The sequence below is a fragment of the Euleptes europaea genome, chromosome 3, assembly GCF_029931775.1.
Source record: "Euleptes europaea isolate rEulEur1 chromosome 3, rEulEur1.hap1, whole genome shotgun sequence".
In the NCBI taxonomy this organism is placed as follows: Eukaryota; Metazoa; Chordata; class Lepidosauria; order Squamata; family Sphaerodactylidae; genus Euleptes; species Euleptes europaea.
In genome coordinates, this window is record NC_079314.1 from 88,983,492 (window position 1) to 89,055,580 (window position 72,089).

General features: G+C 43.3%; 2 protein-coding genes across 2 annotated transcripts in view; one reads left to right on the top strand and one right to left on the bottom strand.

Moving 5' to 3' along the window:
* Window positions 1-3,472: 3,472 nt before the first annotated feature.
* ZC3H7B (zinc finger CCCH-type containing 7B) lies at window positions 3,473-55,033 on the bottom strand. The gene is made up of 23 exons (XM_056847063.1): window positions 54,777-55,033; window positions 50,458-50,518; window positions 49,649-49,682; window positions 47,905-48,102; window positions 45,925-46,083; window positions 40,609-40,689; window positions 39,516-39,572; window positions 35,891-35,933; window positions 35,047-35,306; window positions 33,101-33,449; window positions 31,954-32,012; window positions 31,092-31,254; window positions 30,853-31,014; window positions 27,140-27,345; window positions 26,214-26,314; window positions 24,870-25,051; window positions 23,480-23,565; window positions 14,777-14,910; window positions 13,096-13,201; window positions 8,746-8,854; window positions 7,152-7,282; window positions 5,035-5,198; window positions 3,473-3,676 (listed from the first exon to the last, which is right to left on the bottom strand). Exons 2-23 carry the CDS (start codon window positions 50,508-50,510, stop codon window positions 3,484-3,486), a joined length of 3,030 nt encoding a protein of 1,009 aa, XP_056703041.1. The 5' UTR covers window positions 50,511-50,518; window positions 54,777-55,033; the 3' UTR covers window positions 3,473-3,483.
* A 13,894-nt stretch (window positions 55,034-68,927) lies between these two features.
* The window catches only part of RANGAP1 (Ran GTPase activating protein 1), a 19,977-nt gene continuing 16,815 nt past the window's right edge, over window positions 68,928-72,089 (top strand). Inside the window, exon 1 of the mRNA XM_056846113.1 lies at window positions 68,928-69,074. Within this exon, the coding sequence (XP_056702091.1) occupies window positions 68,963-69,074 (112 nt within the window). The 5' untranslated portion in view covers window positions 68,928-68,962. The remainder of the gene's footprint in view (window positions 69,075-72,089) is intronic.

Here is a 72,089-nt window from a genome sequence, read left to right on the forward strand (position 1 = left end):
AATTCCTAGATTTGACAATTTGTCCCACAGTTTCTCTCTAGGAATAGAGTCAAAAGCACTTTTTAGGTCTATGAAAGCTGCAAACAATTTCCCCCCACCTATCTTCATGTATTTTTCCACAAGAAAGGATAAAACGATACAGTGATCTAAAGATGATTTGTTCTTAGTGAATCCTATTTGCTCTGGGCCAATAGTGGATTTAGCTTGAGACCACTCCGAAAGGCGGGTCTCAAGGTGTCTAGCATATAACTTGCGTGTGGGGAGAAATCAGGAAGACCAATTAGAGCTTCCTGGCCTTAGCAATGTCTCTTTTTTCAATAAATTAAACAAAAGACTCTCTCTAACAAATGCTTATTGATTAGACCACCTATGGATTCACGCTGACAGGCCTTTATGTTCATTATTCTGACCAGAATACTGATCACCTCTCAACAATGATTTTAAAAGACCTAGTAGAAATATTCCCAATATCACCTTTACATCAATGAGAGATGCTGCATTCCCCAGCTAGAGTCCTTTTCCTTAACCCTCAACAAAAGATGCCTTCAATACCACATACATATATAATATTATATAGAGTGATATATTTAATACCTGTGTATATATGCTGTATGGAAGAGTTACATATATACACACTAGAACAAGTCTGGTGACAAAATACTGCAACACCACATATCAGGTTATCATACCAGGAAAAAAAACAAAAGTTGATTTTCATTGCAATGCCCAAGAATATGTGCTCCCCACCTCCTGCTTTTGCCTCCATAAACTACACCCCTTTCTCCCTGCGTCAAATAGCATTGACCAGAGTAAGAAGGGCCACGAAGCAGTTTCATTTTTTAATTAAAGAGGAAAGGAAACACTGCCCCACCCCATAATCTAAAATAAATTCACATATCATAAAGTAATGGCAGAGCATATACAGTTACATATCTAGATATAGATAGTTTAAGAATTTTAAACATCCATTTCTTATATGTGTTTCCCTACTATCTGCCACAAACAGCTAACAGCTCAGCCCCAGAAGCTAACATCAGTTGCTCTTGTTGGTACTTTCTGAAGTAAGACCAACAGGTAGAAGGCATAATGGTTCAAGCAGGCAACAGGCAACTACACGAAATGTCTGTGTATAGGGTAATTTGGCTCATTTCATTGCAGTTGGATTCCTGTGGCTTTGCTTACTCTAGTGTCATATTAATTAAGACTATTAAAAATAGCAAGACAGGAGACAAGTACACACTCCCTTTTTATCAAAGCAAGGACAATGGAAAGCACTTAACATGATCTAAAAGGTCTCATTTCAAATTCCAGAACAGTCAACTCTACAGGATGGATATATGGTACCTGCTTACATCAACACAGCTCCCAAATGAAGTGTATGTGTGGATTCAATTGAATGGCAATTTGAATATATTCAGTGGCATATTAAGGGGGGGGGGACTTTTTCCTCTGCTCTTCCTTTCCTTAGAACATCATGAAGAAGCAGAGAAAAACAACTTTTAGTATCACAGAAATAAACCAAAGGAGCCGTGTTTACACAGGGAACCACAGGCTGGTTTTATGGTCTACAAAAGTTACGGCGCAAAGGTCAGGCATTTCTTGACACAGGCAGGACAATGACAGGACATCTAATCATCAGTCAAAAGAAGGCAGGATAAAATAAAAATGGAGCTTTCAGAAAGTCCTGACCCACTGACATCCCCATCCCCTTCTCATACCAATTCGTATCTTTTCCACAATTATTTGGGCCTCTCCATATGAAGGGCTAGCGGCGGCCTATTTTATACTTTCATATTAATTCATTAGTGGAGGGGGTACAAATAACTGAAAGCGCAACACATCTCAGTTGGACAAGATATGAAAAATGAATGGTATATCGCCAAATACTGCAGATCCCTGAAAGATCTCAGAATGAAATCTCCCCCCTTAAGTCCTTCAGTTGTCATACATCAGCTTGCAAAGCATAAATTATATCTCAGCTGTTCTGTGGATCAAGCGTTTGCACTATACATCCAAGAATCCAAGGAGGATCACATGAGCTCAGCTAAGCATGATGCTCAATGTAAACGCTGAGCTTTTTAGCTTGCAAAGGCATCTTTATTCAGAATGTACTTCTTTCGGATCATCTGCTCCCTGACCCACACTACACATGGTCACCACTCAAAATAGCATCATGATGCCAGAGTGACAAGTTTTTTTTCCTTCAACCATCCCACACAGAACCTCTAAAGGTTCCGATCACTTTGATTTTTGCAGCCTTTATAGGCAAAATAATGTTCTGGGCCTCCTTACTCTTGAGTGATATTCAATGGATTTATCCAATGCTATTTTCTCAGAGGCAAATTTTGTAACCTAAACTCCTGAGTAGTAATTTTAAACCCTTTTAAATGATTTATGTCTATTTCCACTATCAACATGTTTGGCCTTGGGCACACAAATTCTGTGTCCAAGTAGTCAGGTGCATACTTCTACTCACAGAGGGCATCATTAAAGGTGGAAGCCACAGACCTTCCATAATAACTGAACAGGTTCTCCCAAGGCTCCAAGCCCCTATTATTCACTTTTCTCAAGCCACGTTTGTGCACCCAAGCAAATGATGAGAGCATCTTTATTTTAAGTGGCCTCTTGATTTTAAGTGGGGGAGAGATCTTCAGAGCTATGCTTAAACAAAACAATAACCAGCTTTAATTTAATAAACCATTATTGATTTACTTTTTGCATAATATATATACTATGCAATTTGGGGGGTGGGGAAATCAACTAGTGCCTCTGCCAAAGACAACTTACTAGCTACACGAAGGCCAGAACAGGACTCCAGTGTCCTCCCTCACTTGACAAGGGTTGGACAACATTGGTGCTAGAATTTCTCTCATTATAATCCACAGACTACCAGAGCTAGTTTCAAAGTTTGAAAACCACACTGAAAACCTCACTGATACTTTTTTTCTTTTCTGAGACTATCTACACAGTGACTGGGTGTTTGTGAAGATGAGGCACACAATAATCTGTAGAGACACCCCCCCCCGAATAAAACCCCACTTCCTCTTCACTTGTCCCCTGGTTTTTCTATACTTGTTTCCATGACACTGCAATGTCCCAACAAAACCAGACAGTCCAAAGTAAGCATTCAGGGTGGAGAGAATCAGAATGAAAAATCTCTTTCCCACCTTCTTTCTCTCATATACAAATATATCATCACTACAAACAGTATTTTTAAGGAGAAGAAAAATAGAGACACTAGTGGGGGCATATTGGAAAAAAATTTAAAAGGAAAAATGTAGAAAACAAAACAAAATTCTAAGATCGTGATGTTTGCTAGCTATAGATGAATCGATTCATAATTCCATTCAACCCCCAAAATTGTCTCGATTATTTTACAACAGAAAGTAAGGTTCTTGCGGAACAGTTATAAGCCTCCCTGTCACTGCCCTGCTCCCTCCATCCCCAGCTCTGAAAATCTGGCTGTTTTGGCTCCCACAGCGATTATATGCTGTCCCGCAACAGAAAGTTGTATTTGCCGAAGTCGTCATCTCTGGGGCACAGCAACATATCCTTGCGTGCCTTGGCCAGCTTCTGCTTCATTACTTCCCTCCGATCCAGCCACTCCGTCAACTCATCCTGGCCATGAGCAAAGCGACATTTCTCCCCTTCAGGGCAGGTTTTGGTCTTCTGGAATCTGCCAGGAGGACAACACATGGCTTAAAAGGGCTATAGGCTTAAATAACCTCCCTCTGCATATCTGTTCAATTCTGCTATATTTGGAGATAGAAAACTAACCTCAAACTACTCAGGAAATTTTCACTAGATGCCAGGAGAAGGGGAAAGACAGATTTCCTTTTCGGTACAACAACCCAGGCCATTTATCAGTGCATAATAGCTTCAGACATGGAACAGCAATATGCAACCAGTGATGCAACTCATTCTAAACTAGCAACGTGAAAATAACAGATTTAAACAGCAACAGAAGCTCAATACCTTAAATTAAGGGTTTAAAAAGTTACAAAATACAGAGTTTATCCGAACTCTTCTTTATGCTAGGGCTGCAAGGGAGAGATAGGTATGTCTTTGGGCAAAATGAAAAAAGCTTCTAATAGTGCAATCCTAAGCAGAGTTACACCTTTCTGAGTTCATTGGAGTCAATGGGCAGTTCATGGAAGGGAGCAACTCTGCTCAGAAATGGACTGGCAGGCTTAGACTGATCTCAGGAAGCAGCAAAGGGGCAGCAGCTACCCTTCTGTGGAAAATATTAGCACATCCATGCAATTAACTATTGCTGTTTCGACTTCCCCCGCCCCCCAACAGACCAAAATGGTATCCTGCATTTTTTAAATTTCAGTAATACAACCTGAAGATTTCGAGGCCTGCAAAAGCTCTGGACCTTAATGAAAGCACTATAGTGTCTTAAAATGGATACAAGTGATAAAAAGACTTTTAGCCTTCCATAATAGATCTCTCTAAAGAGTAATGCCTTTCAAAAGTACTCTGGATTGTTCGTCCAAGAGAATTACAGAAACAAAAGACATTTTCTTGCATGGTTTGGGTTTCCCTCATACCTCAGATGCTTCTAGACGTTGCCTCCAGCAGTGAGAGAAAAAACACCTCCTGAAAGGACAGACTAAGCAGCATGTGGCTTGCCGGTGCCAAACGCACCAATCCTACTAGAAGCAGAAATCAGCAAGGAGGTGGGAATCACCACACATAAACGGTCTAGTGCCTTAATTCAGCACATCTAACACCCACAAAACCCTTTGCTAGGAAGAGCTTTAAGAATACCCAAAGAGATCCTTCTTTCGATTTGTACACGGTACTTTCACCTCTGTTATTTTAGTGACATGGCAGGTTGTACACAAAGGGCACTGGAATCAACAACTTTATCTTAGCGGTTACCAGCAATAATTATTTCCGGGCTTTAAACTTTCCCCCCACTCCAGATATCCCCATTAAACCTGGAGTTATCTAACTGACCACGTCTCATGTACTCCTTTCTCATTGGTTACCACCGCATGAGGAAAAGGAGAGCTTTGCACACTGTACCTTTCACACAGCCGGAACTCGCCCATGGGGAAACGGTAGTTCCAGCAGCTGGAGTCATTGTCAGAGGTGAAGACTTTCTCCTTGTGCTTTTCTGACTGGATGTGCTGCTGCCACTGCTTCTTGCTGTTGCTGTTCTTTCCACAGAGCCAGCAGTGGTAACCCATCTGGCAGTCAGAAAACAAGAAAAAAGGCACATGGCCAATTCTATTACTTCACCTGGCTCCACTGTCCAGCTCCTCTTAAAGGCAAGTGAGACAGGTTTCTCCCTCATAACAAAAAATTAACTCTACTGCAATGTTCTATTTTAAAAAAAGGTAAAGGTAAAGGTCCCCTGTGCAAGCACCGGGTCATTCCTGACCCATGGGGTGACGTCACATCCCGACGTTTCCTAGGCAGACTTTGTTTACGGGGTGGTTTGCCAGTGCCTTCCCCAGTCATCTTCCCTTTACCCTCAGCAAGCTAGGTACTCATTTTACCAACCTCAGAAGGATGGAAGGCTGAGTCAACCCTGAGCCGGCTACCTGAAACCAACTTCCGTTGGGATCAAACTCAGGTTGTGAGCAGAGCTTGGACTGCAGTACTGCAGCTTACCACTCTGCGCCATGGGGCTCCTTAATCTCCTATTGGTTTCTGTAAAGAAGAGTACGAGTCCAGTAGAACCTTAAAGACTAACAAAATTTCTGGCACGGTATGAGCGTTCGTGAGTCACGGCTCACTTCTTTGGATACAGCTAGAATGTGAGTCCATCTATCCTTAAGTAGAGAAGAGTGAATTTACACATCCAATGGCAATAGCAGGTAAATGTCAATAGCAGGAAAACGACATTAGCAAACGTGATTGGCTTAGGTGTGATATGCAGAGGGGTAGTAGGCATGGAGAAATCAGCATTGGTAATGTTCATGTTTATGAACATTGGCTTTTGCAGCCCCATTTTGCAAAATGACTGGGTAGTGAGTTTGGCTCTTTGGGAAGGACAAGAGTGTAAGGGGACAAGGCTGTACTGAAAGAGAAGGTACACTTGCTTAGAATCCATTTGCACCCAAACTGTTCAAGAGAGTATACTTTACTACTCCCTCACAGCGCAACTCACTTTGGATCAATTTTCTTACTTCATAATGAGAGTCGTGTGTGGCCTGTTGGAAAGGCCCAACATAGTTTCCAACACTGACTCTCAAACATAATCCTCACATAACTCAACTCAGCTCGTGCAGAACGAAAGCTGAAATAAATGTGGGCTGACCCTACTCCATGCAAGCCTCTCAGGAGGTATCTGAAGGAAATATCACCTTGGAGGAAAAAATGGTTCTGTGAATGTGAGGAAGACCCCAGGCATCCTGAACAACAGGCCTGGCCTAGCCTCATACCGTGTCATCGGGGTGGCTTCATACATTGTGTTTTTTGCTACAGGGAAACCCCTTCTGTGTAAGAAATAATGTAACTCATATTGTGAGCCAGCATAGTGCAGTGGGTCTGGGCTTAAGAGTGGAAAGATCTAGGTTCAAATCTTTGCTCAGTCATGAACTTCACTGGTGATCTTGGGCCAGCTATTAGCCATCAGTCTCACGGGGACGGGAGAACCATGTAAGATGCCCTGTCTGCCTTACAGGAAGGATGGGATGGAAAAAAACATGAAAGATAGCTAAGACATATATATCATTGCACAAGCACGTGCTGGGAAATCACAGCCATTTAAGCCTTCTCAGCAAGAGACAGAAGAATTGGTTTTTATATGCTGATTTTCGCTACCTTTTAAGGAGAATCAAACCGTTTTACAATCTCCTTCCCTTCCTCTCCCCACAACAGTCACCTTGGGAGGAATATGGGGCTGAGACAGTTCAGAGAGAACTGTGACTAGCCCAAGATTACCCAGCAGGCTTACTGTGTAGGAGTGGGGATACCAACCGGGTTCACTAGATTAGAGTCCGCTGCTCATGTGGAGGAGTGGGGAATCAAACCCAGTTTTCCAGATTACAGTCCACCTCTACACCATGCTGGCAAAAGATATACAGGATATGAAGTGATACCCCCATCTCATTGCCAAGAGAGTGCGACACATTTTCTGAAAGGCCAGAGATGAGAAAAAAGGGGAGAGGAAGAAGAATCAGGAAAGACGATACCATGTCAGCATAGTCAGTGGGCATCTGGATTTGCTTCTCTCCTTCCCTTGATGTTAGTGGTGTCCCCTCGCCTGGTTTCCCAGGGTTGTGTTTTTTCAGCCACATGTCATACGTCTGCTGCATATCCAAAACTGCAAGGCAATAATATGTCCGATTAGGCAAAAAGCTTCCTTCCCATCATTCCAAAACCGCTACCCATCTAAAGGAGAAAACTTTGTGGAAACTCTATCCCAGCTGAAAACAGTATTTAGCAGTCTTAGAGTTACATGCAGGTTTGCCTCCTGACAGAAGGGGGTATTTCTCCCCCAACCCTCTCAGGTTTCAGACAGGCTTTTGGCGTTTAAAGACATTTGTTTCAAGTGCCCAGTACATTCACTCAGTCAAATGTTTGTTTTTTAAAAAACCAACTTAAAAAAAAAACTTGAAACAGTACTCTGAGCAGTAAAGGAAAGAAGAGGATAATGGTTTCATGACTGCCAATAAGCACTAGGCTAGAAACAGGAACAAAAGTTGTTCCCAAGCTCAGCTCTGTTTGGTAGTTTGTACATCTGGCCAACAGGAGTCGGATGCAGATCCACAGAAGGCCCACCACCAAAGGAATGAATGTCTGTATGCAGCTTTGGTTCGCCTTGTAGTCTGTTTCCCATCAAGTGCACTAGTACTCAAATGGCCAGAGGCTAACTTCTGAATGACAAAAATAGGAATTTTCACCCAGCCATGAAGAAAATCCAGACAGACAAGTTAGAAGAGACCATCAGTCTATTGTTTTCAGGTTCCCTTCTCTGATGCCACCAATCACATTTTGTCTGTCCAGCCTCCTTACTTTTGGCAATGGGTAAAATGGGTGTTTGCCTTCCTAAAAATCATCCTGGCAATTCAAGGGGAACTGGATTTTAAAGAAGAACTGCCCAACAGTGTTTCAGTCAGGCATATGATCATGCGATGCTCAGTATAGGTCATCGGGATATATAACAGCAGGTCTGTGTTTGGTGCCTAGGACTGGAACAGATGGATCAGATCACATGGAAGTCAGGCGCAAGTAAAGCCCAGGAACAGTGCAGGGAGCAAGGTGGCGCTTCACTGGCAGAAAAGCAGACAGATGCATGTTTGTGTAACATTTGGGCAACAGTGCTGCAGCCAACCCTAGATCCACATCAAAGCTGATTTCCCGTAAACCCCCAATTGTTGCTGGTCAGTGACTGTATTAATAAATTATTATTATAACCCCCAATTGTAGTTTTGAAGCCAGCCTTATAAATGTTATACTTCCACTGACTCCTTGTCCTCTGAGTGATTCCCCCCTCCTAGCATTAACCATGATCTCACATGATACTGGCAGAGGCACAAACCGTAACTAATGCAGACCAGGTTCCTTTGGAATCCTGCTTTAACAAACAGTTTTGCTCTCTGGTAGAAGCGGGAACTATCCCTGGCATGCGGTGCTGCACATGTGAAGGAGACTTTTGAAGGGGAGAGGGAACTGATCCAGCACAAACTTTGCAAACTGGCTCTCCATTTGCAAGCCATGGTATGCAGGGAGCCACTGTTATGTCTGCACTGGGCCTCCTCTGGTTCCCCTGCTCCTCTCACTCACTTTTATTTTCTTTCATGAAGGTCCACATGTCTCTCTCCTCCGGGCTGTGAGCAAAGGAGCAGTTTCCAACATACTGGCACTTCCTGCCATTTTGGGCATGGATACATAGCTGTTAAGAAACAGAAAGCACATTACAAACTTCAACCCACCCCCTGCCTTGTGTACTAGTGAGGAATGAATCAATGGGTTGAAATTAAATTAAAAGAGTTTTCGGCTAAACATTAGACAGTTAGAACGGTTCCTCAGTGGAACAGGCTTCCGCAGGAGGTGGTGGGCTATTCTTCTTTGGAGGTTTTAAAGCAGAGGCTAGATTGCCATCTGACAGCAATACTGACTCTGTGAATTTAGGCAGATCATAAGAGGGAGGGCAGGAAGGGTTGCGTCAGTGCTCAGTTCTCACAGCCCTTTCCTACATGCCCAGGATAATGCCGATCATCACTTTGGGATCAGGACGGAATTTTCCTCCAGGCCAGATTGGCCAAGGATCCTGGAGGTTTTTTGCCTTCCTCTGGACACACAGCAGGGGTCACTGAGGGAGGTGGGGGAGGCAGTTGGAATTTCCTGCATTGTGCAGGGGGTTGGACTAGATGGCCTTAAGGTCCCTTCCAGCTCTATGTTTCTATTAGGGGGTGAAAGAAGCAACCATCCAAAAGGCCAGATCAAACCAATTAAGTCACACTTTTCATTAGGAGCAAACAGAAGAACAGATCTGTGTATAATAACACTTCAGCCACTGAAACTTCCAGATTTGTCCCTTCAGCTTGACAGATGATGGTGCCATTGAGGAGCTTTGAGCCTTTTAAAGAGAACAAACAGTGGCCTTTCCCAGAACATTTTCAGAATAATTTTTGTGTCCTGCCTCTTCCTCTCTTCTACCTCCAAACAACTCCCACACAAGTCCTCCCATGTGCTCTCAGATGAGGCACTGTTGCAAACAAATTGTTTATCCCTTGTTATATTTGTTTACTTCATTTAAAGGCTGCCTTTCACCCCACTGGGAAAGAGGCATACATTGTTCTCCTCCATTTTATGCTCCCAACAACCTTGTGAGGTAGGTTAGGCTGGTTGTGTGTGACTGGCCCAAGATCACCAAGCAAGCTTCCATAACAGAGTGGAGATTCAAACCTGGGTCTCCCAGATTCTAGTCCAACAATATAAGCAGTACACCACACTAGCTCTATGGATGAAATGAAGAGCAGGGCCTTTTCAACAGTGGCCCCTCATTAGCTGCCACTGCAGTTGTCAAGAAGGCCTCTACATAAGACTGCTATGAAATTATTCCTGTACTTTCTGCCAAATTCTCAACCTTCTTGATATTGGTGGCTGTGCATTTCCAGCTAAAGGCTTTTTAGACATCGGGCACATGAAATCCATGCAGGCCATACAGGAACAACTGTGCCCGATGGTTGTGCATTGCAAAACAATAGGTAAGTTGCTGCCTATGTTTCTCAACCCATCTTCCCCTTCATCTCCAGTTTAACACTGCAGCACTAAAACAAATATCTAAGCAAAAATTTCAGGTATTACTATTTTGCCCTTTTCCTAATTTCTGAGCACATTTCCTGTTCCAAGGGAAAATAGACTGATCTTTCTATCGACAAGCCCTAGCGCACGCTGCTAAACCGCACAAGGCTTTCTTCCCCCTCTCAGGAATTGCAGAGAATTCCAACATGCAGGGTTCACTGTCATTCACATTTTAATCCATCCATTTCCCAAGGACAGCATATGTGGTTCCTTCACTTGATTCCCACAACAACCCTGTGAGGCAGAGATAGTGACCTTCATGGATGAGTGGGGTTTTGAACCTGAATCTCATCTTTCCCCACCCTAGTCTAATGCTGTGACCACTACACCTCTGTCTCTTTGGATATATTCTAATAAGAAAAGCTGGCTCGGCAAACTGAGAATGGCTCACACAGCTCCAGCCTGCTGCTTTTCACGCAAGAGAAAACACAGGCCATGGACCAAGACCCACCTGTTGATCTGGCTGCCTTCTGACTTCTACAAGAGCCAGCGTGGTGTAGTGGTTAAGAGCAGTGGACTCCTATCTGGAGAACCGGGTTTGATTCCCCACTCCTCCACGAGCGGTGGACTCTAATCTGGAGAACTGGGCTTCATCCCCCACTCCTACATATGAAGCCTGCTGGGTGACAGTCACAGTTCTCTTCAAATTTTCTCAGCCCCACATACCTCACGAGGTGTCTGTTGAGGAGGGGAAGGGAAGGTGATTGTAAGCCACTTTGAGACTTGTTAAAGCTAGAGAAAAAGTGGGGTATAAAAACCAACTCTTCTTCTGCCTCAGCAGGAAATTTATTCCAAGCCAGACCCCCTTCTCTCTTTCTGGAAGTGGAGACCAACCTATGCTCAGTTCTTCCATTTTATAAGTGGCTTAGATTTTGCAAAGCCAGCTTTGGCTTAGCAGCTGATGGCTTAAATCCAGCCTCACACAGCAGTGACCCTAGTTTACTACTACAGGAGAGATGTGGCCTTTGGCTTCATTGCAGCTTCAAGCCAGTTCCCATGGTAGACTGGCAGCTACCCTCAAGTTGCCAAGACAAGCAATTTTCCTATGTGTATGCTGCCCCACGTCCCCATAAGGATGTCAGGCTGCCCCCCAAAAAATCACCCAAGCTGCTTTTCATTTGGGCGGTGGAAAGAAAATAATATTGTACACGGCACCCAAGACAACACCACACAAGGAAAGACCTGGTAACAGGCTTCAAGATCCAGTGCAGCCAGGCTTGTGATGGTGGTACTCCTAACACCTTCAAGAACTCCCTCAGTGATCTCCCACAATTCACTAGCACTAAAGGTCAGCATTTGGGAGGTGGGCATCAATATATATAGAACACAGGAGATGAATCAAAGAGACATGGTCTCTTGCCAAGACATAATGTTCTTCTTTTACAGTCCCTCTTGTACCTTCCTTGCATTCTAGAATCTTGGAATTTAAGAAATGGAGAGGCTTTGTTTTTAAAGACCACACCCTTAGGCCGTATCAGTTGCCCATATACAGCTGAAACAATTCATGTGTAATAGGAGAAGGATCTCCAAAGCAACCTCTTTCCCCCCTCCCCTTACTCACACATGCAAACAGAAGAGGCTGGCTTTCTGCTCAAAGGAAGCAGGCAGACATTCAGATTAGAAACAGATTTAATGAAAGCTTCCCAAAACACAGCCCATTCTCTGAATAGCCAACAAAAAGGCACAGCAGGCAAACGCTCCTCCTCCTTGTAGCAACAGTGGGCGGAGAACTATATTTGCCTTCACTGCAGCATATGAAAGCTGCTCTTTACAAAACATCTTGCAATAAAGCTTCTCTAAAAGAAGCTTTTGACCCATGGGGAATGTAGGAAACCTGGAGCATGTGTGTGTATAGATGTGTGTGAAGATGTACACACACACACACACACACACACACACACACACACCACTTGCTCTTTATTTATCAAAGATGTTTAAGTCCCCTCCTCTTCCCTCAGGAAATTAGATACCAAAAAAGTGAGTACTGTTATTTTTCTTCTTTAAATAAAAAGCTTGTTTAAATATTCTTCAAGTGAACTCTAAAAACTGCTGGAAGCCTCAGAAACCTAAAGCTGCATTATATTAAATCAGATCAAGGTCAGTATTGTCTACTCAGACTGGCAGCGGCTTTCCAGGGTCTCAGGTAGAAGTCTTTCATATCGCCTACTGCCTGGTCCTTTTAACTAGAGATGCCGGGGACTGAAACAGAGAGTTTCTGCATGCAAAGCAGACACTCTCCCATTGAACCACCGCCCTGTGTGTGTGTGTAAAGTGCCTTCAAGTCACAGCCGACTTATGGTGACCCCTTTTGGGGTTTTCATGGCAAGAGACTAACAGAGGAACCACCGCCCTGCAAATGTGTAAATCTACTGCACCTTTACTGGTGGTACAAAAACTTGGGAACATCACAAGCTTCTCTCTAACTCTGGCCTCAATTACATGAAAGGGTGATCTAAGGTGAAATGCTACATTTGATTCCCATCTCTACAGCCAATAAGTTTTCAACGCAACTGAGATGTTAATCAAAGACCAATCTGCATGGGCAATTTCTTTAGGCAACAAATCATCTCAACACTGTGCAACAAATCATCTCAACACTGTGCATCTACCTAATCTTGGCTTACAGCCAATTTGTTTTCTCCCTCCTGCCTCCAAAAACTCAGTTCATTTATTTAATTCATTTATATCCCGCCTTTCTCCCCAAAGTAGCTTCCATCATTCTCCTCTCCTCCATTTTATCACTATGCTGTTGACCATCTTGTTTTCCTTTCTTATTGCTCAGGTGTATAAGGCAAGGTCAGTGCAATCCAGAACCAAAATACCTACATCGTACTGCTGAGGGAAGCTGCGGATAGAAGGCAGAGGTCGGACAGACACCCACTTCTTCTTTGCTTTGGACATCACTAGCAGGACGCGGCGTTCCTTGGTCCAACTGTGTGTGATGAGGAGGAAACATCATAAAGAAAGGATGGGGAACAAAGACACAATGAAAAGAGTGTCATTACAAAGGAGCATTTAGAGTCAATTAATATTAGCAGAGCTTGGCTTTCACAACAACTAAGAGTTTTGGGTCAGGGACTCCAGAGTTCTGCATAAGAAAAGTTCTGTGCTGTAAAGAAAAAAACACATCTATCACTGGTGTAAGCTATACAAAGCTGCAGAAGTACATAAGAAAAAAGTCTTACTCAAAGACCAAGGGCGCTTTCACACATACAGAATAATGCACTTTCAATCCACTTTCAATGCACTTTGCAGCTGGATTTCACTGTGTAAAACTGCAAAAACCACCTGCAAACAATCATTAAAGTGCACTGAAAGTGGATTGAAAGTATATTATTCAGCCTGTGTGAAAGTGCAGCAACTATCTGTTTAGTCCTCCATCTTGGACAGCAGACAGGCCCACCTACATTAAGATAATAAACCCCAAAATTGTATAAATGTTATACCAGCTTCCCAAGAAAGGGACATAAGAACATAAGAAAGGCCCTGCTGGATCAGACCAAGGCCCATCGAGTCCAGCAGTCTGTTCACACAGTGGCCAACCAGGTGCCTCTAGGAAGCTACAAACAAGATGACTGCAGCAGCACCATCCTGCCTGTGTCCCACCGCACCCAAAACAATAGGCATGCTCCTCTGATACTAGAGAGAGTAGGTATGCAGCATGACCAGTATCCATTCTAACTAATAGCCATGAATACCCCTCTCCTCCATGAATATGTCCACTCCCCTCTTAAAGCCCTCCAAGCTGGCAGCTATCACCACATTCTGGGGCAGGGAGTTCCACAATTTAACTATGCGTTCTGTGAAAAAATATTTCCTTTTATCTGTTTTGAATCTTTCGCTCTCCAGCTTTAGCAGATGACTTGGAAAAGTAAGGCTTAGGATGGATGCACCCCGCCCCTCTGTGGTCCTCAAAAGCAAAGAAGTTCTGTGCTGAGCTGATCCCTGCCCCTGCCCACAGATGAACACTGGCATCCCTCTGAAGGGAGGGGCAAGGAGTAAGGATGCCCCAGGATTCCCTAGTGGAGCCTGGACACAAATGGCAGGCACAGGGGAATTGCTGCCCAGAAAGCACAGCAGACTAAGTGGGCAAAGGAGAGGGCCGGATTTGGGGCAACGACATTAGCTGAGACCCCTTGTCATTGCTCTGGAAGCTGCTCAGGGGGAAAATAATTATAGAATCTTTTGGAATGGAAAAAGGGATGCAATTAAAAAAAGAAAACTCATGCCCCAGTAATGGAAGTTTGAGGAACACTACAAGAAGCATGTTGCGGAGGAGACTGGCACAGCCTCTGTCCACCATTTGTAGAGTCCCTCATTCTCATCTTTTACCCAGCCTTCTAAACGTGTGCCTGGCACCACCTCTGTCACCAATATTGGTGCAGTTAGCTAAAAATGGAATTCCCAGCAGTTATTTTAATACCAAGAAATATCCAACAGAATAGGCAACAAAAAAGATTTCCACATCATGGTTATGGGAGATGGTAAAATAGGTAAGGGTGCCTACCAGTGGCGTGCTTTGGCACTACAGTACTTGAGGTCCTTGTCTGGTTCCACCACCTGCCCGTTCCTCCAACACTGGCCACAAACAAATTTCATCTGGAGGTCAAATGTGTTTGATGTGGGAGCCCTGGTAGAAGCCTGGCATTGAGAAGAGTGTAGAAACAAAGGCACTGAAGATGCATGCCAAGATCTGGCCATCTAGATGTATTAAGATAAGCCATACCCCTTCATCCAGGGGATAGCAGAATCATAGTGTGTGTAAAGAAAGCATACAACAGACTAAAAGCAGACAGTGATAATACTTCTTCCCAATTTCCAGACTGACATTACATTTCTACCGGAGCACAAAGGAGCAGGAGATCACACCTACCAGAGGTTAAAAAGGAAGCTCCACCATAAAATATGTACTAACTACACAGATGCTGCTATACATTAAGCAACTAATAAAATATCTGCTTCTATTTCCCAGTATAACTGAATGCAGTAAACAAAGAGAGGTTGAAATGACAGGGCACGAGCTGCACAGCAAAAGCGGCCTTTGAGATTCTGCTACTTAACTTACAATTGTGCCGTTAAACATAATACAAGGATCTAAATTTCATTTGCTGCCGCTCTAGTTAAGACATTTAACCAGCATTCGTGAGGCTTGGCATAGAATACCTTGGGTCCATTCAATCTAATATGCAGTTGCACCCAACACCAAAGTCTTCTAATAAAGACAGAAAGCCTAACAACACAAAAACACCTTTTTTGAGGGTTATGTTCTCTTGGATCCTGGGCTTGGACTCCTTTGCATTCATGTACAGCAGGGGTGGGGAACCTTTTTCCTGCCAAGGGCCATTTGCACATTTATGACATCATTCAGGGGCCATACCAGGTGTAGCTCTCCCGATGGGGGGGGGAGAGGCTAGGGTTGCCAGGTCTCCAGCCACCACCTGGAGGTTGGCAACCCCAGGGGAGGCCACACAGAGAAGGCCTGCAGGGCGCCCCCGCCCCCACCTCCCAGGTAGGACAGCCAGCGGTAGGCCCAAGCAAACGAGGTGCCAGGGGGGCACAGCCCACAGTCAGTCGGCAAGGGAGGAAGGAAAACAGAGAAAGAGGAAAAGGGAGGGAGGGAGAAAGAGAGAGAAAGGGAGAAAGAAATGGAGAGAGGGGGAGAAAGAAAAAAAGGACGGAGGGAAAGAAAGAAAAGGACGGAGGGAGACAAAGAAAGAGACAGAAAAAGAGGGAGAGAAAGGAGAAAGAGTGACAGAAAAAGAGGAAGAGAGAAAAGCCTTCCCCCCACACACACACCCCCGCGCGACCAGGCCCCAGCTCCCCGCCTCCCTCGCCCACACACACACCTGGCGGCGCACAGAGCCCCGCGTGACTGGGCCCCAGTCTCCATGCCCTCCCTCCCAGAGGCCACAAAAGCCCCCCCCCCAAAGCCCAAACGGCTCCCACATGCATGCTCTGCCGCCAGGAGCCGCCGGCCTCTTCCCCCCTCCCTCTCGCTGCTCAACAGCCAACAGCGGCTGTAGGAGGCAGCCTTGGGGGAAGCGTCCCTCCCCCTCCCCAGCCAACAGTCGGCGAGAGGAGGTCCAAAGGGCGCCGCAGCACCCCTGTAAGCCGCAGCCCCAGAACACCCTCGGAGAGGGCTGCCCTGCGCCCCGCCTCCGCAGCAGGGCCCCAGAGCTCCCGAGGGCCACAAAAAATGTTCTTGGGAGCCGCATACGGCCCCCGGGCCTGAGGTTCCCCATCCCTGATGTACAGAGTCACAAGAAAGCACATGCACATGCACATGTGTGAGCAACAAAGCAGATCTGGGTCAGCAAGTCCCAAAAGGAAAGTAAGAGGGATACAAACCTGGAGATATTCCCTCCTAATCAACCACTTCACCATGGTTTTATTTATACTCCCATACAACTTAATTCTGCTACTTCACTTGACATTTTGAAAGACAGCAGGCTCTTTGATCTGGGTAGAAACTCTGTGCCTTGACCTCAATACTGTTTTGTGTTTGAAATAACCCTTAGTTTGAGCAGATGAGGGAAAAGGGCCAACTGTTCCAATACTCCTCATGTGAACATTAAACTTGTGAAGGGGGGTGAGAGAAGCAAGAGTTTGAAATGCATTCAGATATTGGTATTTTAGGGCGGCAAGTCCTGGAAACACAAATTCAGAGGGAGAAATGATGACCAGAAAAAGAATACAATTATGGGCAAAATAGGATGTGATTCTGGGAGTTCCCCAAATAGAAGCTCCCCCCCCCACACACACACAGAATACAGAGCCCAATTCAAACGGAGGCCATGAAACAAGAAGGGGGGGGTCATGCCTCACACCTTTTTCTCAACCTGAAACAGTCCTACAGACCTACCTATTTTCCATGCTGGAGCAGCACGGGACTGTTTCAGATCAAGAAAACGGCCACAGCAAGGGAGAGGTGTAACCCCCACCCCCTGCTTCATGCTCCCAATCTGAATCGGGGCCCTGCACGCTTGCAATTTAAAGGGAGGGAGGAGAATGTTGGGAGCTGCATTCACAGGCCTCCCAGTTCATGTCAAGTTGGCCCTTGGAGAGAGGCTGGGAGGAGTGCTCATCACAGTGCTGAGGGAGTTACCACCCTCGTTTGCACCATTTAAAAGGGTCACTGACATATGAAATCTCTCGAAAGTGTTTACTGCCCAAAAAGCACACAGATCCAACTAACACTGCCTTGTGCAGGCAAGTCTCCAGAGTACTTTAATCAGGACACCAAACCTCTGGCACTAACTTATCGTCCTTGCTGGCTGCCGCCTTTCATGCCTTTCGCAAACTGATGCCAGAGGCCGAGGGGATCTCCCTAGAGAGCAGGTCCCTGCCTGTTACTGTAGGCAGAGCCTTGCAGAAGAGTTCAGAACTAGACTACTGCGAAGTGACTTGATATAGTTGAAATGGCAGGATTCAACTATAGTATTCTGGGGTACTTCTAGATGGCTTGCTTGTGCCTTGAATCAGCACGCAAAGCACACACAAGCCAGGCAGGGACTACGGGAATGTCCAGGATGATAACTGCTGTGCAAACAGTAAAATATGGTGAAACTGGAATAATGCACTAAAACAGTGATGATTAAAACAAACACCTGCCATGCTAGACACATCCTACTGTGCTAATTTGCCACAGCAGAGGCTATTGCCTGCCTTGGTATCAGGGCTCATACGCGATTTTCTTCAACCAAATACATCTACTTAAGTTCTTGCAATTAATGGTTTGCGCTCCTTAGATATCTGCCTAACAATGTCCTATCTCCAGTTCTTACTAAGGGCATGCAAGGAATCATATAGTCGCCTGAGAGTCCTGCACATGTTACTATTTTAAATATTAGGTAGCAAGGCAGTTCTGTCAGACAGCCCTCTCTCATGATATGACAAATATCAAATTGTCTTAGGGACTGGAGGCGGGTACATAAGAAGATCACACTGATTAAAGCCTAGAAAAGCATCTCCTGGCCAACTCCAGGTGGCTTGTTGGAGAACATGAGGCAAGCACAAACTGAACAGGTCTTCTCAGGTGAGTTCCCAAAGGCCCTGCGTATGTACATTCCCTTGCCAAATAAACCCATGTTCACAGAGGGGAAAGGAATTGCAGTGCGCAGCCAAAAGCACCCACTCACACATGACTGTATTTGCAAAGACAAGACACACATACCTGACAGATTGCTAATAAGTCAATGTTACATGGAAATCAAGGGTTTTCCTAAGCATTCAATGGATTAAACTAAGCCGAAGAGGCTTTAGGTAACAGCAACACCCATTATTATGGGGCCAACTTTACAAAATGAAGCTGGCAACTAAATCACACCAACCTACACGATTAAAAGCTTTGCCACAGCAATGCTGGGATTTGTTATTCCAAATAAGGCAACTGGCAATCTACATGAAAGGTGGGAGGGCAGGATTGGTCAGATGTGACTTTGATGCAGAAAAGCAATCTTTTCTTGCAAGCTTCTTGTAGGTTTTTTTTTAAGCTAATCTGCAACTGACTGTGTCCCTGCCATTCACAAATATTACCACACATCAATTTGCAGAAAACAAGCAACTGAGCCTAGTACATATGTACCATTGGCTGTTGGAGGGAAGCCAAAAACATGGAAGAACAGTTCCATGTGTATCCAGAATTGAATGCGTTCAGACATTACAAAATTAGCCCAGGGTAGCTTTGCATTTAATTCATGGGATAGCAAATATGAGATGATGTGGGAGACCAGCAAGGACTTGCGGAGGGCATCTCATTTCCCCTTTCCCTGAAAGCCCCCATCGCTTATCCCCTTTTCCTGCTTCCTTCTCTCCTTCCCATTCCCCAGCCAACCTCCCTTTTCCTACCTGTGTATTCAGCATTTCCTCCTTCACACCCCCATCAGCTTCTGCCTGGGAAACCTATGGGACAGTGTTGGTTGTGTGGTGCCAGCCACCGGGCCAGGCTTGATTGTGGGTATTGGCTACCAGGCCATCACAGTGGCAAGGACTACTTTAGGGCACCTCACTTTACCCTGTATCCTCCTCCCCACACGATTTTCTTTCCTTCCTCTTGGCAACCCCCTTTCCTCACCTCTTCCAGCTTCTCTCATAACTTCCCAGCCACATACCAACCTTTTATCTGTCTCCCATCTTCTGCTATATTTTTTATTTACTTCATTTATACCCTGCCTTTATCCATAATGGGGACCCAAAGCAGCTCAAATCAGTCTCACTACATTATTCTCCTCTCCTCCATTTTATCCTCACAACAACATTGAGACGTAGGCTTCATCATCTTAAGTGCAACACTGAAACAGAAACATCTTCCTTCATATAAATATTCAGACATCCTGCCAAGACCTGAAGGTGCTTCCTTCGGATGCATTCACTTTCCGTAAAGGGATCTGCTACCTTCCTCCCCACATTTCTGGTTCCCACCTTGTTCCTTCCCAACTGCAAATGTCAGGATACTGATGACCTTACAGCCACATACCACAGTGTGTATGGACACACAAAGCTCCCTTATACTGAATCAGACCATTGGTCCATCAAGGTCAGTATTGTCCACACCAGGGGACTCCAACCCTTTTGTTTTCAGCATGCGGGCAAATCTGGAATTGCGACAGGGCATGGTGGGTGCAGCAATAAAGTGGCTGCTGTGTAAGGCGGAGCCAGTCACAAAATGACTGCCACAGCTTACCTTCAGTAACGTAGTGCAGATCCTTGTGCTGGGATGGCAGCTGCTGCCAAAGCAACATTTAAAATAAACTGCACAGCCAAGCAAATCTCCAATAGTCAATCAGAAGCCTTACTGGGCAAAAGCCCTACCTGACCCCACCTGCTTCCTCAAAACATTTGGCAACAGAAAAGGTGTAGGTGAGTGCTATGGGGACCCATGGTCTACACAGACTGGCAGAAGCATTCCAGGATCTCAGGTAGAGGTCATCACCCTGACACCTGATCCTTTTAATGGGAGCTGGTAAGGATTGAAACTGGCGCCTCCTGCATGCCAAGCAGATGCTCTGCCACTGAGCCAGGGTCCCTCCCCACAAGGAGCACTAATGTGGCAAGGAGAACTTTCCTCTGCCCTTGCTTCTCAACTTTTCTGATCAGTAAGCCACTGCATGATAAAAACTCAGCTTCCCACGACTGGACGATACAGATGAATTGGTTTTTATGCACAACAGATTAAGCAGTCCAGTGGGGATAAATGGTTATGTGTGGCCACCCAATGGGCTGCTGCCATTCACACGTGGTCCCAAATGTCACATATTTGTTCTCTTCTTCCTCAGCTGTTTCTTGGCCCTTCCTTCAGTCTCTACAATCTCAAGCCTTTCAGGCATGCTCTTCCTTAAGCAGCATGTGGAAACTGTTGGCAAAAAGCTATCGGAGGCAAGTGCAAAATTTAATCGAATGCTCCTTTGTTACGGTAGCATCAAGGTACATTCTCTATATAATATGCATTGGTTAAACCATAACATGCCTTCCTAGGCTACAAATGGCTGACAGAAAGAACAAGAGACACCTAGTGACAGAAAACGGAATTTAATATTCTAATCCACAGCATCCAAGCTCCTGGAAACAATGACAGGCGGCTTTCCCTTCCCTTTTTCTCCTCTTGTCAAGCCACACCTTCCAAAAATAATTAAAGGGCAAAGAACTCTGTGTTCTTGTCCAAGACCTCTTTTAATCTGATTCCAGGGTTGGGCTCTTTTTGGTTACTCACCAGCCAGGCACTTCCCAAGGCCTCCGAAAGGCCACCCAAGAGGAGAGCAACAGGTTATCATCAGTCAGCAGTTCTCAAAAATCTACCACTCAGTCTTCAAACAGCCACAGATCAGTAGCACTCTCCCCTGCCCAGATCTTCCAATATTCAATTTTAAACTCATTTGAAGGATGTTGCTAGACATTTAACTGTAAATCCTTCTAAACCACGAGGCCTATGGGTTTCTGCCAGGTTTAATTTTGTTGATTGTATGCTGTTTTTTTCTTTCGTTTTTGAGGCTTACAAGAAATTAGAAGTATGGCCAGGACCTCCACTTGAATATAAGAAATAACTTACAACTTGCAAACATGAAGAGGAAAGACAATATAGCTGAACGGCCAATATCACATTATTTTTGGTTCTTGTAGGTTATCCGGGCTGTGTAACTATGGTCTTGGTATTTTCTTTCCTGACGTTTCGCCAGCAGCTGTGGCAGGCATCTTCAGAGGACTAACACTGAAGGACTGCCCTTCAGACCACGGTTCCACAGCCCGGATAACCTACAAGAACCAATGAACTCTGACCGTGAAAGCCTTTGCATTATTTTGTTGTTGATTTTTTTCAATTAAAGATAATTATTTACATAGCAAATTTGTTGCTTCATTGTTTCTAAAATACAGAGATACAGCTGAGTCTAGAAAATCTTAGACTAGGCTTTTGCTGAATTTGCGTAAAGAAAAAAATAGGAGCCTTAAAAAAATAAATTTAGATAAGAGTTCTAATTGTCCATTCTTTAAAATTATGATATATTGTGAACCTTGACATGTAAAAAGAAGAAATAAAGGCTACAGCCACTATGTAATGACATTTGTATATAAAAATTGTTTATGATTTAAGCCAAAATAACGAAGTACAGAGCTTCATGTTGAGGGTTTTTGCTGATTCGCACAAGATTTTCTTTTTGAAGTGGCTCTTGTGTAGCGTGTGCCACCCCAAAATTCATCTTGTCTTCTGAGGCTTGGTCTTTCTGAAGTTCAGAGGCTAGTGGAAAATCTAGATAAAATAGTTTCAGTGTACTAACACATAGACATCTTTGTTCTAGGTTTCTTACTTGTAGGGGAGTTCCCCAGTGATTTTATGAAAGAAATCACATCAGTACCTGATCTTAGTTGCAAGTTGTCTGTTATGGGTTTCATCAATTGCCTCCTCTTTAAAGTCTCTGGAGCAATACCCTGAAATACCTGTATGATTTTGAAAAAGAAAAGTTCCTCTTGATCCTGTTTGAGAATTGTTTACTTGTATTATAATGAAGGAATTGGGCAATTATGCCCCTGAACCTGATGGTATTATTTTGGATAGGAGGGTCAATACTCCATGTTCTCTACCATAAGAGAACCTTCATCTTCTAGCTGCATTAGTTGTGACAGCCACCTGTCCAAAAAGATTAGGTTCATCTCGTCTCTGGGAATTCTTTGAGAATAGTCTGTGGACCTTCTAGATCTGTTTTCCAGATCCCCCGCTTTCATATCAACTTTGGATATTTGAAGTTTATTTCTTCCTGCAGCAACAGACTTAATTCCATTGCTGTTTCAGAAATAGCGGTCTCTTGAAGAGTAATATTCATGATCTGGGCAAGCCAGTGGTCCAAAAAATTATTTCAAGAAGAAAGCTGGTCTTGATTTATCTTGATTTCTGCTGCTAGACCCTTGTTCATTCTCTTTGGTGGCCATGTCTGCAGGCTGTAAAGAGATCTGCGTGGTCATTCCCTCTTTTTTTCCTTTCCCATACTTATCTCTACAGCTTTAACATGATATTATCATACATTTCTTTGGAGGGGGGCGGTAAGCCTTAAAGTTGTGGTACTAGGAATTCTTCAATGTGATTTTGCTATTTTTTATTGTCCTCGTGGCTTGCTTTTTTGTTATTTATTCAGAACAGGGACATCGCTTCCACTCTTTTAGTGTTTTGTTAAACATCAAGAAATAAGGTTTGCATCTAATAGCTTCATACTAGATAGCAGAATGCATGTTAAGGGGTGGGCAAAGATGTTTAACACAAGAAACTCTGAAATCATTAACAGTCAATTGAAAAATGAAGTGCTTCAGACAGTGTACCATAAAAACCTCTAGCGAGGGAAGCATACTCCTGAGATACCACCAGAACCTCCATGAGAGTACAAAGAAGCATTTGTCTATGAAGCCTACAAAAATCTTCCTTGGAAGTTACTTCTAGGCTGACCCATTCCAGATCCCATCTTATACATTTAGACACAGAAGGAACAACCTTTAACCATCTTCACACAAATGGTTACTTTGTTTAACCAATATTAAACCCTGCATGAAACAGAAGTTAAAGCAAGAATGGTGGAAGATTATATACTTCATTTTTTTAAAAAGTTAATACACCAGAGCAGGACTTTTTCCAGCAGTTCTCAACACTGTCTATCTTTGGCCAATGAAGGTTTGTGTTCATGTGAACACAAAGCCCAACAGTCATAGGCTGTGGCTCTTTCAAACTCCTTACCACATTGTTGCTAGACTTGATGGCATGGGCTTCCATCTGCTGCCAATACTTTTTCGATTCCTGTACAATATCTTCATGAGTCATTCCTGAAATGACAGAACACACATATTAAGAGCTCCCAACTTCTGGAATCTTTTGAGAGACTTTTAAAAAGTTGACTTACTGTTACAATAAGGTCAATAGGCTGAAAGACTTGGAAATTCAGCAACAGGTCCTGCCTCAACATGCCACATGATATTCCTTGTCAATAGAGCCACACCAAAACACTCTGTGTCTCTTTGCTAAGTCTCCCAAAGGAGGCCTGGCTGGGAGCTTTGGGTTTTGAAATGGTCATAGATTGTAGCTGACTTGAATCCCCCCCCCCGAGTTCTCCTTTGTGGTTTGCAAGTAGGCATATAAGAAGCAGACCTGCGCCAAAGGCGTGAGTCTCTTGGAGCGAGCACGAGGGCTCTTGGACTGGGGTGCTCAGCCGGGGGCCCAACACTGCAGCCAAATGACTGGAGAAGGTCCCAGTCTATGGAGAGGAAAAGCCACATCAGCCACATACCTTGGAACCAAGAGCAGCTTTGACACAGAACAGTTTTTGCTTCCTCTGCAGTGGGGGGTGGGAAATCTAACCCCAGCTGTTGTGGTTTGAGTCTGGACGGTGGCTACAGGATGCTCATGAGGACATACCTACACTGCTTCTTTTCCAAATAGGCCTGTAGTATAATAGAATGGTTTGGGGGGGAGCTTTGATAAAGGTAACAGTATTGCAGTCTATTCCACTGCCTGCAGAAAAGGAAGTGCCAATACAAGGTTGCACCAATTTCCACCAATTTCACCCCCCCCCCAGATGCCCAGTAGGCTGCACCTGAGGGTCCACTCTCCTTTCTCTGGCTGAGCCAGGCAGGCTGGCACATGAGGATCAGGGCTTGGAAAATCCCCGAGAAAAGATGCCGGTACTCAGTACCAGGGAATTCGTTCACAAAAAAGCCCTGGTTTTGTTTGTTTTTTCACATACACACGCATGTACAAATAAGATCTTACAATGTTTTTATTGCATTGTTTTCTACTCTTGTAATTCCATTTTTTCCATGTCTGACAGCTTTGTGGGTTTTTTTGAGGGGTGGTATTGTTTTTAATTTTTGTGATCCTGGTCCTATTACATTTTTTACTGGGTGCCTCATGCTATTTGACTTTACTGTTTCACACTGTGTAACTTGCCTCTGTGAAAAAGGGAGACTTAACAAGTGATAACAGCTAGCATTAACTGCCCTAACTCAGTGAATCGGATTCCTGCGAACAGTTCAATGATACAGAGATTGTATGTGGAAGCCTGAAAAATCTTTCTGGCATCTTTGGTCCCTTCTTCCTCTTGCCCACACACCAAGCTAGGCAGAACGCTCACCAGAATACTGCTGGAGCAGCCAGACTTTAAGCTCTATGAAGCTGTGAGCAAAGTGGCAGCTATCTTCACGCAGGCAGCCATAGCGCACTTCGTGCCGGCACACGTCGAACTGAAAGTGCTCCTGGAACTGGCGGATCTTAGAGTATTTCAGGGAGGTGGAACGAACAATGTGAACCAAACACCTACAGCGGGGAGAGGAATGTTTACAAATAAATACTGCTTGCAAACGTCAGCAGTACTCAATATATACTGTGCTTTTCCTGAGTGCTCAAATGGCTTCTCATATCCGTATTTTCTCAGACTCTGTTCTTACTTCATCTGTAAGCATGGCAGATACCTAAAACTCACAATCACATGGGAAAGGGTTTGACTGAAGTGGCACCAACTCAGCAGTGCTAAGAACATAAGAAAGGTCCTGCTGGATCAGACCAAGACCCATCAATTCCAGCAGTCTGTTCACACAGCGGCCAACCAGGTGCCTCTAGGAAGCTCCCAAATCAGCCCTGCTGATTTTAATCAGATCCAGACTAAATTTTCCACTCACGCAAGATGCTTCTGTCAGTGGAACACAACTCTCCTGCCTGCCTCCTCTTGATGCAGCCCCGATTTCCCCAAAATGCCTCCACTGTGGGAACAGGTTGAATGAGGGGAAAATCTGGGGTCTGAAGCAGGTAGGAGGAATTGGTAAAAATTAATCTATCCTCTTCTGTTAGCAGAAAAATTAATCTGGACCCAATCCACTGACTGGTGTGGTTAAAAACTGGTATATAACTATGAACCAGCCACGTGGGCACTATTTCCCACAAGCAGCTTCTTAGGCAGAAGGCTACTCACATGGCTGATTTTCATAAGCTATTACTCTGCTATAACGATGTAAAGGTCTACTGATTCTAGATTCACAACAACAATGTAAGATTTTCCTCATATTACAGACCAAGACACAAGAGATAAAGTGAAGAAATCCTCTCTTAGTGCCACCCAGTGAGTTTCTTGCTCAGCTGAGATTTCAGTTGGGGACACCTTGCTCTTAGTGCATGTAAATTATCAATGTGTTTTATCCCAAAAACTCCAGGTCAGTAACGATGCATAAAGAATAAACAACAAGGGACAACATACGCAGCAGCCTTGCACCAAGCTAAACCTAACCAACGAACACTGAAAGGCAGAAGTTCCTCATCACCCTACTATTAGAGAACTTTTCAGATGATGACGCCAGGGATTACATTTACTCTACAGCTAAAAATCACCCCCCACACACACACTTACAAAAAAGTGATTATTTATTGTAGGCCAACGAAAACAAACACAGACCATGAAAGATAATGTAAAGCAAGCCTGGCTCACTTGTTATCATAAAAGCTATGTTTTGCAGCAAGATTGGAGCACACTGCTGGAGAATCCTTGGTCCCTTTGCTAATTATCCGGGGTTTGCTGTCAAAGCAGATCTACAAAACACAAAAGGAAAAGATTATCAGTTCCTTAACATCTCTAGAAATTATCATTTTTAATCATTTCTACAGCAATTTCAGCATATTCCAGTCAACAGGTCTGGAGAAAATAAGAACATAAAAAGAGCCATGCTAGATCAGACCAAAGGCCCACCTAGTCCAGCATTCTGTTCACACTGTGGCCAATCAGCCACCTCTAGGAAGCCCAGGAGTTCAGGTGTCCTAGGATAAAGCACAATAGTCTTCCCACTAGAACACAGTGATCCTTGATGTAGTCAGGGAGAACAGGACTTTTATCCTCCTCAAGTGCAAATCCATTAGGCTGGTTTATATACACAACAAAAAGGGGCAGGTATATAAACTGGCATAATTGGTTGACATTCAAATGCATCTGAAGAAGTGAACTCTGACTCATGAAAGTTTATGCTAGAATAGGCTTTGTTTATAAAATGCCACTGGATTCCATTTTTATTCTGCCGCCAGAGACTACAGCTACCTGTCTGGAATTGTCTACAGGTGATAAACAGGGAAGGCTTTCCTTTATGTTCCTCAACACTAAAGACTGCTTCTGGAGCTTGAACAAGGGCAGCAGTAGACTGTGCAGTAGATTCCAGAGGGTGGCCATTAAAAAACAAACAAACAAAAAAGCTTCAGTCCAGAACAAAGAGTGTACATTTTTGATCTTTTACTTCAAGTCCAAGAATGTCTAAGGCAAGCAGCAGATTGGATTCTAGGTGAGACAGACCAGAGTCCTAAGTGCATAGCTTGAATGGACAAGTAAAGGAATGAAGTGGAAAGACATCCTATGCGCCTTCTGCGTACCTCACAGAGAAAAGTGAATATGCCCTGATGTTCTTTCAAGATCTTGGCAATGGTCAGGCTGCCCCGCTTGACCCCACCAAGGGGGTCAAAGAGGAGATCACGATTGAGGGTTCCCTTCCGTTCCTCTGTCCACACGTCGATCTCCTCCTGGTGGTACGCGAAGGTGCAGTTATCCCCGTACTTACAGTCCTGCTTGTTAAGCATATCTACAAAGCAACAAACATCACACCACCACACACGGAGTGGAGGCTGGGATCAGAAACAACGCTCTCTTGCTGTCCCTCATTCTGTTTCCATCTTTCTCCCACCACCCTGAGCTTCAAAAGCAATAAAAAAGGAACCAAAAAGCTCATCATCTTGACTTTGCTCTTGGCTTAGACATTCATCTTTTATCCAAGGCCAATTTAGTCAGATTTGGCTGGCTAAGCAAGACTGCACCAAATCAGAGGCATAAAAATTGGGACACATTTAATTTGTTAACAGCCTTTTGACCATAGCTGGTCCCCAAGGTAGGTTACAATACAATTTAAAAACAGAGCAACATAATATCAGAGATCTTAAAGTAATTCATAATATCTAAGAGAGAAGTCACTTTCCCCCAAGCTGTGGTGGAAAGTGCCATCAAGTCACAGCCGACTTATGGTGAGCCCACGGAGTTTTCAAGGCGAGACACGTTTAGAGGTGGTTGCCATGGCCCTGCCTCTGCATGGGCTGAGAGAGTTCCGAGAGAACAGTGACTGGTCCAAGGTCACCCAGCAGGTTTCACGTGAAGGAGTGGGGAAATCGAACCCGGTTCTCCAGTTTAGATTCCACCGCTCTTAACCACTATGCCCCGCTGGCTTTTCCTCCAAGGTATGCCAACATAATATAGATCACCTATAGCAGCCCCTTATCAAAATCAAAGACTCTTCAGAATAGGTGAGCCTTTACATTAGTATAGAAGGCCCATAGGGATGTGATAACCTCCTTAGGGAATGCACTCCATATATCGGGATGGCGCAGAAAAGGCCCTCCCTCAGCCAAATGAGTAAGGCTGATTCCCTAAGGAAAGCCCTTTTCACAAGCCCAGGGTAGGAAAATATGGGTGGAGACAGTCCTTCAGGTGCTTGGGGCTCAAGCCATTTAAGGTCAAAACCAGCACCTTCCACTGGGCCTGGAAACAAATTGGGTCAGTGTAGATGACTAAGTGCTGGTTTAAAATATCACAACACATCCCAGTAAAGGCCCTAGAGGCCGCATTTTGTACAAACTAGTTTCTGAACACTATTCGAGGGCAGTACCAGATAGTGTTGCAGTAATCAAGCCTGGCTGCTACTAAGTTTTTTCCCCCAGGAAGGGGCACTGCTGAAGAAGCCTCAGCTGGTAAAAGGAGTTTGGGGCATCTTTTGACAATTGCATATAGGACAACCATGTACAGTTCAAGAGTACTTGCAAGCATATTCCTGGTCTTTCAGGGAAAATGCAGCGCTATTTAAAAACACCCAGACTTCCTGAATCAGCCTTTGTCCCCACCCACAGCGCTTCCATCTTGTCTGGATTAAATTTAATTTATTAAATCCTCATCCAGTCCTTTATCAAATCTAGGCTACAGTTTAGTGCTTCTCCCTTCTCCCTGAATTATGATGGAAAAGAGAGATATAGTTATGTATCAACAGTATATTGACACTCCAAATCAAATCTCTGATTTTCCCAGTGGCATCATGTAAATGTTAAAGAGTATCAAGTTCAAGATCGAGCTCTGTGGCATCCCGTAAGTTAACAATTATGGGGCTAAACAACAGTTCCTGTGCACCACTTTCCGGTACCTACTTTCCAGGAAGGTACGGAACCATTGAAGAAGAAGAGTTGGCTTTTATATCTCACTTTTTTCTATCTCAAAGTGCCCTTCCCTTCCCCTCCTCACAACAGACACCTTGTGAGGTAGGTGGGGCTGAGGGAGTTCTGAGAGAACTGTGACTACCCCAAGGTCACCCAGCTGGCTTCATGTAAAGGAGCTGGAAAACATACCAGGTTCACCAGATTAGAGTCTGCCACTCATGTGGAAGAGTGGGGAATTAAACCCAGTTCTCCAGATTAGAGTCCTTGCACACACGCTTACCATAGTTCAAAGAAAAGGCAAGGAAAACCTGCTTAGCTCTGATAATATCTCCAGTGTGAGATTTCTAAGGGTTTTCTACATCCATGTTGGACAGGGGATTGATAGAGTTTATTGTCTGTGGCCAAAGGCCATCACAATCCACCATACAAAACATTAAAATATCGTAAAATAACATTAAAACAGTCTGACCCACAATAAACTAATATTTAAATATGTTAAGATCCCTGGTTAAAAACAGCTTTAGCTTGGATTTTCTTAGCTGCTAAAGCAAAGAGTGACACTTTGTAGGAAACATCAGGATTGGTGTCTGATAAGAAAAAGAGCAGCTTCTCTGAATCTGGAGAAAGATTTAGGCCCTTTAGAATTGCTCCGTGGAATTTAAGTCTGGGCTCTGTATAAAGAGGACAGAATAAGGTGTAATGAGTTAGGTCCTCTGGAGCAGACAGGGGATTAAATCTGTTGCGTGTGGAAATAATTACTGGGGTAAAAAGAGCTTAGCCATCCACCATTTCTTGTAAGAATGCCCTTGAACAAAATAGATTTAAATGAAATTGATACACTCCCAGGTGGAAAACTATTTAAGAGATATACACTAACACTACTCAAGAGTACAAATGCTAATTTATAAGAACTGATTCCATCAAGGGTATTTATTAATACTTCGAGAGTTCCTCTGGCAGTTCTCAAGGAAAGAATCTGATGCTAGGCTCTGAAGCCCCTGGTATGAAGCATTTGGTCAGGAACCTGTAGTCCTCTCGGAAGATCTGACAAACTGGGAGAAACCCATTGTTAACTCAGAGTCCACAACTGCCTTAAATTTCTTATGGATGTTAATTTGATTCAGACAGAAAAGCAAGTATCAATAAATTAATGAAGGAGACAAGACCACTTTTCCACCATCACTTAAAGAACTAGTGCAGATGTATGTGGATGTTTCAAGTCAAATGCAGGTCTTTCACAAGTACTTCTGTGCCTTTTCAAAGGCGCTTCCGTTTTTCTCAAATATTCTCCCTCTCTTTAACAGTTATTTTCAAACTTTCTAGATCCCCTTCATATATGTGACAAATGAGGGGACTGTTCTAACAAATGAACAATCCACACAGGGTTCTGGGCAGCCCTATTGGGCGTCTCCACCACCCCTCATGAGCCAAGAGTGTGACCTACAATACAGCTAACAATCTTCTGTGGCCACATATTGTGGAGGGGAGAGGGAAATAATCTTTAAAACAAGCAAGTAAACTATAAAATCTAGGCTACAGTTTAGTGCTTCTCCCTTCTTTAAAACAAGCAAGTAATACTTGCCATTATTAAGCTTCAAATTGAGAAAACTTTAATAAGCTTCTGAGGAATCCAGACTTACTTAGAGTACAGTTAGAAATCTACTTGTCTAACACCATAGAAAAATATTGTTGCAGGCGCTTTCTGCCTCCTGACATTGAGAGCTTTTTTCATGAAGAAGCGTGCACATGGGAAAAAAGAGGGTGTCAAAAGACAACAAGCCATTGCCATAGAAAGCACCCTCCCCTTCCCTACTGTTCCCCAACACCAGCATAGATTATATGGAACCCTTTCCCTGCTTGAAAGGGTCCATGTTACATTGTGTCTTTCTCCTTACCTTTGCACAAATAATAAGATCCCACAAAGTTGGTCTTGGTTGGGCGTGACCGGATTCTCTTCCAGGTTTTATCTTCTGAGTTACGGCGCCTGCCTAGCAGTATGTCCCGCTTACACTTGTGCTCCAGACCCTCTCGATAGGTATAATCACCCGCCTTGGGTCCTACAAAGGGAGGACAAAATTAACAAGAGCCCAGGCTTGCCAGTAAAATTAGGCCTAAGTCACCATGAACAGATAACCTGTTTTAGGATAGCAGATGTGACATGCTTGTTTGAAGACGTGAGTGGATGCCAATGGATTCTTCACAAGCAGAGCTGTATTCGACATCACCGATTCAGGCTGAGACATCAGCAACTCTACCACTTTGGGTACCGTTGTGTGACTTGGCCCACTGTGGTTGGCCTGAGGGGAGAACAAACTAAGTCCATTTTAAACCTCACAGACCTCTAGATAAGCACTTCTCCTGAGGTTCTTCAGTTCCTCAACTAACAGGATAGCTGCCAGCTATAAGCAAGTAGCTTAAGAAATGGCAACTGCTTCACTTTCAGTGATACACAACAGACAGTAAAAGCAGCATTCTTGGTTTAATGGTATATTCAACAGGACAAACACCCCCCCTCTTATAACAAATTTATCTTTTTTCTTCTGTTGCGTTCACAGATTTACAGTGAGCTAAAGACCTAACAGTTCTAAATGAAGTTACTACCAAACAAGTTGAATGTGTGTGTGAGAAACAGTGAGAGAAAAATCAAGAGGTCAGTCCACAATTCGGGGTGGGGGGAATGAAAGCCCTCTGTAGTGAAGTCTCTACATGCAAGGAAAACTGGCAGAACCACTATAGGGAGAAATCTCAAAAGTCTGAGAACAACCTGAAGACAGTTCAAAATACAATCCACTGAACACTCCAACTAACACCAACCCAGCAGGAAAGAAGAGCTGGCTAAACAATGTCTTTATTGTGCTACTTCAACAGAACAGGTTGGATGAGACCTAGATACCCATGCATGTGCACCACAACATACTAACTGAAGACCTTGGAAGGAGCTAACAGAAGATTTACTCCCTTCCCTCTCTCAAATCACAGGTAGTTAATTAACTCACCACAAGTGTTGGCTTCTGGATACTAGCAGACTGCTGTGGCTCTTGGGTACTGGTTTCCTCTAAGAAGAGGGAGAAAACACAAGGAGAAAATTTAAGGTAATTTTTTGACACAAAACTCGACTGCCAGCAGTAGGAGCATTATCATACACAAAAATGTACAGAAGTTGTCCCAAACAGTCTTCTCTTCAGCATCCACAACAAATACTTAAAAAAACACCCAAATTAATATTTTCAAAAATAAAAATATGACTGTGGCACTTTTAACAGGGCCCCTTACTTTCAATGCAGACTTTTCCAGCGCATTGTACCCATGGCCTTTATTTTAAATTACTCCAAAGAGGGGATTTCATGAGTGGGGAAAAATGATTATCTAAATATTGTCGAAGGCTTTCACGGTCAGAGTTCATTGGTTCTTGTAGGTTATCCAGGCTGTATGACCGTGGTCTTGGTATTTTCTTTCCTGACGTTTCGCCAGCAGCTATGGCAGGCATCTTCAGAGGAGTAACACTGAAGGACAGTGTTTCTCAGTGTCACGTGTGTAGGAAGAGTAATATATAGTCAGAAAGGGGTTGGGTTTGAGCTGAATCATTGTCCTGCAAAAAAATATCAAAGGTAATGTGCTAATCATTGTCCTGTAAGTATCAAGATAATGTGCTAATGAGGGTGTGGTATGTTAATGTGGAACCATTGTATCCATTGTATCCAGCACAATGATTATCTAGTTCACTAGGTCCCATTGTTAGGGGAGGATTTTCTGATACTGAGCTTCCTAAATCATCCTGAAACATCCTGAAACTTCTTCAGTTCCTTCAGTGTTAAACACTTACGCTCTTAATCCAATCCTTTTACCCATTCACCAAAGTGTTCACCTCTAATGCTTCAAAATATTTCAACCAAGGACCATGGATGCAATAACCTACCACTACATCAACAATGTAATCGTTGACTCTCACTGCATGTCTACAGTCTAAAACACAATAAAGGGTTTGGGGAAGAGACTGAGGACTAATACATGTGCAGTGGGGGTAAGGAAGAGAGAGAGTCAGATGGCAGCGAAAAAGCTCCCAGAACCAAATATGGAATTTCAGTGTGGTGGTACTCTTCCTGCGCCACAAAGGAATAGGATTCCCATAAGCCATACACCTACCAACGGCAAAGGAATCCAGCGCATCCAGTGACCCCCTGTTAGTTCCAAAAGCATCCAGCACATCAAGCCGAGACTCTGTGTATGGGAGAAGATCTAGTGAATCCAATGAGTCCAACGGGGAGCTGCCATCACCACCCGCTGGGGATTCAAAAGCATCCAGAACAGATGAGGAGGAGAGCTGTTTTGTGGCATCCATCACCAGGCCAAAGGAGGCTGGAGGGAGTGGTGTGGAGACGGGAATGTTGGCTGTCACCACAGGGGGGAGCAGTGGAGTCCCTCCTGGAAAGACGGGGATCAGCTGCGGCATCTCACTAGGCAGGTTGGCAGGGATGGCACCTTGGACCAGAGACTTTAAACATGTAAAATAAAAACATGTTCCAGTTAGAGTAGAGAAATAAAATATGGCAAACACAGATTAAAATGGCACTATGAAGTTGAAGTCTAAAGACCAGATTACAGAGTTTACTTATACGAGAACATTATCAACTTGGAAATGAGTGCATGCATCTGAACAAACACACAAAGCCTGCCATCCATTCTGGAGCACAAAAACCCTTCTCTCATTCTGTTATGGTGTTACACTGACAGTAATGGTTAACCACGGTTTAGTCTAACCAAGTATCAGGGGCAAGTCAGGACATTGGTAGCACAATTACACAGGGAGGAGACAGGCAAACTCAATCAACGGGTTACAGAAGAAGGTTTGGGGAGGTTAAGGCAGAGCAAGACTAATTCATGGCAGAAAAAACCCTACTAGGCTGAGCTGCTAACCAACCTGCTAGCAGCCTCTTCCTGCTTGTTTTTACAGGAACCTGTTAAGAGGCCAGAGCCGGGAAGCAAAAGTGAGTCTACATTCCAAGCAAGGAAGGGCTTAGGAGAAGTATCAACATATGAAGTCACTTTCTATCAGGTTAGTATTAGGTCATCAAGACTAGCACCACGCGCCCACTTCGACCAGCAGTAGCTCTCCGAGATCTCAGGCAGAAGTCCCTCTGTCTATCCAAGAATCTCCACTGGAGGTGCCAAGGAATTAATCTAGGTCTTTCCGCAGGAAAGATATCCTGTCACTCAGCTATGAAGATCCCAATTCCTAAAATGAGTTTCCCTCTTAAGTGGGATTTGAAAAAGAGGGAACTCTGCTCAGCTTTAGCCAAGCTGCTGTCTGTGTAATATTTAACCATGTTTAAGCCTGGTGGAGTGAAATTTGTTCTCCAGAAGGAGGGATCTGGGGAGGTGGAGCATACAGTCCTGCAGCCCATTTCCTTCTGTTTAACTTTGGCTAGACAACTGCAGGCATTACATCTGCACAAGCCTTTTACTTAAAAAAATTTACATGACTCCTGCCCTCATCAGGGCCAAAAGTCGGCTAACAGATTAAAAACATACAGAATAAAAAACACATCTTAAAAACCTTTAAAACCAAACAAAAACACATCATTCAAACAATTAAATCAAAATATTGTCGAAGGCTTTCACGGTCAGAGTTCATTGGTTCTTGTAGGTTATCCGGGCTGTGTAACCGTGGTCTTGGAATTTTCTTTCCTGACGTTTCGCCAGCAACTGTGGCAGGCATCTTCAGAGTACTACTCTGAAGATGCCTGCCACAGTTGCTGGCGAAACGTCAGGAAAGAAAATTCCAAGACCACGGTTACACAGCCCGGATAACCTACAAGAACCAATTAAATCAAAGTTTAAATACATATACAATACAGTACATATAAATAACATCTGAAGAAATAAGCAGTGCCACAGGGCAGCATATATCTCTTTAGCTGTTTAGTTTATGAGCTTACATGGATCCCTTTTGATATTTGTGCCTCCAAAGCCGAAAAGTAAAACACCATGTACCCAGAATGCTCTTTTCCCCAAGAAGATAAGCAGTAAAACAAGAGCCTGAAGTAGTAACTGAGAGCACAGGCAGATAGATCTAGGAAATCTGCTCTTACTAGTGAGTACTGTGACCCCTCTGCAATAGAATCCAGGATTGAGTCCAATTCATCCCCAAGAACTCCTCCTTCAGTGAAGTCATCCACACTGTCAGAGCCGGGCATAGATATAGTGTCTCCAGAAGGGAGCAGGGCAGCAGTAGGGAGTGAAGTCGCGATGCCTTTCATTTCCGAGTCAGAAGATGAAAAAGCAGAGCCCTCACTCACAGGGACGCAAGCGGCACTGGGAGTACTGACACAAGGAAGGTGCACAGAGCTGTCTGCAAAGTGAATTAATGGATCGGTGAGAACACACGCACAACCCAACCAAATGATGATAAGATACAAAACTCAGAGAACTGTGGTCTTTGGGGTCTCTCCTCTCAAATTCAAAACACAACTGCTTGTTTTTCACTGAATGGTTCACTGGTCAGCAGCCTACATTCTAAAGCTGAATTTCTAACAGCTTCCTCCTGATGTGTGGCTCACTCATATCTCCCAAATTTTAGAGCCCTTCTGTGTACTTTGGGAACAAATAGGTTCAATGTAGAGGATACCATCACCACAGTTTACAAGCACGAGGAGTTTCATCCTGCACTGGTTCTTCTGCCCCTCCATACAGTTGAAGGGCACAATTGAAGAAGGATCAGTGGTTTACCAAAGCTGGCACAGAGATGTCCCAGAAGAAAAAGAACCCTTCACACCTTTGCCCAGGACAATGGCTTGCAGTTGAAGCTATGTGCTTTAATGGCAAACTAGGGGCATAACTAGATTCTCTACAGGTTATGTCCCTTAGCTTTTCCAAGGTAAAAGCTGCTTGAGTCATCAAGGGGAACAAAAATGGCCACAAATATAAAACTGTCACCTGTTTCAATGTCATCTACAGAACCCAAGCCATTGGAAACATTCTGTGGGAAGGAAGAAAATATTACAGTCAATTCCATTTTGAAAAGATCCGGCACCTCCTAACATTCAATATATTTCTCTGACTTTCTCAAAATGTTAATTCAGTTTTTTTAAACTGCAAACAACCAGTTGCGTGGCCCGTGTTTTAGTTAGCAAGGTTGCTAGGTGTTCAACAGAACAGGGCGCCTACCTCTTCAAGAGCTGGAAAATTTGGCACCACCATGACTACTGTTTCTATTGAAGTTCTCTCCTTTTCTCATCTATTAAGGGAACTTGTGTCTATCCCTTCTTCAAGCCAGCAAAACATACTAACGGGCCCATCTTTATAGAAAAATAACTATTAGAAGTATGCACAGAAGTACTTTTAGAATTACACTGCAACAAAAATATGGTTTTTGCAAACTGTTGCTTTACACCAAAAGCAAAAGATTTTTTAAAAATCTCACAATTTAATTTTAAAACTAAAGCGCAAGTACAGAGAAACGTAAGGCTCAATAAACATTAAGCTATGGAAATGTTTATTTCCCTCTTAACCAAAATAAGAACACTCTGAATAGAGATCTGAAGGCCCAAAAATCTGCCTCAGCCATTTTTTCAAACAGAAAAACTAGATTTTTTTTTGGGCGGGGGGGAGACTCCTGTGAAATATTTTCTTTTTGGGAATGCGAAAAATGCTCTTTGAAATGTGGTGTTACTCACTCAAAATGCATAATATGCAGGTTTTGGCATATAGCAATCTGCAGTATTAGATAATGACAAGCATGAGACCCAACAGACATGCAGGGAGGGGGGGGATCCCATCTCCTCTACTGGCTTGCCTGCCAAGCCAAGCAGCCCACTCCACTTCCTCCATTTGCAGCACCGAGAGAGCCAGCAGTTCCTGTCCCCCCTCACCTGCCACCCTTGCCACTGCCAGCGCCTGCACCCAACAGACTCATGTGTCAGCGGCTCCTGCTCTTCCTTGCCTCCCTGTCATAGCAGTGGGGGGGAGGAACAGTGGAAGGGGTGGTGGTGGCTCTTGCCCTGAGCATAAGTCCAGCCCTGAATGGCTGGCTCATGTAGTGGGGGGGGGGAGTAGGGACTGGTGGCAGCTCCCATGCTTTTGCAGCTGCTCCTGCCTTCTTTAAAATGGCATCTGAGATCTCACAACATAGCATCACAAAATCTGCCATACAACAAAACATTTATTTTTTTTCCAGATTTTTCTGCAAACTCTAGGGCTCCCCCACATCTGCAGAAAAGCATCTGATGTGTGTTCCTGGTCCCATTCACTGGTTTTTGTCATGAAGTCTGAACACAATCAATTAATTTCCTTTCTTCTTAGCATCAGAACACATGTAGAAAATCATGAATGGGCTCTGTGCATTGATGCAGACAAGTCCCAAAGTAGCTAAAATAGTCACAACTGAATGGTTCTTACATTAGTCATTATCAACTTTGGCCACAGGTTTGAATAGTACAAAGCCATGACTAGCAATTTGGATTAGGGCCTTGTTCTTTGGGGACTGGTATCTCACAGTGGTGAGAAAGTCCATTATACTAATCAAGCTTTATGATTCTACACATACTGCGTGTATAAGAAGAATTCTCTTGCCCAAGACATATAACCAGAGCGAATGGCTTGGACCCTATGAAATGCAAGCAGACCTGCACTGCATAAACAGGGACTTTTCTGAATATTCTTTTATATTCATATTTTCTGCCATGAGAATTTTCTGAAATGACACTGTTATTAAGAAAATCATGCTTTGATTTTTAAAATGCTGTATCAATGGCCATTTGTTTTATATTAAAGCTAATCATTCCTTGAATGCTCATTTCATATGGTACTTTTTTTGCATCGGATTATATGGTACTACTAATTTAGCTTCATGTTGAGACACAGGCCTAAAAGACCCAGACCAAAATCACACTGGATTAAGTTTTCATTATGATCAAAAGTGCTTAGTTAAAGTCTGGCTGAAGTCAAGTTTACATGTATCTAGCATTCACGGCTTTGGTGGGAAACAGCAGATAAAGAGGAGCAAGAGGAACATCTGGAGCTTCACAAACAGCACCGAAAACCACAACAAGCTCCGGTTGACCTTGCAGAAAGTGGCCTGGAATTACTTGGCGACGTAGAGTTTGCCAAAACACACCTCTTGTTAGAGAGTGTTCTGCCTCCATGGATGGACACGCAATCTCAGTGTAAGTTTAATTATATAACATAGCATATATAACATAACATACACATGCTTGAACAGTAATGAGTAGATGTGTCAATCAGTAACTTGGTTTCCAAATATGTATAACAGAAGAAGGATATGAGATGCTTTATATTGTTTGTGGATATGAGTGACAGTGTGCTACTCTTGTTTCAGCCCCTTGTGCTGTGAGTGGTGCCTATTAGTGTGATCACAGAAATAAAACTTTTTTCCTTCACCCCCTTGGTATGATTATTGGCTCAACAGCACCAGGGCACCATCCTGTTTATGGTAACATTTTTAAAACCAGAAATGTTTCAATGCGTTAACATTCATACACACAACATTTAAGCTTCAAGCCAAGTTCTACAAAGTAATTCAAGCGATGTATACACTAATCACTAGCGTTCTCATTTTTAAACTACCAAGTCAGAATTTACATCTGAAGGTTTTTTCTTTAACTTTAATAATGTACTGTTCCACTAAATGTATATTCCTCTAATGTATACATTTACATTTATTATTAAAAGGGGGAAAATACATTTTAAATACTCAGTCTGCAATGTTATATTGGTCTTCTAAACCTTAAGAGGGATCTAAACAGAACAAGAGAGAAAAATCCATCACATACAGCAACAGAACATAGACAAGCTAGGGCTGCAATAATGGGGGGGAATCTCCTTAGGAGCCGCGCTGGCATGGGCGCCACTTTATAATGGAATAAAGTGGCAAACACGCCGGCGTGGGGGCAAACACGCTGGCATCCAGGAGCCACAGAGCTCCGGTGGCCCCCCCCCCCAGCGCAGCCACTCCAGGAACTAAATCCTGGAAGAGAATGGCTGCGCCGGAATGGGGGAGGCATTCCCGGGAAGGTAGCTGCCTTTGGGCAGCTTCCTAACCCCATTCACCCCGTTGAGTGGCAGTGGGGCTGCGCCACCTTTTTTTGGTTTTTTTGAGTGGCGGTGGGGCTGTACAGCCTCACTGTTTTCAATGGGGCATTTCCTTCCATTTTTCCTTTTTTTATTTTTTAAAAACCTTTTTTTTCCTCTGCGGTGGCTGGGAAGCCTCTGAGGAGATGGCGCAGCCCCGCCACTCCCAGCCGCCGTGGATCTACAACCCCCGTTTAGGAATGGGCTGTCCATCTAGGCTACTCAGTGGTGCTTGGTCTGAGCAATGCTGGGAAGCCATTCCCAAAGTGATGACTAGCTTAGAATCCTTGTGTTGCAGTTAGATTTTTGGACATTAAAAAAACGTTTAAGCTCAATTGCACAGTAATTCACATTCTTAAAAAAAAAAGTAGAGGAAGAAATAACTAAATTGGCTTCAACTTCTAAAAAGTAATTATTTGCACTTAGGAAATGCACCTAGAAACCCCCAGCTACTGTCTAGAGGCATGCCTACCTGATTTGGTAATGTGGAGGACATGCCATTACTGAGTAGAGAGAACGTTTCCAATTCCTGCTGCAAGGAAGAGAGACAAAGTAGCAGACACTTAACAGAACAGTCAGCCATGAAAAAACTCCCCCATACAGTCATCTCCTTGTAAGATTAGCAGGCAATATAAAAGATAATCCTGTTTGACTCAATATATTGCATTACATGCTCACGTCTGGGAACTGCAGCCATCCCTAGCTTCCCAGGGGTGTTATACATGTAGTACAATATATGTTTATGCGAGAGTCAAACATGACAGTCTAATCACTTCTATTCAGGAATTTCACCCTGTCTGAAGTATCTTGCGCATCACTAATAACAGTCTATCACCTACATTCAGTTATCAATTAGTAAACACAATCTCTTCCTTGCACCCCCTTCACTTTTTATGAATATCTAAAATTAACACAAAATAAATGTATCAATATCACAGTACATCAAAGAGTATAGTGCAATACAAGATATTACCATTTTAAAGTGATAAATGCTAACATACCCTTATATCTATAGTACAACAATCACAAGTTTAATAAAAAACATCCAATAGGACTAAACATTATTTTTGTAAAATGTATCATCTTTCAAATGAGAAGTAGTCTGTAATCCTATTCTGTGACAACCATATGCAACACATACACTCAGGAACACATATAACGTTACTCTACTGAGAACCATCATGGTGTAGTGGCTAGAGCAGACCTATTTATCTGAAACCCACCATCAGATACAGACCACCAGGCATGTATGGTGCACCATCAAGAGCCCAATAAACATCCTATGTTTGGTGCTTCTCTAGGACTCCAAAACATTATTTATCAACAAGCATTTGGCTGGGCCACATGGCTAGTAAGTGATTTCAGCTTGGTGGATCATGCATTATATAAAGGCCTTGGCTAGTGAAACCCAAGTTCAAATTCCTGTTCAGCCATGAAGCTCACCAGGGGGCCTTGGGCAAGACTTTTACACTAGTCTAACCTATCTTACAGGAAGTGTTGTGAAGATAAAACGTAATAACCCTGTGTAGGCTCCCCTGAGCTAACCAGAAGTACAAATGCCATACCTGAGGCCTCTTGTATGCTTTCCGGACCCTTAGTCCCAGCTTCTGTGCAAGTTCCTGGCCAAGCTGTGCCACGCTTTCATCCTTTAAAAGGAGAACACTATTAAGGACGTCTTCTTTTGCAAAGACAGTTTCATTTGATTCCTTACAAATAGCATAGTTCCAGCAACAGATCAAGGGATAAGCCTTTCATATTCCTGACTGGCAACAAAAAAAAACCCAGATGTCTTTGTCATGAAAAGAACGTGAGAGGAGCAGATTAAAACTTTCGACACAACATCCCAGTTCCTCTGGTTAAGCTAGCCATTAACATGTATCATAAAAAACATACACTTATTTCATTTCATTCAGGCAATTATCCTTAAAAACTGCAGCATGTTTAATGCTTGCCTCTAATCACATATACATAAGGAGGAATACATATTTAATATGTGCATTTAAAATATACAGTTTCTGATGCAGTTTTCATTTTTAAACCACAAGTTTCTTGTTGTCACATCCTGACACAAGTCCTCTGCCCTGGAGAGCAATTTGGAAATATGGATAGGATTTGACAAGTGGGGGATCAGTGAATACTTGTGGTGAAAGTATCTAATTTCCCTCCTCCTTTTCCTCTTTGCTTCCCCCTGGCAGTGTCTGCAGCCTCTCTTCTTCTTTACCAACCTATCCACTTTTTCTGTTTCTCCCAGTGGCAGCCTCTGCCCCCTCTCTCATCCATCTTCTTCTGTCCCAATCCTCTACCTTCAGCATTCTCTTTTTACCTTTTCCGCTCTTCTCACCTCCAACTATATCTTCCCTCCAATATTTACATTTTTTAGTGTCTCTCTCAATCCACTCCCCCATGTTTACAGTAACTGAAGCTTGGAATCTCTGGCAATACTGACTGCAGGTTGCCTAGAATACTTCAAAATGGCCACTGAGATCTCATGACATAGTCTTGTGGGACCTCAGTGGCATGCTTTTCTTAAAGAAGCAAACATTGCTTCTATGATTCTGGGGGTTTCCTAACCTCCAGTGCAGTGTTTTGTTTTTACATTTCATATTCTTCTGCAAACCCAGGGCTTTCCCATGGCTCACAGAAAAAACCCACCAAGTATGTCCTTGGCCCCAATGTGAGGTTGTTTTGATCCATACTTTATGGCCCAGTTCAGAACCAGATATATCTAATTCCGAACCAGACCACAGAGTGTGGATTAACAGATCTGCAAAATGGACCTTTGGACAGATAGGGGGATTCCCCTACAAACCTGAAGGGACTCATAGGTTTGCAGAAAAATCTGAAATCTAAAATAAATGAATAACCAGGGAATAATTGAATAAAATGACTAAAACAACATCTATAGATTTAAGAAAAGAGTGGCCACTGAACTCTTAGTTGCCATAGTGGAGGTTGATAGAAAACCGCATGCTTTTCCTGGGGAGAGGCTGCCTAGGGGAAGGAAGAAGGGAAAGATGAAGACAGGGGAACGGATAAAGATATGTTGGCTGGTGGGTGGGAAGGAGAGTAGGAAGTAGGGAAAGAAGAGAGGCTAAGGGGGTTGCCAGGGGAGGGAAAGAAGAAATAATAGGGAGGAAGATACAGAGAAAGTGAGATGACCCCCAGTCCTTTTAGGGGCTTGAGGCTCCCTTCTAGACTGAGCATGTTCTCATAATCCTGCCCTAAAACAATTACTATTCCAATGTTCTACAAGATCAATACTTGCTTACTATCTTGATAGCCAAATAATCTTCAAGTCCCCTCCCCAGGCCACACTCTGAGTCATCCATCTTTATAGCCAGCACTCCACATGGAAGATCTTTACCTCCCCCATAAAAAGCACCACTAATTGCAGCAAAATCACTTTTAATTTCTTAATCCCATCATGGCCTATAAAGCACTAGTATACCTAGGAAGCCAACATAGAAATATTGTCGAAGGCTTTCACGGTCAGAGTTCATTGGTTCTCGGAGGTTATCCGGGCTGTGTAACCGTGGTCTTGGTATTTTCTTTCCTGACGTTTCGCCAGCAGCTGTGGCCGGCATGTTCAGAGGAGTAACACTGAAGGACAGTGTCCTTCAGTGTTACTCCTCTGAAGATGCCAGCCACAGCTGCTGGCGAAACGTCAGGAAAGAAAATACCAAGACCACGGTTACACAGCCCGGATAACCTACGAGAACCAACATAGGAAGTTCTCTTGTAGGATTCTCTGCTAAAACTCCTCACAGTAGAACTAGTGGTTTCCAGTTGTTTTCCTACTTTGACATTTTAAAACTAGAGCCAAGATCATGTTTAATTTTAACTGCCACAAAAATATTAGTAGCTTGCATATACCCACAAGGATTTGAAGGATGTGACTCTGCTTAAGACTACACTGTAAACAGCCCATTCCCAGTGTGTTGGGCATCTTCTCTCCTTACTTTTATTGCATTTATATTTATTTTACAAATTACATTCTGCTTCTCCACATTTTGGGGATGGCTAACTGGATGGGAGACCACCAAGGAATACCAGGGTTGCTGTGCAGAGGAAGGCACTGGCAACCCACCTCTGTTAGTCTCTTGCCATGAAAACCCCAAAAGGGGTCGCCATAAGTCGGCTGCGACTTGAAGGCACTTTACACACACACACAACACCATCATACATAATAGCATATACCTTAAGGATTCTTAGCAAATTTTTGCTCAAAGTTCTTAACCATGGACAGAGATTCAACAGTTTTATTGCATTTTTATGTGTGTAAAGTGCCTTCAAGTCGAAGCAGACTTATGGCGACCCCTTTTGGGGTTTTCATGGCAAGAGACTAACAGAGGTGGTTTGCCAGTGCCTTCCTCTGCACAGCAACCCTGGTATTCCTTGGTGGTCTCCCATCCAAATACTAACCAGGGCTGATCCTGCTTAGCTTCTGAGATCTGATGAGATCAGGCTAGCCTGGGCCATCCAGGTCAGGGCTTGAATTTTTATACTATTGTTCTTATCAGATATGTATTTATAGGTCTTACAGTTGCTTTTTAAGAAACATAGTTATTAATTTTAGTACCACTTTAAAGTTCTACACAGTATTTTGCAGCGATCTTGCACAGTGTTTTGTGTTATGTGTGTTAAGTGTTGTCAAGTCGCTTCCGAGATGGCAACCTATGAATGAAAGTCCTCCAAAATGTCCTGTCTTTGACAGCCTTGCTCAGATCCTGCAAATTGAAGGCTGTGGCTTCCTTTATTGAGTCAATCCATCTCTTGCTGGGTCTGCCTCTTTTCCTGCTGCCCTCAACTTTTCCTAGAATGACTGTCTTTTCCAGTGACTCATGTCGTCTCATGACGTAACCAAAATAAGATAGCCTCAGTTGAGTCATTTTAGCTTCTAGGATCAGTTCAGGCTTGATTTGATCTATTACCCACTGATTTGTTTTTTTGGCAGTCCACGGAATCCGTAACCCTCTCCTCCAACACCACATTTCAAAGGAATCTATTTTCTTCCTATCAGTTTTCTTCACTGTCCAGCTTTCACACCCATACATAGTAATAAGGAATACGATGGCATGAATTAATCTAGTCTTGGTGGCCAGTGACACATTCTTACACTTCAAAATATTTTCTAGCTCCTTCATGGCTGCCCTTCCCAGTCTCAATCTCCTTCTGTTTTGCCTAAAGCAAATTAGTTTTAAATGGCAGGGACTATTCACAAAGAACAGAGTGCAAGACTTTATCATTGTAATTTAGGAACAAGGAAATGTTGTGCTGTAGCACTGATCTACTCCATGTCCAAGTTAACGTATCTGTTACTCCACATAGGTAATGATGCTACAACATCATCATCATGTCACTGAAAAAGGGCGCATTACAGCTTCCAGTGGTTTTCACCCAGGGATTTTAAAATCGAACATATTCACACCACATGCACAGCAGCAATAGGTCTCTGTGGGCTTGTGTGCATGATTTCACAACATGTTTCAAAAGTTCAGCTTCCAATCTACACAGCCAGGGGGTTAATTGGAAGCTAAAGCAAATGAAAACAAAGGGAAATAATCTTTGGTTAATTCAGGGCTCTTGAGTGCTTGTGTTTTTATTATAGAGACCTCTATGAAAACAAAAGCCCAGAAGCAGGAGCAAGAACAGCAGGAAGGACTTGTTAAGAGACAAAGGGAACAACCCTAAGCAGATCTACTCAGAATCCCATGCAGGTCAATTCAATGGGGTTTACTCCCAGGAAACTGTTCTCAGGACTGCACCGTAAAGATACAACCTTGCTTGGAAGTAAATTACTTACTCCCCTTCGGGATCATGGTGGAAATTACATGTATAAAGTATGGGGAAAGTGCAATTTGAACTGAGAACCTTTGAAATAGTCAATACAAAGCTTGAATCTTAAGTAGTTGCCAGAGGGGATCCAGCAGAGGAATTCTGAAAAACAATATAATTCTACTAATCAACAGGCAAGGGGAACCACTTTAGCAGCTGTACTGTTTTTAGTGTGGCACTAATCCAAAAACATCCCACTTGCAGAATCATGGAACATTACTGCTATCCATTTACTTGGCTTTACTTACTCCGCTTCTAGGTTACCAAAGGTTTTGACGGGTTGATTTTTTTCACTTGTATCAATATGGTTGTGGGCAAGGTATGAACAAAGCAGGGGAAAGACCTGGAGACTGGGACAGAAGGGAAGTGGAGGCAGGGAATTAGGGGAAACCAAGACAGTCACTAAAAAAGAGAGCAAGTAATCTTTACCAGATACTGCCACATATTTGCCAGGTTTTTGTCTGCAATAATGAAGGCTAGAGACCATGATAACTTCATATTTTATGCTATGAGCTGGAGTCTGTGTTTACAGTTGGATCAAGATTTGTGGTCATTCTAATAATAGTTTTATATTCTGCTTGATTTAATAACAAAAAACGAGGCATCCTTCTGAAGTCTGAATATTTGTGGAAGTCCAAGCTTGAGGAGATGGGGGAGGGGTCTACATGAGTATATTCACATTTCAACTTCTAAAGGAGGGAGTAGTTCATTTAAAAAGAAACAACATAATCTAATGCACAGGTGAGGATAGCCAAAAGCTTACCCACACACCTTGCCTCCTAGCGCTCCACTATTAGAAGTATTTTATTCCGAGCTTAATTCTGATATTAAAGGTGTGCCTAGCTGGACATAATTGCTAAAAGCAATGGAGCACAACGATGTCAGGCAAGGGAGGGGGTAGAGTTTAGCTCCCCTTGCCCACACACTCCATTTTGGGTTAAAAATAGACCTTCTCTCCCTATGTCACATGGGAACAGGAGGACACATGAATAAATATATGTGGAAACTCCTTGCCGTGCCTAGTTTAAACCTTAACTACAACTTACATGCGGTAGGGAGAGCAAACAACAGCTGTTACATTCATATGCTTCCTTGTGCCTCCCCAGCTCATTCAAACAGCGGGCTTTCCGGAAAAGTGCACGGATGTTCTCCTTGTTAAATCCCAAAGCCTTGTCACTGTCTTCCAAAGCCTTCTCATACAGGCCCTTTAAGAGAAAAAAATACCATTATAATAAATAATCCTTCATGAGAAAATTTTCCCAGTTAATATGCTGCTTGTAGACACTGTTGTTCACTGGGGGGAGGGGGGGAGAAAGGGAGAACAAGAGAGAGAGAGACGAGAGAGAAAGAAATACAGGTTATAACAGATACAGCCAACCTGGAGATGGGATAGGTATTAGCAATTCTACGTGTCCTTCAGGAGCATAAAGCACACACAAATGTTGAGTAACGACAGCAGGTTTACAGGTTTAAAGTGTTCCATGCACATTATCTTCTCACAACCCTTCAACCCCTCCTGTAAGATAGGTATTATCACCTCTGCATTGTAGCAGGGGGGCTGAAAGTGAAGAGCTTCTTCAGATAAACTAGTACTTCAGGGAAAAGGTAAAGTTTGCAGTTGAGTCTGTCAGCCACTGCTCTCTGCCCACTCACACAACAGTCAACACCTGGTTTCCGGTGGCAGAGGCAGAACAGGTACAACCAACTGGTACACAAGCAACCCACCCGCATTGCTGCCACATCCTGATCTCAGTGGGGGACTGGGAGGACAGAAAGAGTCTTGGAAGTAGTTGGGGAAACAAGCAGTTCTGTTCTCTCTCCCAGTTAGGCCAAGGATCCATGAGGCAGCTGACATTGTGCCAAGTGTGGTAGCTTAGTGCACTTGGCAGCCACACTTGAGATCAGACAAGATCAGGCATAGGCCACACTTTGAGCGGAAGTGGGTGGACCCTTCTCAGCATCAACCTTGATTTTCCATGTAGAAACAATCACACATGGACCTGGTTGTTTCTTGGACACCTAACTAGGGAAAACTGTTTCTTTTCAATGCTTACGAGGTCCTGGGGTACAACTATTTATTTTAAATGCCTAGCTATTCCCCCTATAATTTGTTACTCCTAGGGAAGGACAGCCTCACATTCTGAGAATCCAAATACAGTAGTTCACTATACCAATTCTAAAAAAAAAAAAAAAAGTCTCCACAATCCAGAGGTATGCCCCCTTTCATAACAGCTCAGTGTCTCAGGTTAGCACCTTGAAAAACATGCTTTCTTTCTCATTCTTTCCCTGATACAGTATGCTTTTATCTTGCGCCAAAGAAAGGTTAAGGGCTGTTCTACCACACAATAACTGCAAAGTCAAGTGATGACTTGTTAGATCTGCCCGGACACATGCACATCACAGAAGTTTCACATTACTTAACAGCATCTCTGTCCAATACTTTTGCATGGAGTCCATTCACACATTCAGCCACAAGTCATCAAGTGTTGAGTAACCACTATTTATACTATCCCTAAAAATGGGATAAAAAAGGATACTGTTGCTGTGGTACTTATGAATTATGAAAGGTTCTCTTGATATATTGTATTGAATATGTGCTAAAATGGGGGGAATTTAATTTTAATTGTTTTGGGAAGTATTAATAGACATATAAAATAGTAATTAACACTGTAGACAATTTTAAATCTCTTATCTATTTTACTTTCTAATTCATTTTAAAATATTGCTTAATATTAATGCAGTGTTTGTTAGGTACCAAACAAAGTGCTTTATGATTTGTGCTAAAATATCAGGATAATTATTGTTTAATGGTCATTATCCCTTTATTATAGATAGTTTCTAATTGCTATTGCTTTTTATTGCATGTTGTTCGTGATATCACTGTGGGTATTTTTTCCCACTGTCTTTTTTGTTCGATGTAATTGATTTAATTGTAACTATGATCATGAAATGGCTTGTGATTTCTTTTTCTACTGTTTTATTTTTAAAAATGAAAAAATGTTGAGTAACCAAATGCTTGTACTCACCATGGCAAAATAGCAGGCAGCCCGATTGACATGCAACTTGCATAAGAGATCCAATGGAATAGTCACCTCGTCTGAAGCTGCATATTCAGCCACATTCAGACCTTCTACATACTGCACCAGTGCCAGTTTGAAATCCTTCTCTCTGAACAAGTCGTTGCCCTCTGCAAATAGGTTCCGCACCAGCTTTTGCAAAAAAGCCTGTGAGAAGGATAGAAACAAAAACAGAACACAAAACTTACAGGAGATTGAAATTTCTGCATGCCCCGTATGCTATTCCATTGTGTCCCTGCTCCAGAGCTCCAGAAGCATCACCCAATTTCCCACACATTAAAATTAGTAAAAAATACTTAGTACGGGATTGCTGGGTACTTGCACTGCTCTGTTGTTTTGTGCTGGCCAATGGCCGTAACAATAAATGTACGTATACTTAGTACGGGTAACTACTGCTAATATATTTTGTGACCCCAAAACTGAGGGAAATGGGCATTCCTTAACCAGAAGGCCACACACTGTCAGCCTTTTCTCCCCTGGTACACTAACTGCTGCCATTTATTTAGTTTATTTATGTATTTAGAATATTTCTATGTCATTTCTTCAGAGTCTTGCTTGAGGTAACTTACAATTAAAAACCATAGAATAAAAAAGCCATTAGAAAGAAGCAGCATAAAAACTACCTATAAAACAGAAGCAGACCATTAAAAACTGATGATAAAAACCCTAATTAAAAGCCTAGGTAAAAAGATGTTTTAGCCTGGTGCCTAAAAAAAACAAGTAAAGTACACGCTAGGTGAGCCTCAAGAGGGAAGCCTTCCAAAGGCAAAGTTCCACCCCAGAAAATGTTCTGTCCCTAGTCACCACCCGCCTCACCTCTGAAGGCAGGAGCACAGAGAGGCAGATCTTAACTGGTATAGGAGGAGATGGCCCTCCAGGCACCTTGGCCCCAAGCTGTTTAGGACTTTCAAGGAAAGAACCAACACCTTGAATTGTGCCCGGAGCAGATAGGTAACCAGTGCAGATCTTTCAGCACAGGGGTGATACGATCTCTGTAACCAGCCCGACAGTAGCCTGGCTGCCATATTTCCAAACTGTTTCCAAACTGTTCTCAAAGGCACAGAGTGATCGAATTTGGAAGTGATCAGATCATGTATCACTGTGGCCAGAAGTTACACCACACCACAATGCTATCATTTGCTGTAGCCCTTCTCATGCAACAGTGTGCTGATACCAAAACACTTGTAGACAGAATTAGAAAATAAAAACTGGAGTTATACATTAGCCTTTCAGCTAAGATTTCCCTTAGACTTATGGTTAAAGGCCGGAGAGCAGCCACTGGCAAGGAGTTTTAGGGCAAACTGTTGTTTGTCCTCCCAACTGCTGGACTCCAGTGAGGAGTCCCAAGAGCAAGGCAATGGCTTACTACATGAGCTGGATTAAGGCTATTTAAATCCCTGATAAGTTTCCCATTATAAAACTCATACATTTACTTTGAACACTGAAAACTGATTCCTAGAACAAGCAAAAGGTCTGCAGCTAAATAAAGACTCATTGATTTTGACCAGAGCACAATTAGGCTAATGCTGAGAATGTATGCAGGCCCACATGAAAATACACCAGTCCAGACATGACAGGAAATTATTTCCCTTTCCACCCAAGTACCAATCAATATAAACTATCTAGCCAAAAGGACAGCACATATTGAAATATAATATCATTTGGTACTTTCAGAGAATAAGTCTTAAATTACCTCATAATCTTCCTGGCTGAGGGGTAATGTGGACCTAAAGAAAGATGAACTTTTTTGAGAAAACAGAATTATGCAGATACATGTGTCTCAGTCTAAGAATGCACACTGTAAGATGCACAATATACATAAGGGTGCAATTCCATAATGCATAATATAATCTGAAAACCTCCCTTAGAGCATGCTGGACTGCTGCTACACAGACTCTTGCTTATAAAAATGAGCATCCAGAAGGCATTTCGCAACTTCATTACCTTTGCATGGTGTTATGCATCACCTCTTTGGTTACTTGCTACTGCTGTGGATCGTACAGGTGTACCAGTGGTCAAACAAGAACTGAGCTTAGACTTATACACACACCAGAATATTACCTTTCTATAGAAACCCACATTATTTGGTTGTGTGTGGTCTGTTTAATTTTCTGTTAACTTTCAAGACAGTGATCAGGGTTAGCCTGATTTTAACCACAGGATAGTATAAGCCCTCCATCTAGGCACTGAGCTATGATACTAGTTACAGGTTACTGAACATATCATACCCATACCATCTAAATGATTATACCATCTAAATGATTACAGCTTAAACTGAAAGAAAAATAATGAGTCACAATGGTTGAAGTTCTCTGTCACCAAGATTGTCTGCCAGACACTTTTACTACAATCAGAGAATACCCTTCACATAAAGAGATCAGTAGCACATAAAAGACACACTTCTATATACAGCCAATGGATAGCTTTGACTTTCTCAAGGGTATGTTTGATTTCATGCATTAATAAAACAGTAACATTCATTCTCAAAGCAGGTTCACTTACTGGATAAACTGAAGCCCCTTCTCTATTTCCTCTTTTCTTTTTTGCCTCTCCATTACAGTCACTGTAGTGGGAGAAAATTATATTAAATCTTTACAATATGGTGAGTTTGTAATCAGCTGTGACTACTTCAGATCCAGCTTTTGGATGTAGGCTCCACCTCTAACAGCAGCCTGCGACACTTTTTTTAAAATATGTCCATCTTCCTCCATTTCACTCTCCCTCCTCTAAAGACGGAGAAACTAAAAAAAAAGCAAAAATAAAACCCACTTGTGATACAGTCAGTGCAACTCTCCTTAGGTTAGGATGTGATCCAGATATTACTTTTACTGTATTTTTATCCCACCCTTCCTCCAAGGAATGGGGTAGATGACTCCTCACCCCCATTTTACCCCAATCACAACTCTATGCAGCAGGAGGACACATTGGAAAAAATGACTGGCCAAGATCACCCAAAGATTGTCCGTGGCCAGGGGGGTGGTAAGCTTAGAGTTAAGGGCTGATCTAGATAATATGTGGAAAATCATGGGAAATTATTTTTAACATTAAAAACAATCAGGAGGCTGACTAGATTACAATCACAATGTAAATTCATATAGTATTTGTCCATTTTCTCCTATCAGGGGTAATCAGACACATCTATTATGAGCCAAACACATCAGACTGGGTCATTTTTACAGTAGGGAAGCACAAGAGGCAATACTTATCCCGTTCTTGAAGGGATACTCTCTGCATCTTAAGCATTTTTTAAAGACTTTCAATGTGACTTTTCAGAAATGAATTAAAGTATAAATTGTGCTATAAAAGTCAAACATGAAAGTGCAGTATAAAAGGAACCATAATCCAATATCACCTCCTGTACTACCAATGAAGACTAGCTCAGAAATGAGACCACCGAAAGTAAACTACGAAAATACTTTCACATCTTTATAAAGACTTGTAAGAGACAGACATGAGTCCCCAGCCATACTTACTTGTGTAAGTCCTGGTGAGTTCAATTAGTGTGCATAAATTGCAGTTGTTGAAGTTCCTTGTGCAAAGAGGTCTTTTTTAAAAAATCACTTGCATAAAGTCCCTCCTTCCATGCCTTAACCAATTCCACTTAGGACCTCAGTCCTCGCATCATGTCTGGCTTTGAATGGCCTAGACCTAGAGAGCAGCTCTCTGCCTCACTGGGGAAATTCACATATACCACATCTGTACATGTGGAGCCCCCAAATACTGTAAATAGCAGCTCCCAAGGACTTCTAGAAAAAGCTAATCCCCGTTCCTGGAAAAATGGCACTTGGAGCATTTCTCTAATCAGAAGAATTTAAAGCCCTAGGTCTCATTTTTGAGGGGAAACGTTTTTTTACCACACTAGCCATTTGGGATTTAACTGGAAGAATTTTTGTACCATTGTGTTGTTTTTTAATTGCTTTATTAAAAAGTGTTTTATAATGTTATATGTATTAAAACTTTGAATCATTTTATTGTATATCGATTGTTTTGGGAACACTTGGGTGCAAAAGCCAGTAAAAATATGCTAAATAAGAAAATCAATCAGAATGGGCCTGAGATTTTCTATGTAGGAAAAAAGTTGTTTTTTAGCATCATTGAAATACTAGCAGCAGCTGCCTTCTACACAAAAGGGATTTCCTTCAACATATGTTTATCGTTTCCAGAATCAGGCTTAGCCTGGCAACTGAAATTATGGTATATGGCTACTGGACAGCTCCTGTTCATCCTAGTAAAAGTCAATTTCCCAAGTTATCATGTGAAATGTTCCTGCGAGTCTCAGAAAACAAAACCTCCATGTATACTTTGGTGGCAATTTTCAAGTCTACACCAGCCCACGCCTTACTCCTAGCTACTATAGGACATGACATATTTTTGCCAGTAGGTGACAAGTGGGGGCCACAAGATACTTACTCTTTAAGATTTTTATTTTGAAACAATCACATTAATTGTGAAATGCCTGAGACAAATTCTAGAAAAAACCCTGCCTCCTTGTTTATAATCCTTTAGCAATTTTGTCATTATCTTGCAAAACTCAAACCATCAAGGCTAAAACCTTAATTTTATTACATAAAGCAAGAAGTTCTCAAGATATGAATAAGAACCCACAAGCTGTCAAAAAGTCACTTCTGTAGGTCACATGTTACCTATCCCCTGACACTATACCATATTTATAAACATTAAATGCTTGACTCAGCTTTGAAATAAGAAAGTTAAAAAATCTCGCATTAGTAGAGAATGGGTTATATTACATCATAATTCTCCTCTTTCTGAAAACACAACGCTGGCCCACTAGCCACCATTATATGCATCTGACAACTGAACTAATATGGGATCCTTCCAATTCAGACCCTCCTAACTACTACCACCACCTTCTGCCTCCTTCTGTTCTACTTAGTGCACAACTAACTACATCTACATTATCTCTCCCACAAGCCTTCCTGTTACACAATTCTTCCCTTTCTGCATAATCCTCATCATTCTATGCCTACAGAATCTTTTCCTTTACCAAAACCACACCAACCAATGTCAGGGACAAACTCTGCTAACATGAATCTCATCATGAATTCCATTCACCAAAAGGATACCCACGACACAGGAAGGCAAAGTCATCTCGACAGGCTACAAAAATTCTACGACTCTCAGGCTGTGTTTAAAAAGAGAACTGCAGAATAAAAGCTTGAAACAGCAACGGTAAAGAATAAGCTCAGAATATAGAGAACGATAAAAAAAAATCTTGTGTAATTACGGATTCAAATCTCATAACGTGCATGCCCATCGCAAAAGTTAAACATCTGAGGTTAGGAATATAAAAGGGGATTAGTACAACCACCTGGTTGGAAGCCAGCAGCGGCTGCGAGGAAAGCAGACTCTCTTTCCAGACATTTTGCAAATGAAAACGCAGCGGATCGCCGTGTTAGTCTGTCTGCAGTAGTAGAAAAGGGCAAGAGCCCAGTAGCACCTTAAAGACTAACACAAATATTTTCTGTCAGGGTAGGAGCTGTCGTGAGCCACAGCAGTAGTAGAAAAGGGCAAGAGCCCAGTAGCACCTTAAAGACTAACACAAATATTTTCTGGCAGGCTCACGAAAGCTCCTACCCTGCCAGAAAATATTTGTGTTAGTCTTTAAGGTGCTACTGGGCTCTTGCCCTTTTCTACTAAATGAAAACACAGAAACACAACATTGGCGTGCTGCTTTGCTGTACAGAAATATTAGCCGTACAGGTTAGCCATGGCACCCCAGCTCACACGTTCATAGTGCAGCACAGAGCTGCAAGCCCGAATTTAAGATTAGTTTCAATGGCACTCGTCTCTCCCGAATATTTATAAGCCCTGTCGAGACCCCTGCAAGATGCAGAGAGGAGGGGACAGGTGAGCTTTCTCCAGCAGCGGCTTAACGCGTTTCCATTTCCCTGCTCTCCGTCCTCCCCGGTCTTCATGATATGCTGGTTTTAGCTGTCAAGTTAACGCAACAGGAGCACAACACACCCGATTATGTGCGCTGGGGGCTATTTTCTGAGGTTTGCGTTTCCTGCCCGGTTCCACCACCACGTTTCTCTCACCTGGCTCCATTAACGCCCTGAGAGGGACAGTTTCTGTTTTTATTTGACCTGAGCGAAACCGACCCTTCTCCCACCACCCGAGGCCTCCAATCCCCGGCCTCGCTTAGCAGAGGCCACCGGCATCAGACGGGAAACAGGCGGGAAAGCGCCGCCTGCCTCTGGAAGCCACAATTTCCTCATGCACGCCGAGTTACACCACAGGAAACGGCTTCCAGGCAGACATAATCCCGCAAAAAGATTGTTGTTGTTGTTTTTTTAAAAAAATTCACTTTTACCATATTCGTACCGTGACTTTTACAAGAGCGATTATAAAAGGACATCGAGGAAATCCTTCCTTTAGCAAACCTTCCCTTGTCCGAGATAAGCGCTCGTGAAAAGACTTTTTCACGGCGACTACCCATAGCGAAAAAGGGAGAGGGAAACCTCAAAACCAGGGACGCTACATCAAAACAGCGGCAAGTTCCCTCCGCTCAGATGAGTGCCTCGGATCGCCATTAAGTACCAAATCGCTGCCACCTCAACCGCCCCGTGCCCATCAAAGGGGGGCCGCGTGGGAAGGATAATCTTTACGAATTCGTTACAAACTGCACCGACGATATTTTCTGGGACATGCAGACCGTATTTATGGCGTGCTGGAGCTAATAGTTGCGCTTAGAAAACACGTCTACTCCTCTGCAAACCCAGGCAACATTTCTGCGGGGGTATTCGTCAAGTATCAACCCACCCTTTTACAGAAAAACAAAAAAATTATAACCAACTCACCTCCAATTAGGTATTCTCCCTATACTATAATCAATTCTCCTTGATAAATGGTATGATATTACTAGAGATATTATTAGAGTATTATTACTGTTAGTAATAATACTAATAATTGTTATTTAATTACAGAAGGTAGCATTCTGTTGCTAGAGCTGCTGCCCCTGCAGCTCCCTCCATGTGCCTCTTGGTCTTTTTTACTTTCATTTCCAGGTCTCTGTAGCTCTGCTTCACCAGTCAGGCAATAGGCTTCCTTGTGATCCCTCCAGGTCCTAACGCCCATTTGTTTCTCCCCCATCACCCCCCTCCCCCAAACTGTACTTCAATTATTACCAGAAAGTAAATCGATTACTTGGAACATATAATATTCCTCCGTGTGCAAAGGAAGCAAAAGTCAGTAACACTCAGTGCCAATCTAAGACAAAGACCCAAGCCCCTTATATCACAAATTGGAAAAGGATTATAATCACAATATGACAAATATATGAAGGGCATATTCTCCATTCCGTCAGCATAGTATTTACTTTCACCGCCCCAAACTCCACATTTAATTTTTGGAGTCTTGGTCTGCAATCCCATGCAGTTACCTGAGAATAAAATATGCTCAGTTTAGTGGGATTTACTTCTGCACATATCTGCTGTGCTGCTAGGGTTGCCAGATCCCTTTGCCACTGTCAGGAGGTTTTTGGGGTGGAGCCTGAGGAGGGTGAGTTTGGGGAGGGACTTCAGTGGCATAGAGTCCAACTGCCAAAGCTGCCATTTTCTCTAGGTGAACTGATCTATATCAACTGGAGATAATAGCAGATCTCCAGCTAGTATCTGGAGGTTGGCAACCCTATGTGCTGCATAGGACCAGGCCACCAGCATGCTTTCTTTGCAAATATAAAGTTAATCCTACCTTCATCATGTGATATTCTCCCCTCATTTGTTTCCATAGTTATTATTACAAGCAGGAGACCCGCAAGGACTTGCAGAGGACATCTCATTTTCCTCTCCCCAACTATTTCCCTTTCCTGAAAGCACTCATAACCGCTCCCCTTCTCCTGCTTCCTTCTTTTCTTCTCACCCACCAGCCAGCCTCCTTTTACATACCCCTGCCATCATCTTAAACTCCTTCCTACCCCCAGGCAGCCTCTACCTGAGAAAAGTATGGCCCAGTTGAGTAGTACTGTCCACAGGACTGGGGCCAGGGCTAGTTGTTTGGTAGGGTACCCACAAGGACTTGCAGGGGAGACCTCATTTTATCTTGCTTTCCACTCCCCACACTATTTCCTCTTTTCCTCTCCCTGGCAAACTCCACATCACCCCCTTTCCCTGCTTTCTTCTTCCCACCCACCCGATTTTTTTGCCTCCCATCTTCTGCTATAGTTATTATTTATTTACTACATTTATTCCTCATCTTTCACCTCAACGTGGACCCAAAACAGCTTACATCATTCGTTTTAACTTTATTTTCTCCTCACAACAACCCTGTGAGGTAGGTTAGGCTGAGAATGTATAACTGACATAAAGTCATCTGGTGAGCTTCCATGGCAGAGTGATGATTCAAACTTGGGTCTCCCATGTCCTAGTCCAGGGGTCGGCAAACTCATTAGTCAAAAAGAGCCAAATATCAACAGTACAACGATTGAGATTTCTTTTGAGAGCCAAATTTCTTAAACTATATAGGTAGGTACACTGTTTATTAACTTAATAAACTTTAATTAAAGCTTTAAGTCTTAATTAAACTATAGGTACACTGAATAAAACTTGATATCATACTTAATACAATTTAATTTTTATCAATAAATAAGTAAGTCCCTGCCATTTCCCCCTCCCCGTCCGGAGTCCTCGTCTGGAGGCCTGGTCTACCGCCATAAAAGCCTATTGGTAGACCTGGCTTCCGGCTGAGTCCCATTGGGAGGCCAGGTCTACCCATTGGCTTTCTTGGCAGTAGACCTGGCCTCCGGAGGCCCATAGAAGCCAATTGGTAGACCTGGCCTCTGAAGGGGGACTTTTTCCCCTCCTCGGAGTCCAGGTCTACTGCCAAGAAAGCCAGTGGGTAGACATGGCCTCCCAATGGGACTCAGCCGGAGGCCAGGTCTACCAAAGGAAGCCCGCCCCGCCCAACAGCTGATAGGCGGGAGGGCCGAGGAACCGCCGAGCCGCCCGCCCAGCAATCGCGCGGCTAGAGGGGAGGGGAGGCTTTAGCCTCCCAACCATTGAGGGCAAGGGAAAGGGGGACCCGGCCATTCTCCACGGTGTGTGTGTGTGGGGGGAGACAGCACGCCCGCGCTCTCTCTCAGGCGCGCCGGCTCCGCAGCCCGGCTGCAGGGGCGAGCGGGCGCAAAAGCTCTGAACCAAGTTCGGAGAGCCGCCCTCAACGGGCCAAAGAGCCGCATGCGGCTCTGGAGCCTAGTTTTGAGACCCCTGTCCTAGTCTGAAACTCTACACCACCCTGACTTCTATGGGGTGGCGGCTGAACAGTATCCCACAGCCAGTAGTGGGTGACTCATGCAAGTCATAGAAACATAGAATTGGAAGGGGCCATATAGGCCATCTAGTCCCACCCCCTGCTCAATGCAGGATAAAGCATCCCTGACAAGTGTTCGTCCAGCTGCTGCTTGAAGATTGCCAGTGGGGAGGGTGGGAGCTCTCCGCCTCTCTAAGCTGCCAATTCCACCGCTGAACTACTCTTACTGTAAACAAAAAAAGTTAAAGAAAAACTGGAAATTATATAATGCACGTTTCATAAATTATGTAAAACTTGCAATGAAAACTTTTAGTCATATTATTATACAGGAATAGTACATAATAGAATCTAGCGAATATAAACAAGTCTATATAAGACTATATGGTAGTCAGTATGAATTAATAACGGCTAGTTTTATAATGTTAGTTTAAAGTATTTATATTATGAGATAGAATTATTGAATGAAAAGCAGTTAACTCATTATCATAAAGCAGTAAAATTATGCCAGAAAGTTATAATAGTGTATTACAGGGAAGATGGTGAGAGGGCAGTAAAACTGTACATGTTCACCCAGTTAAAGCCTGTCTTGTCTATGTTAGTTTATGTATGTAATGTAAGGTATTGTATGTGTTCTTTGTTTTTGTTTTGATGTTATGTGTTTTATATAGCTAGGAAATAAAAAATTAATTTAAAAAAGAGCGCCTTTAGCATTGCCAATTCCATGTTGAGGAATTCCTGGATATTTGGGGGTGGAGCCTATGAAGGATGGGGTTGGGGGAGAGGAGGGATGCCAGTGGGGTATAATACTATAGAGACCACCCTCTAAAGCAGTTATTTTCTCCAGGGGAAATGATCTCTGTAGTCCGGAGATCAGTTGTAATTCCAGGGGATTTCCAGGCATTCCTGGGATCACCAGAAAGAGATCTTGGGGTGGTAGTAGGTAGCTCAATCAATATGTCAACCCAGTGTGTGGATGATGTGAAAAAGGCAAATTACATGCTGGCCATAATTAGACAAGGAACAGAGAATAAAACTGCTGCTACCATACTGCCCTTGTACAAATCTATGGTGAGACCACTCTTGGAATACTGTGTACAATTCTGGTCACCACACCTTAAAAAGGATATTGCAGAGCTGGAGAAGGTGCAGAAAAGAGCAACCAAAATAATCAGGGGGTAGAGCAACCGCCTTATGAGGAGCAGTTAAAATGCTTAGGGCTGTTTAGAGTAGAAAGGCGGCTGTTAAAGGGAGATATGATAGAGGTCTATAAAATCATGCATGGTATGGACAGGGAGAAGCTTTTCTTCCTCTCTCATAATACTAGAACACAGGGTCATCTGCTGAAGCTGGAGGGTGAGATTCAAAACAGATAAAAGGAAGTATTTCTTCACACAAAGAATAGTTAAATTGTGGAACTCCCTGCCCCAAAATGTGGTGATGGCTGCCAACTTGGAAGGCTTTAAGAGGGGAGTGGACATGTTCATGGAGGATAGAGCTATCCATGGCTACTAGTCAAAATGAATACTAGTCATGATGCATACAGTATCAGAGGAGCATACCTACTATATTAGGTGCTGTGAGACACAGACAGGATGCTGCTGCAGTCGTCTTGTTCGTGGGCTTCCTAGAGGCACCTGGTTGGCTACTGTGTGAACAGACTGCTGGACTTGATGGGCCTTGATCTGATCCATAATGGCCTTTCTTATGTAATGTCAGAGTAAATGAAGTAAACTTTCATAGTGCCTTTTAAAGCAAGGAGTACAGTTTAGTCACCAAAGTTGGGAAAGTATAACATCATAAACCATTTGGAAAAGGGGACAGAGAACTACTGTTTATCCAGTTAATTAATAAGGGGGGACCAAATCAAATTAATTTTTATCAGATGCCAAAGATAATAAGCTTCTGTCTTACTGCATGTAACTGTCCCACTGAGCTAGCCAATATAACAGGAGAAGAAAAATTAACAAATACTTGAAAAATAAGAACATCTGTGGTTACTCATCCAGATTGCTATGGGGAAATGTCTCCTCAGAGTGCTGCAAACTCAAAATAAACAATTACAGTGCAATCCTTGGAACACTTTTCCGGGAGTAAGCTCAATTGAATAGACCTGAGTAGGATTCTGAGTAGACCTGCTTAGGATGGCACTGGAAACCCCTGTTAGAAAGTACGTTCTGCAGAAGGTTGCATCTGTTATATCCTTGTTCATCCTCCTCTGGTTAGTTTGTCTTTGCATCTTCTCTGGACAAAGGGAAAATACGTAACAGACCATCCAACAGATCTTTACGGAAGATCTTTGGCATAAATTTCCTGATGAACTTATTGTAATACATATGGAGAAAAGTATACATTAAAAAGAAAAAAAATCTCAGAAGTGCTTAATGGCATAAACCTAAGATAAATTTTCTAACAAATAATCGCTTCCTGGGATGTGATATGCTACCCAACATATTGACTTGTGCACCAGTTCAGCATCACACATGATATTACAGCAGTACTCAGTCTGCAGCTCGTGGAGAGACACATTTGCAATTACCATCAACCAAAAGAGCTGCATTTACTTCTATCCCTTGCATGTGGCCTGCACTCCAAGGAGGTTCACAGCTTACCTGTTCCTCCAGTGGTAGCTGTTTCAAGGTGAAAACAACCTTCCAACAAGAAGCCCCACCAGGCAAGAGTCTTGTCCGTTTTCTTGAAACAGGGGTGAAAGGCACATTGAGGAACAGTGCTCAGAGACCCATTAATACTGTATACCAATTTTGATTTTTCATATTTTAGTGTTCAGGTACCAGAACCTTGAGCTATTTTAAAGAAAAATTATATAGACCAGAACATTCTCGACAAACATTCTCACTACACTCAAAAATAATTCTGTATTCTATGTGATCCCTGGTACACATACTAAACAGAGGCACAACAGACCTTTTTGCTCGACTTATGGGGCCAGTTCTCAACTCAAGTAATTCAGGCAGGCTCCTGTGTGCTCTTAGCACTGCTGAGGCCAATGGTGTAGAACACTGGTTCCCAACTAGGGGTCCACGGACCCCCAGGGGTCCGCGAGAGCTAAATTAAGGTCCGCAAAAAAAGTTATAAACCCATAATAAATTAATATTTTCAATTAAAAGTTCGCTATTATAAAAATATATATTCAAATATTATTCTAAGTTTAATGTTTAACTAACAGTTATGATTAAAGTTTATTTTCAGATTCCCGGAATTTTTATTTTGAACCTTGGGGTCCCTGCACCGAACAAAAAAGTCCTAGTGGTCCCTGGTCAAAAAAAGGTTGGGAACCACTGGTGTAGAAGAAGGCTATGGGGGTGGCTTTTATGCCTTCTATTTTATCTTAATAGGAATTTTTCCTGCTAGATTCAAATATATCTGGTAATCCACTCACTAACTGCCTGATGTTATCATATTGTGTAAACCGCTCACTGATTGACTGAAAGTTTTTTTCATATTTGTAATCTGCCTTAAGTCCCAGCGAGAAAGGTGGGCTACAAATGAAAATAAATACATAAGACTGTCTCCAGGACCCTTACCAGTTCAAGGTGAGCGGTTGGGGCTTGGCTTGCTCGGTTTGTCTTGCCAAGTACAAACCCTTATCTCTAAGGTTGCCAGCTCTGGGTTGGGAAATACTGGAGATTTTGGGGGTGGAGCCTAAAGAGGGTGGGGTTTGGAGAGGGGAGAGACTTCAGTGCCATAAAATCCAATTTTCAATTGACACTCATCAGAATGTGAGTTACTCTAAGTCGGCGTCCATACTTCAAATATGGTCCATCTTATAAACTTTAATTTACGTATAATGTTGTACTAGGTCTGCCTTTCACCCCTACTGTATTGACTAAGTATACAATATTGTAGAGCAATTATCAATGCACCAAAAATGGAATGAGGAAGTTGATGTTGTTATGTAAACCTATGTTTTGTTATTGTTATGTACAAAAATTAATAAACTTTAAATAATAAAAAAAGAAAAGCCTGTATTTTCTGAGGATTCCTATACCTTTAATAATTTAAGAATAGAAATTCAAAAAGTGCAACGTTTCCTGAAAGGCAGTGAGGAGGACCTGCTAACTTTCCCCCTGCCATGCAGCCCTTAAAAGCAAAGACGGTTTGCTAAAAAAGAAAGCATAATGTTGCCAACCTCCAGGTGAGGCCTAGAGATCTCCTGGAATTATAGCTGGTCTCCAGACAACAGAGATCAGTCCTCCTGGAGAACATGGCTACTTTGGAGGGTGATCTCTATGGCATTATACTCTGCTGAGGTCCCTCTGTTCCCCAAACCCCACCACCCACCCCCAAATTCTCCAGGAATTTCATAACCCAGAATTGACAACCCTGAGGCATCAACCCCTACTAGAAAACATTGGTGGTAACCATGCCTCTTATACATGCACGCCTTGCCACCAGCTCCTAGCAACAAGTGTGATGAGCACAAATGCCCCCTCAACTTCAGCTCCACGCCAAATAAAGCGACGTACAGAAAACTACAACTCCCACCATGCCTCGCGCCAAACAAACACCCGCGCTGCCGGTTACGAAATTGTGACCTCCCGTCTCCATCTCCGCTGACTGAACTGCCATGGCCCACGTTGCCTCGGAGGGACTGGGAGGAGGAGGAGCACGCGAGGGGAAACCAGGCGCCTGCGCAGCCTCAGGAGACGGAGGGACTCAGGAGCGAATCACAGCGCCGGAAACAAAACTGCCGGCTTTCAAATCCTCCGCCTCCGTAGCGCCATCATCCTCGGCAGTTGTGGCGGCGGCAAGCGGCTGCAACGTGACGAGTTGAACACGGACCCGCGGCAGGTGAGCGGCCGTGAGTTGTTGAGGGCGTCGGACTGGCGGGATGTACCGTACGGTCGTTGGCACGACAGCGGAACGGGTGGGCTCGCTTCCCGGGACGAGGGCTCCGCCTGCCAGGCTCCTTCCCACCCTCCGCTCGGCCTCCAGCCAGCGTGTGTGAGGCGGGTGTGCGTGTCTGCCGTTGGGGAAAGCGGCGCCTTTCCCCCACCCGAGTCACGTGTCGCCTTCTCGGCATTCTCGCCCCTGCCCACGTGCTGTTCGCGCTTTGGGAAACATTCGCGTTTGGGAGTTCAGAGGAGCCGCTTGGTCAGACCTGCCCACGTTAGAACACCTTCTCCTCCCTGGGTGAGGTCCTCCCTTTTGGCCGGCTGCTGGGGGTCGCTGTCGTGAGGGCAGCATGGGCAGGGTTGTGTGATTTTGTGTTGCGTATGTGGAGTGCTTGCATCACAGAGAGAGGATCTCGGATAGGCTCCTCGGTCGCTATTGAGCTTGCTTAAAAAACGAACAAACTCAATTGTGCCCAGTTCAAGTAAGCCGTACAAATAGCGTACAAAAAATACGAATGGTCTAAGGAAAATTAAATCTAAGTGCCTAGCAGTAACACTGGTGTAACGCCAAAGGTTGCATAACCACACTGAGAGCCATGCTGTCAAGGTTGCAATGAGTTTTCAGGCCCCTTAGAAATTACTGAATAAGTTAACTTGGCAGGTGGAAAAACACAACCAGTGCCTACAAACAGCAGAAGGGGCTCCTCTGTCGCTACTTCGCTTGCTTAAAAAACGAACTAAAATAAATTGTACCCTTTTCTCTCTGCCTAACCTATCTCCCAGGGTGGTTGTGAGGATAAAATTAAGGAAGGGAGAAACTTATGTACTGCCTTAAGTTCCCTGAATGAGGGACAGAATAAAAATTTACTCAATAAGTAAATGCTTTCCTAATGCATTAACTATTGCTAGTGGTCCACGCTGACTCTGACTGGCTCTTATTTTCCATGTGAAATTAAGTATCTGTCGTGGGAAACTAGGCCCTCGACAATAGTCCCTTTGCAATAGTTTCACAAACCCTTCTGCTGTTCATAGCTTAGTGCCAGATCCTCTCTGTGCTAAATGTACATTTGTATGCAACTGATGAAGTGGGTTCTGACTTGCAAGTACATATGAATTTATTACTCTTTAAGGTGTCACCACAAGGCAGTCTTAACTGCAGCAGACTAACATGGCTTGTCTTGTGGAAAATTAGTGTTGACTGCCTTCATCACTTTGTGACATACATGTGTTCAAACCAAATGACAAGCATTCATTTGTTGTCATCCTGATAGAAACAAATCAGTTGTGGTGACTGAGGACATATATTTTGCTTACTTTGTAAGCTTTCTCATGCTTATGGGGAGAGGCAGGCAAGGATGTAGATTTTCTGGGGGGAATTATCAGATTCTAATTTTTAAATATTTACATGTTAGCAGAAGAAGGCAAGTACACCATGCAAAAGCCTGGACCATGCTGCATATTTCACATTTAGCTCATCTAACATAACAGGTTTGCAGCACAACAGCTCTGACAACTAGATAAACAGGTGATATTTACAAATGTGGGGCAGAAAGTTTTCTGCCCCACATCGCTGGAGGCAAGATATAAGTATTCTCAATAAAAGCAGTTTAAATTTACCTGAAAATTCCTGTGAGTCACATGATTGGTCCATTCACCTCAGGACTGAAATCTGACTGCTAGCAGTTCTCCATAGTCTCCAGAAAAGGCTTTTGTAGGTCAGTTAAATAATGTCCCTTGGTTTTTACCCATCTTTCTCTTGGAAAGCAAAACTTAATGTGGGGGCTTGTAATAAAAAAACCACACCAATTAACAGCGCCAAGAATATCACTTGACATCAATCACTTGAGATGTCTAGGGTTGAAACTGGGACCTTCTATATGCAAAGCCTGCACATTGACTCTCCTCTTAACACAAGCATTGTGTCTGCTAATGTAACTTTTATGTCTGAAGGCCAAGCAGCCTGCTTTCCTTGGTCAATTCATAAGACAATCTATACATAATTGGTCTATAAGGCAGGAAAGTTAATTACACTCTATCTCAGTTAATTAATAGAAAGATAGATTAAAGTCATAATGTGGAGATGTCAAAGAGAAGAAAATGTATGTCAAACCAACATTTGAATAATAATTCAGCTTGAAAAAAAGGTGGTTAACAGAGTATGTTAAATGCTCAATGGTGCCTGTGTTGAATGTGACACCTCCAGTCTAAAAATAATGATGATCTTCTTTCCCAACATTTGGCAAGCAAAGACAACACTAGGCTTTAAATTTGTAAAGAAACGTTAAATTTGATGTAGGCTTTAAATATGTAAGAAACAAGTTGATGCTCTGCATTAGCTAAACAAGGACATTTTTATAGAACACTGGGTGGCCCCTCTAAAGTTAATGGTGTTCAATAGTCATTCTGCCATCTCACATATTATTTTAAGATGAAAGTTGCAAATATCTAATTTGGCTCATAATAAATAGGTAATTAATTTTGGAAAGTGTCTTCGCTTTCTGTGATTTTTTTTTAAAAAGTCAGAATTCTGCATTGAGAGAACTTAATTCTGCAGCCTGTATAAAATTATATTAATTGCTTGTCTATTTCAGTTGACCAGGAGAAAGAGAAAAGAAACAAAACATTGCTACACATACACCCTCCAGAGGGGTGTTGAAGCAAAATTAAGCAGGAGTCCAGTGGCACAACTGACAAGTATAATTTATTGCATGAATTTACATTTCATACATGTGATGAAGTGAGCTCTGACTCAGGAAAGCATATGATGGAATTGATTTTTTTCAGATTTAAGGGACTTCTGTTTAATTTTGTTTCCAAACTAATGAAAAGTTAAATCTCCATATGTGTTTTTGGTTTTCCCTTTTCCCTTTGAATTTCTATTCCTGGCATAAATGTAAAACTAGAGCCATTTTTATCTTGCGTTATTGCACTCAGAGAAACTTAGTCATTTCATTTTTTCACTTAAGAGGCCTATCATGATAAAGGGTTCGGAACCCTTGGTTCTTTGAGTGTAAGTTGCCTAATTGGGGGTTGAGAGTATACTATTCTCAGCATGCTTGCAGGTTCAAATCATGTTACCTGCATCCAGACCTTATGAAAGTGGTTAGGTGAAATATGTAACTGTTAATATGTCACAAAGTAGGATATTTTCCTGTTCTTTTCCTCATTTCCACAGAAATGCTTGAAGGTTTTCAAGCTAATCTGTCAAATAATCATCTTGCAACTCTAAAAACATTTAGAACCTGTTGTCTTGTGTAATGCAGTGGGTATAACATAACTGCAGTATGGGGCAGCACTGTTACCCTAACATGCTGTTCCAGAACTGTCACCACATGAAGTAGACTCTTGAAAGCTCCCAACCTTGTAAAATCACTGGAAGACAAAGTAACCTGTGATTATTATTTTATCTAGTAAAATATATTTTAGGGTTTACAACACTTCATGTGAAAAAAGCACTTCAGTCTTCCCAACAAAATATCCGATGAATTGGCTATTATATTTGAGAACTTTACTTACCACTGTATTTGATGGTTGGTAGATCCTTGGACTTTTTAATTTTTTTTCTTTATATCCCACCCTTTCCCAATGGAGTTAGGCTCAAGGTGGTGAATAACATATATTTAACATGCATACATGATCTTAAAAACCAATACATATTAATAGATAATTAAAACCGGCAACTTAACTACTTAAAATGGTGCCCTAAAAGTAAGTGTTCCCCTAACATTCCCACCTCCTATAAGTGAGGAAGATGCCAACAGCACTCCATTAGGGTCCAGCAGAGGAAGCTGATTGGTGTAAAACCATTGCTGTCCTCAACCGTAGGCGTGACGAAACATCTCCCTCCTACAGTCCCTGTGGAACTGGGCCAACTTGTGACCTAAAGGCAACAGTATCTGTGTCCTAGTTCAGTGCTGTCAAATACAGGATTGGGAGAGCCACATCAGGCCTTCTGTTGTGTCTCCAGCATGGCCCTTACTATTCCTTCCACACTTTATGTAATTTACCCTTTTTCTAGATCCAGGAAGCATAGCAAAGAGGGTCTGACCTCACAGTGTTGTTGCTCTATGCCATAGCTTCAGATCCTAGCCTATTTCTTTTACTTTTGTAGTGCTGAGTGATGAATAGTGTAGTATAGCATGACATTTGGTAAAAACTTATCTTCATCAGAACTGCTTATTGGATTTTTTTTGCAATTTTATTAGTGGCTGGCTCAGTTGGAGAATAAGCATTTATTGGTGGGGAAATGCTTTCCTTCCCGCACTATTGACAGGAGAGGGGAGGAAGCACTGAAGAGGAGGACATGGCAAAACTAACTTGTTTGATAAAGAAACAACCGCTAGATGATTTCTGGAGCAAATGGCAACCCTTCTATGACAAATATGCATAAGGATGCAATCAAACATCTATATCAGGGGTCCTCAAACTGCGGCCCGAGGGCCAGATCCGGCCCCCGGAGGACTTTTGTCCGGCCCGGAGACCGAGAAAGCCAGTCCCCCCCTGCCCCCCTCCCCAGAGCTTTTCTGGGCTTCTTGGCCGCGTGCGCACAGCCGGAAGCCTCCCTCCTGCCCCAGTCGCCGCCTTCCCTGCTCCCTCTCTAGCCCCAAACCCCTTTCCTGGGCGCACGAGGCGTCTTGCTGCCTCGCGCGCTGTCCAGTCGCCCCCTTCCCCTTCTCCCTCCCACCCTCCCCGGCCCCAAACCCTCTTTCCTGGGCACACGAGGTGTCTTGCTGCCTCGCACGCCGCCCAGTTGCCCCCTTCCCCCTCTCTCTCCCACCCTCCCCGGCCCTTGGGGGGGGGGCTGGGCATATCTCCAGGGAGAAGAAGAAAAGACTTGTGGCCATTTATGCACAGGAGGTTTTGCCTTGGATTTGCCGGTCTCCAGATGCACATTTTCCCCATCCAAATTCTCAGAACTCAAAAGTAAGCTCCCCCGTTCCCTGGGCAGGGTTTGGAGAATTCAGATGGGGAAAATGTGCATCTGGAGAGCGGCAAATCCAAGGCAAACCCTTCCATGAATAAATGGCCTTGGTTTTTACATGCCGACTTTCTCTACCACTAAAGGGAGACTCAAATTGCCTTACAATCCCCTTCCCATACCCTCCCACAACAGACGCCCTGTGAGGCAGGTGGGGCTGAGAGAGCGCTAACAGAGCTGTAACTTGCCCAAGGTCATCCAGCTGGCTTCGTGAGTAGGGGTGGGGAAACCAACCAGGTTCACCAGATTAGCCTCCTCTTCTCACGTGGAGGAGTGGGGAATCAAACCCGGTTCTCTAGATCAGAGTCCCCCTGCAAACCGCCATTCTTAACCACTACAGGGGGAAGGTCCGGGCTTGTAAGGAGGATGCTTTTCCGGAGAGCCCCCTCGCGGCGGCGCCGTCTCCCCCGCAACAGTCTGGCCCCCAACAGTGTTTGAGGGACAGTGAACTGGCCCCCTGTTTAAAAAGTTTGAGGACCCCTGATCTATATCAACTGGTACACAAGATCATTAACCAAATTTAGAAATGCTTTTTTGTAGAAAGTTAAATGTGTGATGTGATAAAGTTATCGTGCATATTAGTTTAACTATTGGTAAGACTGATAAGGAGCCCCGTGGCGCAGAGTGTTAAGCTGCAGTACTGCAGTCAAAAGCTCTGCTCATGACCTGAGTTCGATCCCGACGGAAGTCAGTTTCAGGTAGCCGGCTCAAGGTTGACTCAGCCTTCCATCCTTCCGAGGTCGGTAAAATGAGTACCCAGCTTGCTGGGAGTAAAGGGGAGATTACTGGGGAAGGCACTGGCAAACCACCCCGCAAACAAAGTCTGCCTTGGAAACGTCGGGATGTGACGTCACCCCATGGGTCAGGAATGACCCGGTGCTTGCACAGGGGACCTTTACCTTTACCTTTAAGACTGATTACTCTAGTTCTTATGAGTGCATAATATGGTAAATGGCAATAATTGTATTGAATATACGGACACAGAAACCAATTTTTTGTGCTTCCCCATTCTTCTTCCCACTTCCCTTTTTATTCTGTATCCCAAAAACTTAATAAAAACTTATTTTAAAAAAAAAGAGGAGGACATGGGCTGTAGAATCTCGGGGGTTCTATTCCCCCATGCATGTGCTGCAAGTATTTCCTTACTTGGGTTCTCCTCCAGGTGGTAGAATTCAGGGGATGGGGCTAAGGACAGAAGTTGGGAACTGGTCTCAAAGAAATTTATTTCCAAAAAAATGCCATGTGGACATTACTAATTTTTTAAATATGAAAAGTATGTGTCCCTGAGGCCCTACTGAGTAGTAAATTGGAACAACCAGCTGAGTTGGATTTGACGCTTTTGCCCTAGTTTATCCTTTGTCTCTTGCCAGTAGTCCTTTCTCGAAATGTGCTGATACTCTGAATGCAGCGCTAAGCTGTTATTTATGAGGAACTTCACAGAAGCATTGTAGTACACAGTGGTAAACTATGGGTTCATTACCTCATCAGCATTTATTTTCTCGCTTGCTGTTCTTAAAACTGGCACGTGGGAACTGCATACTCTTATGTTTTTTTCCTGAAGTGTACAGCACGGCCAACTGTTATTGTCTTCCATACAAGTAGTTTGTGCCGTAGTAATGGTCTGTTTCAACCTCTTCTGTTTCCTTTTTTTGTGACATATTATAATGTAAGAGCGCCACTGTAGTTACTGTTGAATTTATTGGCTTATAGGCCAACTGCATCCATAGTTTAATACCTTGCTCTCCTTTTTTGGGTGATTTTTCTGCTGTGATTACTTCAAAGGATGCTCCTGAGGAATCAGAACATGCTTGCTGTTCTTTCTTTTCTTCCTTCCCTTGAGTGTGTTGATGGTGTGTAACTTCTATTTTCAGCACTTTTCTCAACTGGCAAGGCTGACACAGCCGAGAACATGGCATCAGAAGACATTTCTAAGCTGGCAGAGTCGCTTGCCAAAACACAGGTGGGCGGAGGACAGCTGAGTTTCAAAGGGAAAAGCCTGAAACTCAATACAGCAGAAGATGGTAAGAGAAACAGCACTGCAGTTGGGAGGGTGTGACTGCTTCGTGGTTTCAAAGTCTCTTTCAAGGCAAGGGATCTTGAAGAATATGAGCTTGACCAGGGATATGTGACTATGAAGAATTATAGAAGTATGAAAGCTTAGTCTCATTTGAGGAAAGGAGGACATCCTGATGCTTGGGTACTCCATCTCCCATAATCCCTGGAGACAGGAGGTCATTCTTTCTGGCCTGAGGAGAAGAAATACCTCCCTTCAGTTCTTTTCGTGCTTCCTGTGCAAGCACAGGACTTTGGATGAGTGCCTTTTGGCTTTTTTTCTCTGCAGAATTCCTAGTTTTCTTTCCCTTGTGTGCCTTTAGTGTGTTTTTCTGTTCTTTCTCTCTACGTTTTTAGAAAAATAAGCTTCTGTTCACTTTCTATCTTGCACGTGAGCAAACCACCATCCAAAATCATGCAGCTATGTTGCCTGCATCTCCAAAGGCAGAAGAAGAGGCTGCCACAATGCTGGAAGGAGGCTTGGGGGCCATGATGCCCAGCGACATATTGAAACACAAGTAGACAATCCTGATGCTTGTGAGATAAAACCCCTAATGAAAAGCCTAGGTTAAAAGATGCCAGAAAATGCCCTGTCTGTAGTTGGCAATGACTTCACTTCTGAGGGTGGGGGGTCACAGACAACAGTTGAAATTTCCAAACCATTTTCAAAGGTGTTTGAAAATGGTTTGGAAACTTCAACTGGCCCAAAATGCAGTAGCCAGGCTACTCTCAGGGGTTGGTTACTGTCAGGGATCATATCACTCCTGTACTGAAAGACACGCACTAGTTACCTATCTGTTTCCAGGCACAATTCAAAGTACTGGTTCTTACCTGTAAGGTCCTAAATGGCTTGGAGCCAGGGTGCTTGACAGACTGTCAGTTAAGATCTGCTTCTCAAGCCCTTGGGTGGAGGTAGAGATGCCTTCATTGCTCCAGTGGGATTTCAGGAGCAGTTGACCAACTTCTTTAACAAAGAAATGGTCAGGAAAGAATCATCTCAGGACAGAAAGAGATGCAGCTCTTCTTCAGGCCCCACCTCATCCTCCTCCGTTCCTCCTTAAAAGTTATCCAGGGAACCCTGAGCATCTGCAGGCTAGGGTCAGACTACTAGAAAGCCCTCCTGGCCTACTGAGGTGGCACAAAAAAGCGTGCCCACTCCATCATTCCAGGTTTCATCACCCAAATCTTCTCACTTTGAGGAGGAGGTTTACTATACCAGTTCTGAGCACTCCAAGTCTGATTGGGACAGAGAGGAGATGGAACTCTGGGATGAAGATCCTCATCAGCAGCCCCCCCACACAGACACACACACTCACATAGGCTTTTTCTTGCGATGAGAGACCAAGGATTAAAAAAAATGGCCATGTCCTTATTTTTCCAGAAAAGAGTACAGATGCTAGAAGGGGTTCAGCTCTGTCCTTTCATAACTACAGGACACTCCCCTGTTTCCATACACGCTACAGAAGATCTGCCTGATCTAAGTCAAAGACTCCCTTCAGATTAAACTCTCAGTCTGTTTCATGTCAAAACTCAGGCAACAGGAGCAACAAACCCATCAACAGTACAGTTGATGCTGGGCTTCTGCGAGAGGGGGCAGACTCCAGCAATTTTGGCAAACCTGGACCCCATCAACTTCAGACTCCTGTGTACAACATACCATCAGTCATGGTTATGCCATTGACTTTGCTTAGGGGGCCCCCTCCCATGACTGATTCCTGCAGTCCATTACAGTCCTACAAAATTGCATCACAGTCAAGAGGCCATACTTCATCTTCTAGATATTGCCACCATTGAGCCTGTTCCCTGAATCTGGGCACTCAAGCGTTCACTCTATTTTTTTTTTTTTACCGTTTTCCAAAAGAACGGAGTTTGGAGGGCCATCTTGGACCTAAAATTTCTCCATAGGTTTGTTGTTTACAAAAAAATACAAGATGGAAACCTTCTTGGGGGGAAGCTTTGTAATATCCCAAGCATCAGGGTGTCCTACTCTCTTCTAATGAGAAAGGGACTTTGGACTTACTGTGAATGTTCCTTCTATTTGAGGTAGAGGAAGACATCCTTGACCCTGCCTTGTCTAGGGATTGTCACTTACGTGGGATTTTGAGACCTCTTGTCTCACATTTTTATACTATCCACTACTGCTCTTACAGTTTATGTTATTATTTTCTCCTGGGACAGTGCGGCATTCAGCCTCGGCTCTTACTTGATCATTTTTTTGTCCAAATTAAGTTCTGTTGGCTGCAACAAGCAATGACATGTCTCATGGTTTTCTACAGAAAGCTCTGGAAGCCTCTGAACTGAACACAGCATACTTACTCTCCTCAGGGGTGGAAAGAATGACCTAATAGCCTGTCTCCAGAGATTGTGGGAGAAGGATTACCCAAGTGTCAGGATGTGCTCCTCTACCTCAAATAGAAGGAATCTTCATGCTAAGTCCAAAGTTCCTTTTTATTTACTAGGTGGGCAGAATGCACTGTCCCAAGCACTTTTGTATACTGTAGTCTATGAATTTGTGGTAAAGAACTAGGATAGCAGGGTGAAGGGAGGAGCATCACAATGGTTGAATGTTCTTGCATTATAGGGGAATTCCACCACCACCACCTCAGCTTTTACATTCTTTGCAGAATGTTTTCTTCACAATGAAACCCAAATGTATCAATTAGTAGTTATGTGCATTTTCAAAACTGTCTCAGCTGTTGTAATGAGCCTGGGGAAACCAGAGCACAAGCAATATCTGGAGGGAGGGATGTTTCTTTAGCCAGAGGACAGAAAGAAGGTGGCATGAGCTGGTAAATGGCAGTAAGGGCATGTAGCTTTGATAGGTAATGTATAGAAACCCACTGCTAGATTCATAAGCAACACCTGCAGTCCCCTTTTCTTCCACAACTAAAAGTAAGTGAAACACTGGATGGGGGGTCTTAAATGACAGAAAAATCTACAACTGGTTTGCAGTTCTGAGTAGCAGGACTGATGTGCACCAGTGC

Excerpts from the sequence above, each read along its gene's own strand:
- ZC3H7B (XM_056847063.1), bottom strand. The coding sequence starts at position 50,510 with ATGGAGAGGCAAAAAAGAAAAGAGGAAATAGAGAAGGGGCTTCAGTTT. Across the intron at positions 49,683-50,457 it reads AAGGGGCTTCAGTTTATCCA|GTCCACATTACCCCTCAGCC; the intron begins GTAAGTGAACCT and ends ATCTTTCTTTAG. Across the intron at positions 35,307-35,890 it reads TGTAGATGACATTGAAACAG|ACAGCTCTGTGCACCTTCCT; the intron begins GTGACAGTTTTA and ends TTCACTTTGCAG.